The following is a 72,089-nucleotide window of genomic DNA, read 5'->3' as shown; positions in this document are numbered from 1 at the left end:
TTAAATTTCAATTTTCTCAATATGCATGCTTGTGCGAACAAGTTGGCTTTTTGCTGAGACGGTCACATATATTATTATAGTTATTTTATTATGTGGGTAATATAATATGTACCTGTAACTAAATAGTTCAGTTGCAAGTAATAATTATGTGATATGTAATCAGTTACTTTTAAAAAGTAATTGTCCCAATACTGCAAGTTTATGCATTGATTAAGTCTGGTTCCTGCATTCTTTACGTTTTAGGTATGTTTCTGACTCCCTGTATTCACAGTCAGTCTCACAGGTCCCTAGTGGGATAGCATTCACACAATAAACACAGAAAGTCAGCCACTGTCAGTGGTAGATCTACACATGGTATCAGAATCACATTTTGGGTTTATAATCCTACTATGCAGTCCTATGTACTTTATAATATATATTTGTTTCTTACATGTAGCAAAACATGAAAATTACATACTTACCTGTATCATTGGCTTGTGAAGATGGAGTGCTAATATTATATCTGAATAACCTTAAGGTGACTAAATTAGCCATGTTAATGGTTTTAGCAATTTGGTTTTTTTACTAAATTTAGTACACGCTAAACCTCCTAATTGTGTATGGTGAATTAATTACATCAATTCACTAATTCATAAAATTGCTAAATTTTGTATGCACTACTTTTGCCAATGTACATAATTGCTAAATTTTGTGTATCACTAAATTTAGTCCCTCAAGGTAACGGGTGATTGTAATTACTTCTTATAGTCATGTCACAACTAAATTGTAACCCTCAAGCTGTGTAGTAGCATCATGCTTCAGTGCCATATGTAGCACAGGGCCATCAGACTACTAAATCTCCTATCATATGGATTCTGTAATGACGATAATTTTTTACCATATACATTAACAAACCATGAAGTACCAAATTTACAAGTATGACACGTATAACAACTTAGCCTATATAACTCTAGTCAGAGCACTTATATATCCAGCCAAGTTTCTGTTATGTTAATGGAAGGAGGTATGGTAGGAACAAATCCAGTATCCTTAGACACAATGCAGTCATAGTGAAGATCCTCTGTGTGGTATAGTTCAAAATGACTGGGCACATTAAATTGTTCAGGAGAAATGTTGGAAACATTAAAACGTAAATGTTTCTTATTATTGAGAGGCTTAACACATGTCCATTTTCCTGTTCTGCTTCTAGATGAATATTCGTAAACAAAAATTGGGACTTGAAAGTAAGTTGCTGCAGCCATTAGCTCCACCTGTGTTCCCCAAGAGTTGTTATTTGACAGTAATTTTACATGGTCGTGGATAGATTGACTTTGGTTAGGTGTGAGATATACTTTAAATATGGTTGCATTTAGCATTTCAAAACCGCATATTAGCTGGCGTAAAATTAGATGTTGATCTTGGTTGTTGAAAACATGTTGTGATAAACAGCGAAACAAACAATTACCATCTCCAATAATATGCTTGATTTCCCTATTATTGAAGGTTGAATTTTTTGCGTTTTCTGTAACCTATTCAAAAGTAATAGTACTAGGTAATTTCATTTTAGTGCTACTGACCTTAATGTCATCCACGCTGTTTACATTTGTACAGCCAGTTCCATTCTTCTGCAGGAAAATATGCAGTACATTGCAGTAATACATTATCATTACAAGGATATTATTTACTAACCTTTTCTACATTCTGACAGTGTGTGGTTGGTTGTAGCTGCACACAAATCCTCTTAATACAGCATCTCTTCTTTTTCCCTGGCCCTCCAAACTTGATCATGTCCTTACAATTTAGACATTGTCCACAGTCTGCGAGACAACATCCTGAGCACAAACCACACCTTCGTTTTCTCATAGGACCTAAAGTTGCAAATGAGTGTGTATGTGTATGTATGAATAAATAGTGTGTACATGTTTGTATGTGTGCGTGTGTGTGTGTGCGTGTGTTTGTGCATGTGTGTGTGCGTGTGGTGTGTGAGGCAGCATAGACAAGTGTTGGCCTGCTAATCAGGAATAATTCCCAGTTGTGCCAATTAATTTTGGTGCTGTTGTTTCCTTGAGCAAGAAACTTTACTCACATTGCTCCAGTCTACCCAGCTGTTAATGGGGACCTGGTGGTCTGGTTACGAGACCTCCTGTGCATTCCAGGAGGATTGCCTGCACAAGAATAAAGTGCCCGAGTGGCGTACAGGCATCCTAGTGTTAGTTCGCTTGGCAGCAATAGCTGTGATTCGCACGGCTGTCAAAGGCTTTACTTTGCTTTGGATTTTTTTTGGCTACACTTGTAGTACAGTAGCCTATAACGTCAATTTAAAACAACACTGTTTAAACAAGTGAAACCTAAACACAAAGTGATACCTGCATGACCAATAATGACAACAAATATATACTGATTTAGGCCATCATGGTACTCTGTTTCCAGTTTATGTGTTGTCTATACTTAAACTAATAGTACTAACGTAAGTGTCCTATGTTTTCATACATATCAAATTTCACAAGTTGCACTATCTGTGACCATCTCAGTGAAAACCCATCTAGCATGCATAGTAAGAAAAATGAATTTTTTTTAAAAATTGTGAAATTACGTGTGTTACAAAGAAAATTTGTGCAAGTTATAGTTGAGCCATTACTCAAGAAAGGAAGTCTTAAATTGATTAAACCAATACACCATCTTATTCACCTACTCAAGGGGAGTTGGTTCAACTCTGTAGACTAATCCAAACGGAAGTTATGGCTGCAAATGTAAGCACCTGTAGTGTATTTTTAGTATAGTCACTGTACAATTTGATTTCCTTGTTCTCCCTACTTTCTAGCGCTGTAATTCCAAAACTACTCACCATAATTGACCAAAACTTTGGCGAACCATTCCTTGGACAATGCAGATATTGTTGAGAAAATAAAAAGAAATTCGAAAGTTGTGTGGGGTTTTTGCTGAGATGGTCACATATACACATTGGCTGAAAATATTATGGAGCTATATGTATGATCAAAACACATGGTAGTGTGTCGTGTGGCCCAAGAAGCCGGCGCGTAACACCCGTGAGTATATTGACAGGAAGGAAGAAAACGCAATTTTCGCACCTCCGTAGCTCTGTGCTGCCTTGATGAAACAAGACGATGTTTGCTGTGGACACTCCCTCCACCTTCAGCACTCCACATTCCAAATTTGAGCGAAATTGCTTCAAGCGTTCCCGAGATATGCGACTTCAAAAATTGGCTTAGTTTCTTCGGGGTTTTTTTTCTTCTTATTTTCTTCCTCTTTTCGCACACTTACAAAAACTGCTATAAAACGCGAACGCCATATCCAATTTCCTTGAAATTTGGCACACTGTAGCGGGGTATAAAGGCGCATCTCTGTACCAACATTGGCTAGGATACGATAAACAGGGAAAGAGTTATGATCGATTATTCACGAAAAATAACACCAATATGTTGTCACGCCTACAGGGTAAACCGCGTATGGGAAGAAGCTGAAAATCAGTGGGTGAATAGGTTAACTATTGAACCTCAAACCTTTTGTGGTTTGTAAGAAATCGAGCTAAAAACCGGGAAGATACAACGAAAAAACCAACAGTGTGTAACAATTATGCAATCGAGATTAGCTAATAAAAAACGATTACTTGCCACGCCTACCAGATAAACCGCTTGGGGTAATGCTTTGAAAATCGCTGTATAGATGGAGTAATCATCTTAGAAAAGCTCTTCAATGGTGTAGAAGAATCAGACTTAAAGCCACGGAGGTATAACACGAAATCCAACTTGGTGCAGCAAGTGCGAGATCGAGATACTCTAATAGAGCGGTCATCCTAATAGAGCAGTCATCCTAATAGAGCAGTCACCCTGAAGAGAATTCAAGAGATCAGCTAGAAACAGGTAACCTGTATAGAGATCAGCTACAAACAATTCACCCTGTAGAGTGATCAGCTACAAACAATTCACCCTGTAGAGAGATCAGCTAGAAGAAGTTACCTTGTAGGGAGTTCATGCAACTATGGAAAGAGATAGTTCAGCTAGAAGAAATCACCTTGTAGAGTTCAGCTACAAAGAAACTACCATGTAGACAGTTCAACTACAAACAAATCGTCCTGTAGAAAGATCAATAGAAGAAGTTACCTTATAGATAGTTCAGCTACAAAGAAACCATCATGTAGAGAAATTCAGCTGCAAAAAAATCACCTGTAGAGAGTTCAATTACAAACAAATCTCCCTGTAGAGAGATCACCTAGAAGAAATTATCTTGTAGAGAGTTCATCTATAAACAAATCACCCTGTAGAAAGATCAGCTAGAAGGAGTCACCTTGTAGAGAGTTCAGTTACAAAGAAACCATCATGTAGAGAGTTCAGCTGCAAACAAATCTCCCTGTAGAGAGATCAGCTAGAAGAAGTTACCTTGTAGAGAGTTCAGCTACAAAGAAACCATCATGTAGAGAGTTCAGCTGCAAACAAATCACCTGTAGAAAGATCAGCTAGAAGAAGTCACCTTGTAGAGAGTTCAGTTACAAAGAAACGTTCAGCTGCAAACAAATCACCTGTAGAGAGAGTTAAGCTACAAACAAATCATCCTGTAGAAAGATCAACTAGAAGAAGTTACCTTGTAGAGAGTTCAGCTACAAAGAAACCATCATGTAGAGAGTTCAGCTGCAAACAAATCACCTGTAGAAAGATCAGCTAGAAGAAGTCACCTTGTAGAGAGTTCAGTTACAAAGAAACATTCAGCTGCAAACAAATCACCTGTAGAGAGTTAAGCTACAAACAAATCTCCCTGTAGAGAGATCAGCTAGAAGAAGTTTCCTTGTAGAGAGTTCAGCTAAAAACAAATCACCCTCTAGAAAGATCAGCTAGAAGAAGTCACCTTGTAGAGAGTTCAGTTACAAAGAAACCACCACGTAGAGAGTTCAGCTACAAACTAGTGACCTTGTAGAGACATCAGTTACCTTGTAGAGAGTTCAGCTCCAAAGAAACCATCATGTAGAGAGTTCAGCTGCAAACAAATCACCTGTAGAGAGTTCAGCTACAAACAAATCACCCTGTAGAAAGATCAGCTAGAAGAAGTCACCTTGTAGAGAGTTCAGCTACAAAGAAACGTTCAGCTGCAAACAAATCACCTGTAGAGAGTTAAGCTACAAACAAATCTCCCTGTAGAGAGATCAGCTAGAAGAAGTTTCCTTGTAGAGAGTTCAGCTAAAAACAAATCACCCTCTAGAAAGATCAGCTAGAAGAAGTCACCTTGTAGAGAGTTCAGTTACAAAGAAACCACCACGTAGAGTGTTCAGCTACAAACTAGTGACCTTGTAGAGACATCAGTTACCTTGTAGAGAGTTAAGCTACAAAGAAACCATCATGTAGAGAGTTCAGCTGCAAACAAATCACCTGTAGAGAGTTCAGCTACAAACAAATCACCCTGTAGAAAGATCAGCTAGAAGAAGTCACCTTGTAGAGAGTTCAGCTACAAAGAACCATCATGTAGAGAGTTCAGCTGCAAAGAAATCACCTGTAGAGAGTTCAGCTACAAACAAATCTCCCTGTAGAGAGATCAGCTAGAAGAAGTTTCCTTGTATAGAGTTCAGCTACAAACAAATCACCCTGTAGATAGATCAGCTAGAAGAAGTTACCTTGTGGAGAGTTCAGCTACAAAGAAACCATCATGTAGAGAGTTCAGCTGTAAACAAATCACCTGTAGAGAGTTCAGCTACAAACAAATCACCCTGTAGAAAGATAAGCTAGAAGAAGTTACCTTGTAGAGAGTTCAGCTACAAAGAAACCATCATGTAGAGAGTTCAGCTGCAAACAAATCACCTGTAGAGAGTTCAGCTACAAACAAATCTCCCTGTAGAGAGATCAGCTAGAAGAAATTACCTTGTAGAGAGTTCAGTTACAAAGAAACCATCATGTAGAGAGTTCAGCTGCAAACAAATCACCTGTAGAGAGTTCAGCTACAAACAAATCTCCCTGTAGAGAGATCAGCTAGAATAAGTTTCCTTGTAGAGAGTTCAGCTACAAACAAATCACCCTGTAGAAAGATCAGTTAGAAGAAGTTACCTTGTAGAGAGTTCAGCTACAAAGAAAGCATCATGTAGAGAGTTCAGCTGCAAAGAAATCACCTGTAGAGAGTTCAGCTACAAACAAATCTCCCTGTAGAGAGATCAGCTAGAAGAAGTTTCCTTGTATAGAGTTCAGCTACAAACAAATCACCCTCTAGAAAGATCAGCTAGAAGAAGTCACCTTGTAGAGAGTTCAGTTACAAAGAAACCACCACGTAGAGAGTTCAGCTACAAACTAGTGATCTTGTAGAGACATCAGTTACCTTGTAGAGAGTTCAGCTACAAGGTTACATCTTTGCTGGGAGCCTGTGTGAGAAAATGCATATATTTAATGTGGATAAACAGGCAATATCAATTAATAATACCTTCATTATCGCATTATTCTGGTAGTGTTTACCAGTCTGCTTTTGTCAGTCATCATCACCACCCAGAAAAAAGTAGATATTGAAGATATACATAAGCTAGATCATGATCAGAGATGTGCATAATATAATTCTTACCGAATCATAATCTTGACCTGCAGCACCATTGCTCACAGTCTATAACATTACAAGAAATATGTGGCCAAAAACTGAACATGTATGTACGTGTTTACCTTAACTAAAACATTTTTCTGGTATTGTTTACCAGTTTCGCATCCACTGTTATAGTAGTTGTCATAATCATAATCCAGATCAGAATACTTAAGTAGAGTGAAACATATCAATTCACTGTGATAAAATTAATACAGACTTCAACACTAGACTGGAATGATGTATCGTAATAATCATCATACAAGTTATTGTCGCCACAAAATGTTCCAGTACCATGAGGTTGCTGTAAATATAATTACATTAAATACATAATTATGTATACTGTACAAAAATGCATGCATGACACTAATAGCATACCATAGAGGATCCCGCATATGGATTGCATTGGTATGTGCTACTCATCTTGAAATGCTATAATGTATAGACATCAACACACTATTTTATGCTTAATTCATGTACGTACCTCATCATTAAAGGAATAGACATGTCTTGTCTGGGAACTGGAAGGTTTGCTCCATATACATACAATGTACACTGTTATAACAAAATTGTAATATGTGCCCTTGTGTACCTCAGCTGAAGATACTCTTGAGGACTGATCTGTGGGCAATGAACAATGGCAAAAAAATGTGTGTGTACAAGCATACAAGCGTAGCTACAAGCATATAATAGTATTCCAACAAATAGTCAGAAATGCACCTTTCATTGTAGAATGCTGCTTCTTTAAGGTACGAAGTTCTTCTTCTAGAGCTGTGATAGTTGTCTTGTCTTAATAATTCAGAAAAGAAAACATGAAAGATAATACTTTTCAGAATACTATACAACAAAATCATATTATTATGGTACACGTATAATCACAAAACTAAAGATGTTGACAATCACAGAAGCATTATGGGTATGCATGAAGGCTGTACTACAGCAACTATAATCCTACAATAGTGACTTGTGGTATTATACTTTTATAGCCATAAATTTTATCTCTGTAGTTATAATAGGTACCAGACATGCATACTTGGTCAATTAAAGAGGCTATAATAATACTTTACACAACTGTACTTTATGTTGCAAGTATAACTTCTGTTCTAGACATACTGAGCACACATACACCACCGAGTGATTGATAATGTCAACAATTGCAGCACAGTTACCCTTTTGACACTGCTGAGTTAGCATTTTTAACTCATCTTGTGAAGAATCATCTATGGATAAAATTTAATAGCTAGCTTGCATAGTTGAACATAATTACAAATGCCTACACACCACTGAACATATTTATGCATGCACCAAACACACCCTGCAGCCATACATAGCTACAACTATTTAAAACATGCATGACAGCTATTATGTGTTGTGTGCAAAACACTATGTACCTTTCTTCTGTTGCTGCTTTTCTTCTAACATGAATTCAGAATCAACTACAAGAGAAACAATGGTACATAATAACTGTACAGTGATACCAACATATGCACCACTAAAATGATCACAACTCACCTAACCACTACTCATTAAGTTATTAAAGTATGACAGATGGTGTCTATGGCAAATAGAAAACACTGACCTTCCTGATGTTGACTCTGACTCGACTCATCTTGTGAAGAATCAACTAAATGAGGATAGCTATATTAACAATTACAGCATATTGTTATGTATCATTTCCCCACACATGCATGGTTCCGGTTATACAACTTGTTTGTAGCCACACATATATATAGCTTACATATTTTCTTGGCTCTCTGCTTGGCTGATTCAATTTTAGACCACACAACATTTGACTTAGGTTTCTTAGCTGGCATCTGAGTTTGCTTGGCTGACTTCAATTTTCTTTTTTTGAAACTTCTTGTTTCTCAGCACTGCAACTGGTGACTCTAGCATCATCCAATGTAAGAATGTCTTCTCTAGTGAGTGTCCCAGCCAACAACTTATCTAAGTCACGGTTAAGCTCCTGCCTGTCATCTATATGGGTCAGTCAGTATGAGGCTACTGTGAGGCGTATATCAGTACACATGCATGCATATAGCACAATATAGCTACACTGCACACTCATACACAATATCATGTACAACATCTACATAGCTATGATAACCCATAAATATCTAGCATTATCCATGCGTGGATTCCTACTTCCTATTGCACATGTATAAGTTCTCTCACCTGACATCTTCAACACCTCTGCCTCATAATACTTTCCTGCCCATTTGAAATCCCCAAACACGCCAGTATACACGTTGGTTCCCTTTCTTGCAGAGGAAATTGGCTCGATGCTGATTTTTTCATCTAAAAGCCATCGCAATAGAACAAAACTGTTAGTCTTAGACATCAGTGCCACGGTTATAGGTCAAAGGTGCTCCTGTACAAGTCTTACGTACGTAGCTATGTAGCTATAACTGTATAGGTAAGGCTGCACACCAACTCAAACAGACGAGACTACTAGAAGGTTGGACTTCCCGCCAAAACAGAGGCTGTCCTTATACTTAGTATTTCCTCGAATATGTCTATAATGACGTAATGCACGGTTACAATTTAATTTATGACGTAATATGCGGTACACCCCCCGCCGAGCAAACTGCTAGGAAGATCATAATGATCATTGTGACTGAGCCTATTCTCTTGTTCCCTAATGGCCGGCAGACGAACATACAACGAACACTTACTCTATTCAGACCCATTTTCAAAATCAGTGGCGAGTAGAACTACTAGGTATCGGAGGAAGAGAGAGCGAAATGCAATGGTGGTGAATGATATAGCTCCAGACGCGACCGAGGCCCCGATTGAACCCTGTGATTATGATGCACCTTGTTCATTTCATGCAGACTTACAGAGCCAAGAGCAAACGATTCGTACCCCTTACATGAACACTATAATGGAACAAGTAGAGTTGGCGGAACACTCGGAGTTACAATTAAGACACGGAACACGAAGAGGATCATGAGGCAGGGATCTAACTTTACTATGATAAATGGGCTACCTGAAGATAGCGATCAAGAACTCCTCACTGAAACAGCATACTTACTAGGAGATTTCTATTCAGAAGAGATATCAGATAATGCCATTTCAGAAGAAGATTTCACCATTGATGTTGGGGCTGAGGCTGTTATTCCTAGTTCAGTAGATGATGATCAGCTTTCAAGTGCTCCCACTGACTTAGATACGATAGTGTCCAATAATCCAGTATTATTTAACGATTGCCCACTTTCTCTATCAACAAGTACGATACTGATCAAAAAATTTCAATTAAGGCGGCATAAACTTTCACAAGAAGCACTGAGTGACATGTTAGAACTGATGAAATTGCATTTTCCAGTTGCAAATAATTTTCCGGGATCACTATACTTGTTCAATAAAGAATTACCTTTCGATAGCAATGGTTTAGAATTTGTTTATTTTTGCAGCCACTGTTTTAGTGAAATAACAGAGTCAGCTGAATGTTGTATCCACTGTAATAAACTTCTTTGTGATAAGGGGAGTATTTCTTCATTTATTGAAGTGCCCTTACAATCACAGCTGATTACACTCCTTCAAAGTACGTAATATATAATTAAGCTACGTATATGTATATAGTAAACAGTGTAGTTGCATATTATGCATACACATGCGTATACCATACATACTCTATAGTTTTCCAATTTTTCTGTCTGTTGCAATAATATTATAAGTGTAGCTTCGATCATTACATGCATGTACATGCATTTTGTTTCTATTGCAGCTACATACATATATTATGTAAGTTAAGTTTGTACATGCATGTGATATACTTTCTACAGGAAAAGATATATACAAAACAATTGAAAATTTTCCAAGGAAAAAGACAAAAGATGCATATTGTGACATAAAGGATGGCTTTGTGTATCAGCAACTGGTTTCCAATGGTTTTTTATCAAAGTCAAATAATATATCTTTTCAGCTGAACACTGATGGGGTTCCTGTGTTTAAATCCTCAGGATGTTCATTTTGGCCAATACATTTACTAATTAATGAATTACCGCCATCTATTAGGTAAGACACATATCTAATAGGTATACACTTATGTATATCCTTAAAATAATAATGTGTATAATTTTATATTACTATATAGGTCCCTGAAAGAGAACAGATTAATAGCCGGGATATGGTATGGTAGTAGTAAACCAGATATGTCTCTTTTCTTAAAACCACTGGCTGAGACTTTGAAGTTGCTTTACAGTGAAGGTGCTATACGTTCATGTGGTCTTAAGTGCATATACTCTGTCTTTTTCAGGAGTACACATATCTATTCCCAGCAGAGAAATGATAACATGTTGTGCTGTACTCGTATGCCTAACCTGTGATATGCCAGCAAAAGCTCAAGTTTTAAACATCACCCGATACAATGACTTTTATGGTTGCAGTCTCTGCAAGCAGAAAGGCAAGGATATACATTATTATTAGGGATGCAACAATACGGGTAAATAACATATTGCGTATTGCCTTAAAAAAATATTGCAATATATTGCTATATTGCAATATTTGGAATAGAGCCTTTGGTGATGTTGAAGTGCTATACTTGTGTAAATAACTCATGGATTTAAGTTTCATAAGATACAGCAAATAGCAATAGTGTCATGTGGTGTACACCCATCAGTCAAAAGCTGCTAATAATGGCAACAGTTATTAAATAGGTATTACAGTACAAGTAGGCAGTACTACAACTAACACTGTTTGTTTAGGATATATGGCTTCTAAAACACCAACAATTACATTCTGGCGGCTTTGATGCCCGCCCTCCAGGAGGGTGGCAGCTGAATAGGCTAATTATCTACAAGCCACAGCCCATTACAACCCTGCAATATTATGAAATATATTGTAACAGCAATATATTGCAATATATCGATATGTTTCATCACACATATTGTATTGTATTGCGATAAAAAATATTGCAATATATTGATATATTGTTGCACCCCTAATTATTATAGTATTATGCTACTTAATTTACAAGTCAACAGTGTCACGACCTAAGCTTCCGTACAGTGTGTAGCAAAAAAATAGTGATCATGAGAATGACCAAAATTAATGACACACATTAAACAAGAGATACAACATTCACATAACTCTGCTGTCATGAAGTCTATCTTGTACATTTGTTTAGTAGATAATATGCAGGTGAACCCTATATAAATGAAAAAGAAATGAGCATGTTTGCAATACTGTAATGACATATAATAACAAGGGCGTAACCAGAAATTTAAAATAGGTGAGGCAGACTCCAGGGGCAGCTCTAGGATTTTGCTAAGGGTACTAGAAGTGGTAGAAGTGACCACACAGTGTGCGAAGCACACTCTGCGAAATGTGAAGGATTTTGCCTTCTAGGGGGGTCTGGGGGCATGCCCCCCCCAGGAAATTTTTAAAAATTAGGTGTTTCAAGTTTGAATCTGGAGGCAATTTTAGTCATACTATGGTAATAATTATTGTAAAGAATGTGCACTGGAAAATTAATACAATTATTATGTACAATAGCTTATATACCTTCTGTAAGTGCATGCCCCTTCGAGTTTTGAACTGTCAAAGAAGCACTTGGTTAAAGCTCAGGTGTTGACTCAGGCTGAGAAGAATGAGCAGCAGACCCTAAGCTACAAGCATAAAGGGCATTACTTAATCTATAAGGCAAAGCTATTCCCTAGATTAGTTAGTTATTACTAGTCTATTATATGCATGCAAACTAGCATTGGTGTGGTTATAATAGAATACTTTGGAATTGATTATAATGACACTAATACCTAGAAATAACTAAACTCAACCCATAAATGTAGAATGGTCTTTTGGTGCTTCTTTTATGGTTGTTGTGACCATAGGCGTAGCAAGATATTTTTAGATAGGGGGCCAGCTCTAGTTTAGTGTTGAAGAACAAAAAAGTCAAAACCTACTAAGAATGGCTGCCCTCCACTAATAATAATTTGTATCACTGATAAAGTACATAAAAATCCTTATTCACAACTTCATAGTTTGCCACACTGCTTCTATGAATACTGCGACTGCTTTATTAGAGTAAGTGACTGCTCTATTAGAGTATATCGATCTTTTTTGAATTTACAATCATAAAATCACAAGGGGGCTCCAGCTCCTCTTGCTCCCCGGATTGCTACGCCCATGGTTGTGACTCAATGTGGTCCTCACTCTGATCATCCATTTTTAGTAACAAAAAAAGAATCGCCTAACTATTCAAAAAAAATTCTAATAAGTGCCAACTGTTGTTTGTAACGAAGCAGTACCGAGGGTAATCTGCTATAGATGGATTTGTACTAATTTCCATGGTAAGTTGCACTAAATAACATATAAATTGTTGCAACATTAAGTTTCAAGTATCAAACAGTCCACTACTAGCTTCTCACTTCAATTACTAATATTTGGTGAGGCAGCTGCCTCACCTGCCTACATGGTAGGTACGCCCCTGAATAAATGTAAGAATATGTACTTAAAGCTAATTAGCAAGGACTATGCACCTTCACTGTACTTCTTGGCACCGTGCAAGGTGTATGCTCCAGGTCCCATGGCAAGTGTGTATGTAAGCAGACTAATTATTTTTGTGATTACTTGGTAGCAGTGTAATTTGTCAGGTTTCTTCTTCAGTTTCTCTTTCAGAAAGGAAGTTGTCAAGTATAATCATATAAAATGCACTTTATCATCATGCAGGGAAAACTGTGAAGACTGGCCCTAGGGGAAGAGCTCAAGTTTTTCCCTTTGTTTTGGATGATCCAATAGGTCCAGCTAGAACCAGTGAAGAATCTAAAGCTTTTGCCAGAAAAGCTGCTGCTGAAGGAACTTCTGTTAGTGAGCATTAGTTGAGCATTAGCTATATTTTTTGTGCTGTTGATTCATGGTGTTAATACTGTAGGAATATGGAGTTAAAGGGCCATCGTGGCTTTCTGTGGTGCCCAAGTTTGACCTTGTTAAAGGAGTTACAATAGACTACATGCATTGTATACTGCTTGTAGTAACACGACTATTGTTGCGTTTGTGGTTTCAATCAAGTTATAAAGAAGTTTGGTATATTGGATCTAAAGTTAACATAGTGGATGAAAGACTAACTTCTATCCGTCCTACTAAGGAAATTCAAAGGACGCCTAGAAAGGTATCAACCACACTGAAGTAATGGAAAGGTATATAAATAGCACTTTCTTTAAACGTATAATACGTATTTATATTTCATTTAGCACATGAGTTACAAATGTGGCTACTACACTATAGCCCTGTTGTTCTTCATGGAATATTGCCAGATGCATACTATGAACATCACTTATTGCTAGTAGAAGGAACCTTTCTTTTACTTAAGGATTGTGTAAGCGATCAAGATCTTCAATACAGCTTCAGTTTGTTTAAACATTATTGTTATCTTTTCCCTTCATATTATGGTAAAAAATTGTGTAGTCACATACGTGTATGTATATTCTTGTGCTCTTCTGAAGGTGAGCGTTATTTGACAGTCTGTTTGCATTCTTTGATGCATCTACCAGACTGTGTGCGAAACCTTGGACCTTTATGGTCTCATTCCTGCTTTTTCTTTGAATCTGCAAATGGTGACTTACTCAAACTATTCAATGGCTCAACAGGAATAGAAAAGCAGGTATAAAAGATACGTAGTCTTACCAGGCCATTCAGTATATAATATGTTTCTACAGATAATAAAGCATATAAGTGAACTACAGAAGATACCAACATATGCTGAAACATTATTGGCCAATGATAGTCTGGAAATGGACTTCTATCATAAAATGTGCTCCAGTAGTAAAAGGTATATATTAAAATATCTATATGCTAAACTTAGTTTAATGTCACTTCTTAGCAACAAAAACACTGTGTCGATCACCGAATCAATCAGCATACTAGGAAAACCTCAAAGCATATGGTTGGATGATCAGGAGAAAGCTTTATTATTATCATTGAATATAAGTATAAATGCATGGACCAGTGTTGGTGTTTCCACAAATTTTGTTGCATGAAACCAACAGAGTGATCATAAAAGATTCAAGGAAAACATTAAGAAATGATTCTTGCTTTCTTTACAAAGTTGATGGCTCGGTTAATGTAGGGGTTTTACACAAGGTCATTTTAATACATAATGAAAACTGCTTTATCTTCTTCAATCGTCTTTCAACGTCACAAGAACAACTTTGCAATGAGCAGATCTCTTACTTAAATATAGATCATCATATTTATAAATGTTCTTTCAGGTACAGGATAAGTTCATAATTATTCGCAAAATAATAAACATTGTTTCTTTTAGGGGTAGCAGTCTTTGTGTAATGAAGCCACAAGATTTGATTGACAAATGTTTGATAATTAATGTCAAAGACTGTACAGACTCTGTGTATGTTAGCATATTTCCAAATTGTAAACTTCTAACATAGTAACTGTTTACATATGCCTTAAATTCATGAATATAGCTGTCGATGATCTTGAGGAAATGGATGTATATATGCCAGTGGTTGAAACAAAACTTATTGGGTTGGGTCAATGATGTCCTTTTTTATACATGCAAAGTATATAGTCACAAAATCACAAGTTGTGCCCTTTTCAAAGTTTATATATAACTCAGTGTATGTAATACTATGCTGTAGTGTAGGCACTTACTCAAGTATTTGCAGTTGGTTTCTTGTATGGCTTTTGGTGGTTATGTGAAGGAAATACTATTATCAAAATTAAATTCTCTAATAGGTTACCACAAATATGTGCTGTAATTATCTTTGCTTGTGTAAACTGAATACATCACTGAAATAGAGAAGAATTAATGCACATGACTTTGATGACAGTTCTTATGGGCAACAATGGAGATTCTGGGTAATGCAACAGAACAAATTCAGAGTTGGCTTGCTATTTTTTACATTGGGTGGGCTAAATTACTGTAACTAAATCAAAATGTGGTAAAAATCAAGAGCCGCATGGAAGTTTAGACTCTTGAGATTGTAATACTTTAAAATGTTACCCAATCATATGCTATAGTCTCACCACCAGACCACTGGTTGTGAGACTAATCCTAACTATTATTGCTAAGGTAACTACAACAACAGGGTCTGCACATGCCAGTAACAAAAGCATTCTGCATTATAGCTAGTCTTCTGTACTAGAAGATATCGGTGTCCACTACTAGCGTTTGCATGATGTTGCACGCATATATTGTATAAGCGCCAGGCTCCAATAAATTCCAAGGGCATTCTTACAAGAACTACAGCATGTGGTAACATGAGAATAAGGCTTCTCTAACAACTATATAAAACTGGCAACAAAATGATGTCAACAACAACACAATTCAACTGTTGGGAAGCTACATTCATGTCTAGATCTGGTAAACAGGTAGCTAGCTTTAATCTTCAACTAAAATAATTCGTTAGACCATGGCCGACCCACCCTGGCTTGAGAGTAATTTGAAATGCCTAGAATTAACATTAATCCTTTTGCTAGCTCATAAATGCATTTTAGCAGTTTAAAAATACAACTTTAACTCAAAATATATTGTGAACATGATCATGATGATCGCCATAATATATCTTTCATGCAAATCTGTGCTATATAGCTATAATGCATGCTAATTGCCATTATATGGCTACAAAACCAACATAGTGGTTACAGTGTCAAACAAGGTAGTTACAACCTTGAATTAGATCACCAAAAAAAATTTAAGGTGGTAATGCAGTGGTAATTTGGTTGTAACAAGGTGAACAGTTGTATAAACAATGTAGCCATTAGGTTGTTACAAGCAAATAACAACTATGTAATTTCTGTATGGGAAGTCCCATCATCGTAGCTTGTTTCAATTGTGAGTTATGATCGATTATCTAAGCACCTGTAATTTATTTCCCATATTGGTGCTGTGCAAATCAAGTTTATCACTGTCCCAACTGCCAAACGACCATTCACCACAAAAGGCCAAAACTTTGGCTGTCCACTTTTTTGTTACTATGGATTACAGAGATGCAATAAAATGGAATTTGAGGAATGTGCAAAAACGGCCGGTTTTTGCTCAGCCGGTCACATATAGTACCATCATACTGAATGATAACATTAGCAGCCACTATAAAGAAGGTACAAATTGACCACTTTGATCAGAAAATAACAGTAGTTCAACAGTGCCTTAGATTTGTACCATACATACAGGTGTATGGTATACATATTAATAGCTACTGTTGTAGTTAGAGGTATGGGTGAATATGATGCAATGTCCCACAGGTCGAGCAATTGGTGCAGAAAAACATTGACATTGATGGCATATTAAAAGTTCATCTACAATACAAAATTGACATTGATATCAGCATGTACAGTCCTATACATATCATGATGTTTAACTTATTTTCTGGTGACTTGAACATGGAGGTGATTTGCCCTACGAAAGTACCTTTAAACAAGCTGTCACTGAGTCTATAGGTATCTTTCAGGTTTCTGATAGCATAAACTGCTTGCACAGTTATAAAATTCGTCATAGTAGAAGAACAACGGATGGGGGTTCTAGTAAGTATACTTGTTTACTGGTCAAAACAAAAATAGCTTAGATGGTATTTTAAGATTCTATATCTTATAGCCTACAGTAGAACTGGGCAATAGTAAAAAAATATCAAGTAACGAGATATAAATTTTCAAATCGTATCGTGATATTTAGCCTCTACACTATCGTGATGGATGTAACACTTCTAAATGACTACTAAGTAATTCTATTTATGAACCATATTCTTGTCTTTTCACAAGAAAGGAGCAATGATTAGGTGCAAACAATGTCTAAATAGCAAGTTTGTTCACAGAATTCTCAATTGTACAAGCAACTAACTACTGATTTGTCATTTAGATACTATCGTGATACATATCGTTATCGTGACATTTTCAATACTATCAATCATCTTGTGAAAATTTTGCTATCGCCCACCTCTAGCCTACAGGTATGATCTAGTATTGATCTTTATTTATACATTCCCCATCAAAAGCCACTTGTAGAGCTACTGAGTGATAGCATATAATATTATGGTTGATTGTCAGTACCACTAGCACCTTATTTGGCAACCGAGATATTAACAAAGCCACAATAATATATATTGAGGCCCATAGCTGAAACTGTGATGCTGAAAATATTGAATATAGGTATATCCTAGAGTCATACTTGATTACACGTAATTATGATGCATATATTATGTAGAATAATAATGTTTGGTTCACTTTAAAAACAGTGTTCAAACAGAGAGAACCCTCTCTTATATACTCTGTATATAGTTTTAAAACTTTGCAAGGGGAGGGGTGTTACACATTTTGGATTAGGGAATCCTCAGTGTATCAAGTTTATTGCCATACATTATTTAATGTTGCACTTCACCTACCCCATGGTATACTTATATGATCTTTAACGAAAAGTCGTTCTCTTATGATGGGGCAAAAACAAATAACTCACAAATGTCTTGCTCACATACATACAGTACCGCTCAAATGTAATGTCGTCTTGCAAGAGTGCGAGCAATTAAAAACTTGCTAATTAAAGAGCATGGAACCTGTTTTGCTTATGAGTACTCATCCTGTTTTATTTGGGATGAACACTCGCAAGTGAAACGGATGCCATTCCATTTAATTAGCAAGTTTTTTAATCGCTCGCACTCTTCCAAGACGACGATGCGTTTGAGCAGTACTGTACACTAGTATACTTCACCCGAACCATAGCAAGGGGGTGACACTCTAATCTTCTCTGTACTCTAATCTAGTCAAAAGTCAAGCAAGAAATTCTCAGTACCATACAACAGGGAATTTTGATGAAAGAAAATTTTGACGAATTGGTTACATTCGTCAAATGTCAATAAGCACCTCAAGCACTGTTTATATTTGTGATTTCTTACTTTTTGTTTTGTCAAATTTGATTAACCGTCAAATTTTCCTTTCGTCAATATTTCCTGTTGTACGGTGGGTCAAAAGGCAAGCTTCATTTCTAAAGTGTATACCACTATTTGATGCTTTTAGAACTACGACATAACTGTAAAAATATATAAGAATTTGGTCAAGAGTCCATCATGGATTTTAGTGCATGTCAGGGATCAAGGATTATTATTCAACTTGGACCATGGACGAAGATCAGAGTACAGGATATATTGGAGTGGCCTGCAATGCTCACATGCAAATTGTCACAGCCACACAATATACTATCAAGAGTTCATAAGAGAGATAAACGTCATAATAATTGACAATTACACGAACAAATAATTACAAGAGGTCAGGAGTCCAGTCTCAGGGTTACCAAGTAATTACTAAAAAGCATGGAGCCCTGGCAAGACCAAAAAAATAAACTACATACTCTTGATACTATGTGGGAGAATGGAATACTTCAACAAAAGCCGGCATCACTGCTGGTAAGTTTATACTGAGAGATAGACTACAGACATGCCAACTCTCACGCATTAGGCGTGAGTCTCACTCTTTGGCTAGTAATCTCACGCTCTCACGCCTAACCCTCTGTTTCTCACTCTATCAGCTTAATTCTCACGCATTTGTCACGCCTTATCTGCTCCATCATTAGCTCTGTGCTTATTTTTGTACTTTGAGCATGCAGCGACCTTTTTCTTCTTTTTTTTAATCTACAGGCCCTCTTTGTATGACTCACTAACTCTTCAAGGATAGTGAAACTCCTGGAAGAATAATCACCCTCTCGAGCTCATTGTTGGAGTCTATCGATCTTTCCTAGGACCTCGCCAACCCAGAATTCGTAGGATTTACACTGGTACTATCAAATCCCCCTACACCCGTTAATTATGAAATCCTTTGTCTAACTCTTTCCAAAACCACGCCCACTTTTCGGCCGCCATTTTGAATGGGGCTACTATGCTATGCGCATGGCGTATTCTCCGGCGTATTCAGTCTTTGCAGTGAAGTTGTTTCGTGTATTTTAAAGAAAAGAAATAGGAAAAGGAAACCACAGATGCTTCTGACGAAATTTAAGACGATGGCCATGATTCTCGGATTCTAGCAAGTATAATTTCAGTCAAATTTCCACTCTCCATGGCTTTGTTGTGAGCATAAATTGTTACTCGTGACAATCATTGTGAGTAAGGACAAGGAGTGGAATGTACAGACCGTAGATACTACATTTTGTGAAGTTTCAATCTGGCAGATCAATTCAGTGCAACCCATCTGATCTTACTATTAAAGGATAGGGACGGAGACCGGGAGCTCACAAAGTCCGGAGCTCTTGATAAGACAGATGCTGAGTTGTGCTGAGACAAAGACAACATCATTTGAGGTGAAACTGCTGCCTCAGCAAACAGTATAGTGGGTACATCATTTCAGATAATATGGCTTGTTAAGTAACTAAGGCATTGTAACTAGTGTGCAGTGGTTAACTGTGCATTTGTAAGAACCATCTACCAAGAAGTGCAACACGTGTAGTCCTTTATTACCCGGGGATATGCTGCCCAAGTGTATCTAATGTTACAAGGGAGGCCAAGATTAGCTTGTTGTCATGTATCAGTGCTTCCTCAGACCCTAAGCTCCAAGAGCTAGGCGTGCATCTACATTTAGGGCAAGAATTTCTGCAATTTCAGGATTGTGATTATTCCATCCTATCTACAGCCAGGAAGCAACTCTCTTCATTACCTACTGCGAGATCATTGTATGTGACAGCTAAGACTCAGCTACTTAGCGAGGTTAAATCTACCTCTGAGGATCATCTTCAAACACTTTCGGTTCAGTGCAAGTTTGCAGACTCTGCCGAGCTTGAGACCTCTTGTCGAACTTGGAACCGATTACTATCCAGTATGCATCCTGGTCAGCTGTCATTTCTTTTGCGGGCGGCTTCGGACACTCTGCCAACTGCCATGAATTTGCGAAGGTGGAATATACAATGTCATGCAAAATGTGTACTTTGTGATTCCTCACGTCCGACTACTGCTCATGTCTTGGGGGGCTGCCCGGTTGCGTTATCTCAGGGAAGGTACACTTATCGACATGATTTAGTCATTCAGTCTTTGGTCGACAGTTTCATCAGGGTTTACATTGACTTGCCCTATATCAGGGTTTATGCTGACCTTCCTAACTTGCGAGCCAGTGAGTCACCCCCATCTACACTTCCACCTAATGTGATTGTGACCCCCTTTAGACCAGACATTGTTATCCATAATACCGTCACTTCTAGTATACTTTTATTTGAACTGACATGTCCATTGGACAGTACCCACCATCTTGAGCAGGCTAGATCTCGCAAACAAAATAAGGCTGAATACCACCAAATTCTATCAGAGCTAGATCGGTTAAATGTTACCAACTTCTATGAGACTCTTGAGATCAGCGTTTTAGGTCACTTCCAGCAATTTTCAGTCACTAACACTTACAATGTACTACATTTTATTGATAAGGACATCAATATCACAAGGTCACTGGTTCGACGGATGCTGGATGATGCCTCGAAGGTTTGTATGACTGCATCCCAGAGGATTTTTATGGCAAGGGATTGCCGAGAGTGGTTGTGATAATGTACTTGTAATTTAATATTTTTGTTTTGTTTTGTAATTGTTGTTTTTGTTTGTAATTGTAATTACTTTTCTCCCTTGCCATGCCCACGTTGGTATCACTTGATCACCAGCCTTGTGGTCGCATGTGACCGAGGGTCACTGAATTTGTAAATGTATATACATGTCTCATTTATTATGATGGTTTCAACAACATACAGAACTGGTAATCACTTTTCCATGTACGTAGCTTATATAATGTGGCATGATCACCTTATGTGACATCGTTATACATACAGTAATGTATGTTTGTGAAAGTTTCATACGTTAGTATGTATCTTCCAGTACAGTGGTGGCTGACTAACTAGACTCAGTTACTAGTGCTACAGACATAAAGTCCGATTAGACTGAACAGTTTAGATATCTTTTCTCTCTCAGAATGGATACCTGCATTGCACAAATTTTAACCATATAATTATGTTACTCAGTGTTAAGTTTAATCCAAAGAGATATCCAGTGATGTCATCCTTGATACAGTACCATATAGACCTTAAAAACATTTTGATGAGAAAACACTCCACTGGTATTATATTCTTTGATAATATGACTTGCTGTTGATAATCAGGGAGCTTGCATGAGTCAGTATGACCAGCATTATATACTTATAGCAGATTTGTAAAGTGTAGTATTTGATAGTTGTATAGCAAACAATTGTTAAAAGTACTGTATAAGAAACCAAAGTTTGTTGATTCTGAAACTGTTGTTGCACACCCCTTATAATACTTCTGAAATGAGTGTGAATTAAAATTTTGCATTTTGATTATATATTAAATAACCACATTACTATGGTAGCTACTTGTATATCAGTAACTAGCTGAAACAGTATAAGCTGAAGACCCAAGTGAATTATATTAACCATTTATACTCCTCACTGACTCTTGTACTGATAATAGTGACTGTAGTGGCAGCTGATCATGCAAACTTGATTGTATGGGCTGACAAAGCAATTACTGTTGTTGACTGCTGTCGATGTCTCATGCCTTGTTCAGCCATGATAACCAGCTGCCTTTAACCAGGAACACTAATTCTGCCACCCCAAAGGTATTGATGGGTTGTTCCTCAACAGTACGGCTCTGTTCAAACTGCTGCTAACACCAGATTTCAATGGAGCGCAATCGAGATTATTTACCGTGGCCCCATTCAAAATGGCGGAAAGGTGTTGCCATAGCAATGACGTAGTTTTGGAAAGAGTCTATTAGCGGTATATAACCCACAATCAGTATGCGAAGCGGGTGGACCTGTGGAATGACTAAATAAAATATCGAGATTTTAGATGCACATAAGGTAAAGCACAAGTCACTTGACCTCATTGGATTGAGTGAAAAGATCGCTACCCTTCCAACATGGCCACAACCTATTGCCATTCAAAATCGTGTTTATCAGGGTTAATGTTGCTCGTCGCTGTCACGGTGTGGATAGTGGTCTGTTTTGTTTTCAGAAACGGTGAGAACCCAAAGTCGATGTCATTATCACAACTCGGTTTTAAATTTAATGTTGAACCTATGACTCCGAGAAGAACTGACTGGACCAGGATGTCTGAAGATGAAGATAGTAAACGTAGTAATGTTGCGATAAATAGTAGATTTATCGGCAAGTCAAAAGAAGAGTTGTGTTCTGGTAGCACTGGTAGAGGCCTGCGTGATGGTAATCCTTTGTGTGCTAACCATAGCAGTCTCATTGTGTTTTCAAGAATGAAACCCCGTGTAGTGTGGCAGCTATATGATCACAAAGAGGAGGCAGAGAAATGTGTACTCCCAAACAATGCCATCTGTTTTCTTACTAATGACTATTCATACTACAAAATTGCTGATGTTCTGTTGGCCCGGGACTGCAGTGATTTGTGCAATCGACCTGCATATCCAAATCAGTTATTTCTCCGATACAATCGTGGACCTGGTAATGCAGGATGTAGACTGCCATCTAGAGATTACATGAGAGTCAGTTACACACTATCGAGCACTATCCCTTATCCATACATGTGTTGGCCAGACACTCAACATCCTTTACTAAATGTGCTAAAGCTTGATCCACCTTCTGGTAGACATGGTGTTGTGATGTTTATCAGTGATCCTAAACAATGGAGGGAAAAGTACTTAGAGGAATTAATGAAATATATACACATCGATTCTTATGGTGGTGTTCTTCATAACACTGATATGCATTCATCAAGGGGGAAAGGTTCAGATGACTTTATATCAGTTAAACTGAATTTGATCAAAGAAAAGGGCTACAAGTTTTTAATTGCATTTGAAAAGTCAATAATTCCTGAGTATGTTTCTGAGAAAATTTGGCATGCTTACTTGTCACAAACTATTCCTATTTATTATGGCACTTCAGATGTGTATGATCAGGTACCTGGAGCTAATACTTTTATTGATGCTACAAAGTTTGATGGACCCCGGCAGCTAGCAGAATATATTAAAAAGATAGAGCAGGATGATTCATTGTATAAATCATTCTTCAATTTTGACATTAACCAAACTTTGAGGTTTCAAAAGAACTGTCCAGAAGAATCATTGGGATGTGCCATGTGTAAACATTTATATCAAATAAAACAGGAACGTTGTAATTTTATTTGAGCCATTTGGTTTTTAGTTCCTAATGCCATTACTATTTTATGCATGAAATGGCAATTATTCACTGGTAAATATGTTCATCTGTATAATATTATAATGATGATGACTGAAGACCTCACCATGCAGTGTTACACTACCTAATAGTCAGGGAATATTAACAGAAATCTGGGAATAAATTCCTTACCAAGAATTTTTTTCACCAATGTTTTTGTAAACGTGTCTAATGACATAATATTATTTCAAAAAGTTTAAACTCAACTCCTATGGGGGAACCCGTGATAGCTGCTGGAACGTGGCTACCCAAAACTGTATAGCAAAAATTAAAACTTTGATTTTGCCTTGTGTTGAGTCAAAATAGGGATTTTTCATGATTCTGAATTGAATAAAAGCATGTGTTTTGCACCAAAACCACTCCTTGGCAGAAAAAATCATGCCCGCTTTCCGGTATTCACAGCTACTACTATAGCTACTGCTACAATACAATTTCAATTGTTGTAGAAAACGTAATTGTAAAAATCTTCTGGTCCTTAAAGGTTTGTAGCAACCTTATCAATATCAACTGGGAACACTGAGAAGCCACACCATGTAACAAAGAAGTATGAGCTCATTTACATGCACATATCAGGCCCGTACCCAGGGGGGGTTCGGTCGAACCCCCTATTTTAAACTGGAAATTTTATTTTTACTGTAAAACGATCTTTTCGACTATAATCTGTGTTCTAGCATTCATTACACGCATTCCATGGCTTCTACCAGGTAGCTTCCAGGTATTAACCATGGCGCTTATAGGTTATCTGTGTACATAGAAACCACTTTAATGATGCATGAATACAGACAGTGGGTTTTCTCTATCGCTAAGGCTTCTATTATTCTACTTACAGTATCTTAATTATTATTATTATTATTTATCTGATTTGTCAAAAAAGACAGGGTGACACCAAAGGCAGAGCCTGTACGAGGGTGTTTCCCTAGAAGATACAAAACCAAAAACGGAGGGGACAAATACAGAGAACACAGCTACAAAAAAACAAGAAAGAACACATACACATATAAATTAATTACAACAAAACAAGATTAGATAAATAATAATTAATAAGGCTATTACATTATCCATCGAGCCACCCTTGACCATACTAGTCCTAACCCTAACCCTACTTACAGTATCTTAATAAGGCTATTACATTATCCATCGAGCCACCCTTGACCATACTAGTCTCGCGTAGCCAGACCCTATTTCTCCGCACGGCGCTTATCGATTGGAAATTATAAGCGCCTGCTTCCAATCGATAAGCGCCGTGCGGAGAAATAGGGTCTGGCTACGCGAGACTATGACCACACTGCACTGAGAGCTACTATTAATATTATTTCGATTAATTCCAATCGTAATTTGTGACCGGATCTTGGAAAACCTACCTTTTTGGCACAAACTAAAAATGTGAGAAAACTCAATTGAAAGTTTCAGCAATTTTTAATTTTTTTGCATAACTGGGTAAAGCAACTATTGAACCTTCTTGCTGCAAAGTTTCACACTCAATGCTTGTTCCTACAAGGAGATATGGGTCATTTTATCAGACCATGTAGTAATTTTACATGCATGGGATAACAATTAACTTACAAATCAGGTGATTTGTTCAGATGATGAAATGTTTAAAACCAAGTCTCTAGCAATGATACATGCTATTTAATTAAAGAAAAGGACTAAGAAAACTTGATTAAATTATAAGAAATCTCTTTTTATACAATTTAGATGGTGTGAATACAATTATTTGTCAACAAAGTGATTTGTCACCATTTGTCATGCTTAATCACTCTCAGAACTGAATACATTACTCCAAAAGTTACTTTGTAATGTATAAGACAGTAAATTGGTCATATCTTTGGAATGCTTCAAGATAACAAGCTGAAATTTTAACACAAGACAGATAAGCACCTACCGGTTTATTTTAGCTGAAAAAATGAAAAATGATATTTGTGCCAAAAGGGTAGGTTTTCCAAGATCCGGTCACATTTGGTAAATATTTTTCTAATAAGATCCCGGAATAGCAATGATGAGCACCAGACTTGATAGACACTGTGACTGATAGACTGTTAACTATAACAACTATGACACAAGCATAGATAGTATACCACAGACTGTCTGTGGTATACTATCTATGACACAAGTAAGCCTGGCTTGTTACATCCAATGATATGAATTCTAAAGTGTCAAGTGTGTGAGTCTGTCAGTTGCTTTCATATTAACCTTATTGTGGTTATCATCCATGTTTGGACAATGTTGAAATGTAAGGTTTAGCTTATAGCTGAAATGAATGACCCTGAGCAGTCTTCGAAATGCTAGAGTGTACATGCGCTACAACCATATTTTAATCTCTTGTTTGTATTAGTGTGCGATGGGCCAACATTGAGTGGAATTTGTGTCAACACAATGATGTGTGAGAAGTTTATTTAATCAGTGCATGTATTTCTACATTTAAGCAATTTGAGGCTATTCTCAGGACATTGAATATTAACCCTTTCTCAGTGTCTGGGGGCGCAGCCCCCAGCATCTGGGATCGCCTACCGCTTCAATTTAGAACCCCCTTTGAAATTCCTGCATAAGGGCCTGCATATATAACTGCATTAACACTTTGTTTTGTATCATGCAATCAGCACCATCTTAAGTCATTTCTATGTGGATGCAGATTGTATGTATTCACGGTTATTTTTGTAAGTTATCTGCTGTGTATATACTCTGTACGCGCATTAGTCAGTGTGTGGTGAAAATATCTTACTGCGAAGTACTACAGGTTAACATGGAGATGAACATCCGCACTGTGGGCGCAGTACCACTACATGGTTGATGTCATCAAGATCTGGGCACATTTCCTGCATTATTACCAAGATGCTGGATGTCTTTTCAGCTGCAGGCCATCATCAGTATGCCATGGGTGCAAGACTGTATTGCCAGCTGATGAAGCAAAACGATCAAAACTTACCTGAATACAAAGAAACCTTTGAAAGTTTTACAGCCCATGGGAACCATGTTGTCCGTTACTCTTGTCATGAATAATCCGGTACCTGGTGAGACATCTGTAGAGACTGATGAAGGCGACCAATTCAGAAGGTGGGCTGAGCAGAGGGAGGATGAGGAATAGTGATTCTGACCACAAGTGTTGGATACAAACCCTCAACCACTTTTCCTATATCAATGACTGCATGGAAGAGGGTATCAAGAAACATGGTCCACTCCACAAAGACCTTGCCAAAACAGGGATGAAGCAAGACACTGGAGCAATTGGACCTGTCCTCAAATGGCTAGAGGAAACAACCCCTTTGACCTTGATCGTGACAAACAGTTGCTTGTATCCTTCACTATTAAAATTTTGGTGTTAGTATAGCACCCCTATTTCATGGCCAAAGTGAAGGAGTGTCTTGGCAGCACTCCTAAAATGTGTACGAGTGTTGCAGCTGCACCTAATGGATGTTGTCTATTTTATTACACCAATAGCAATGTGTTGGAACACCCCTCATGGTTTTTTTAACACTCTTTCATCAGGGTGTTATGAGGGTACCTCTTAATGTTGTTGCTGCACCCAATGGATCTTGCCTATACACACCCCATGCATGCATATGATATTATACTATCATAGATCTCATTGCATTAAACATAACTGCTAATAATCAACTGTAAGCAATGTCATTTGTAATCACTATTCAAAGAAAGGATCATTATATAACATGTATGTTTTGTTAGGGAAGTTTAAAGAAGTAGTGTGTTTTATTAGAGAATTTCACAGCCATGTATACATACCTCTTTAGTAGGGCTATATAAATTATAGAGGGTAAGTGAAGTATCACTTATGCAGAGGTATGCATGGGCTTAGGACTATTGCTGGATCACCACTATATATATTTGTGGTAGATATTACTCTTGTTCTGCACTATTCAACTTTGTTAAGTATACATCACACACACTGGTCACATGGGTTGTCCAAATGGTGTCATGCATGGCCCTTCAGAGCAGTGCATGGCCTAACTAGAATAATACTGATGCCAGGACCCATATAGTGAAGTTACAATCAATAGAATTTTACACACAGAGCACATGGCAATTACATGCTAAAGCTAGGGGAGTCTAGGGGCCTCTTCCCCCTCAAAACTTTAAATTTAAACACTCTGAATCACACACCTGGTGGCTTTTTGACACCCAAAGCTACTTAAGTAGCTTGCACATAGCTACAAGTGATACACAGTGATGTGCCCAGGTTTAGTGGATATGAGGATATATGTAGTGGCATTAATTTTTGTATGTCAAAGGTGAATCTGTATAGTATATGTTGAATGGCAGTGATAGCTATTTTATTTGACGGTGCTGATCTCTGCGGGTATCTCTCTGGCCGTTACATCTTAGCTGTAATACTCGGTACAAATATGGGTCAAATACTCTATTGGGAGTATTTGAATGCTCTATTAGAGTATATATCAATCTTCTTAGTCACTTCTACGTCTTATTTTTCTGTCTATATACCTGGGCCTGACCCCAGATTAAGCTATGCCACTGCTTCAAAGGTCACAAAGAAGGAGCACAGAAGGACAGCAAGAAAAGGTGTCAAGGAGCTACTTTGATTTTTATACGCATGCATGCATAAATGATGACAGATTGTTTATGTACAATATACATATGCATACGTAGCTTAAGTAACCATGTATGTAACCCTTATTTTGTACACAACATTCCTGGAGAATAGTTGGTAGTATTCCATTTTATGTTTGGTGTCAAAAGGTGCCTTTTCTGCATGACCAGTAACAGGGTACTAACAGCTGAAAAGGTGCTGGGTTGAAATAACTATGCAGTTATCAGAATCATAATGCAAATAAGTATTAGGCACACCATGCATCTTAAATTAGCAGTCGGCTATAGATGGTATCATACTATTCTTGATACATCGTTATCAAACTATGCCTTCATTATACAGCTGCCATATTATTGTCTTAGGTTCAATTCTCATGCTCAACCGTAGTAGTAGCAAGCTTGTTTGCAGTAAATTCAGTGGGTGCTGGCCTATATCATGGCTTGCCTTGTTTCCTTTGTTGTTTGGTGACATCAAAGATTGAAATTAGACTGTCAGGCATATTAGGGCTGACGGTGAACTTGCTTACAATACAACCAGAGATCTACAAAAAAGAAGCAGGTAACTTTTGCCTTTATCACTTACAACATTAACAAGCTTAACACACACTTTACATGCTACTTCTTCTAGCCACGAAATTTTATCATTATAACACATGTCCAACACATAACCATTCATTTGAGCCCATCCGGTAATGCTACATCAATACATGGGCCATTGATTTGTGCACTAACAATCCTTAAATTTTGACAGACGTCAACAGACAAACACTATTACTGGTCTGGTGCATTCAGAATTAGGCTACAAAATTGCAAACAAAATTGCAAAGCAAGGCACAAAGTCACTGCATGCCAGGACACACATGTTCTAATCTGACTGACATTATACTGAATAATATAGTCAGTCAAACAATACAGTACAAGAGAATCTGGTTATACCAAGCGTTTTAAGTACAATTGGTTTATTCACAGCTACTGGTAAATTTCCATTAGCGCGTGTGCCTTATTACCTATACTGGTTTTCAACTAAGACTCATCAACATGACTATAACCAGAGTTGGGATAAAATAAACTCATTTTCATATTACTCTTTAGGCAGTAAAAAGTTATAGCTATACAAACTCCCAGCCTACAACTGTAAGCCACACACAAATATACCTTGTTGTAGTATCTTTGCCTCAAGGGCACTCCCCATACACCATCACTATAATTATATGTTGTCTCCAGTGCTGTCAACCAAAAATGCAACCATGGATATTACGTATATAATTACATAACCTGTAAGGCCCCTATTTATTTTCTCATCCAGTTATTATAATTGTTGTGATGCAGGCAGGAGGGTATTACCATTAGACCATTATTCTATTAATCCACTGATGCACAGACCTTGTCCACTACACAAAAGTTTTACAAAGATGAGGTCAGCTGTTCGAGAGATATTCAGGTTAGACGCAAAAGCATACTCGTTTTCAATATTAAAGTATTTTTACGCAATTCCATGGTTAATCAGTATAGCTTGAATAGCGCTTCAACAACAATAATTACCGAATGAAAACAATTGTAAGAAATGTTTTAGAGGGTATAACAGCCCATTGTGGTACTGGGTAGCCTCATAGATAATATGTGTCAGTAGCTTTATTATCTATGGTAGCCTCCATATTATCTCGTAACCACTATACTTTACAAGTGCCTATAATTTATAATGGTACCTGCTAATAATTGGCAACTTACGCTATACAAATGCAATAGCACACAACTGGTCCTCTACGTCGCACATACTTTCTATGTTTGCCCTCCAGGGCCCAAGTAGCTAAATACACATTCTCAGCATGCAGCCAACTACTGGGTATCATCCGACAGATCTGAGGTATGGTATCATCCCTTAGGTTGATGATCACGTGACTACTTAGTTAGAATATTCTAGGGAATGTGGATATACCAGTTGGGCGGTGAACATAGAATAACTAATCATAGCTGGCCCACTATGAAGCATTAATGATGCAGTTAGGGTCCGCAATCTGAAAAGTCAACTTTTACAAATCAATCCCCTTACCATTGTGGGATGTGTATTGTAGTATCCCATTGCTAGATCCACCATGAAACCAGAGGCACGATTGTTGTCTTCACAGAAATATCATTTTTAGTATGTCACGAGATGCAAAATTTATTTTTTAAATTTGTGCTCCACAAAAAGGACCGGATGAAACTTGCTACTTAGCCAGATCATATATATCCAGAGTTGTTGCAGATAAAAAGTATGCCCAGTAATAAGTAAATGATTTGCTGGGTGACTGGCACAGGGTTGGTTTCTTTGAAAAAACAGACAGAAATACGAATTTTCGATTTCAAACTGCCCTACCACCCAGGGCAAGAGAAGCCAACTCTTCCTCATAGTGTTTTGATATGGTTGGGTGCATAGCTGTCTATGCTGTTAGTTTGGAAAAGATGACTCACCATGTGGGTGACGAGCGTCAAAAATTTCTGCAGCATTAAAGAATTGTATCGCACTTTCTAGCCATTTCCCTTGCCATTTCCAGTGCTTCTGCAGCCACAACAATCATTACTTATTGACTAAATCTATTGCAAAATATGTCCCTGGATGTTTGGTATTGCAGCGGTTGCCAATTATTATTTCATCCATAGCTTCCACGCCTCGCTCTAAGCAATGCACCACAGCAGGCAGCTAGATTGTCAAAATTGACTTTACCTATCATGCTCCACAGTAGCTTCAAATATTTACTAGATCACCCTACATCATCATTATAATTATTACAAAATATCCCAAAACAAACTGAAAAAAAAACACAAAATCTTTAATTTTTAATTCGAGCTGGGTGGAGCTCCTGGTGAGCTGCTGGTATACTGCATCACAGAAAAACCAACTGCTACTACTACCAAATTTTTTGACCATCGTTTATCATCATTCTAAACAAAATTAGGGTGCCCAGTGTGGCATCAGAAGTACTGGAAAGGATTGGCACCATTGAGAGAATCCCATGGAATGACGACCGAAACTTTTGACGCTCTTCACCCAGATGGTGAGAAGTCTCAGATCCTTTCCAGACTAACAGCGTAGACAGACTATACATCCAACCTTATTACATCACTATGAGGAATAGTTGTCTTGGCTGGGAAGGAGGTTTGAATTTGAAAATTCGTGTTTCATTTTCTGATTTTTGAAAGAAAGCAACCCTGTGCCGAGACCCTAGTGGATCATTTGCTTAATACTGTACATAGTTTTAACTACAATAACTCTAGATAATATCTAGCTAAGTAGCAAGTTTTATCCACTTCTTTGTGTGAAGCACATAATTTAAAATATAGATTTTGCGTCTCGCGAAATACTGAAATCGATATTTCTGTGAAGACAACAATCATGCTTCCGGTTTCATGGTGGAACTAGTAATGGGATATTACAATGAACATCCCACAATGGTAGGGAGATCGATTTGTAAAAGTTGGTTTTTCGGATTGCGGACCCTAAGAAGGAATCTCCAAACTGATTTTGGTACGCTTAACGTCATAATGATGTTAGGGGGGTCAGCCCGTGACATTACAAATTTTTATTTTTATTAAAGCAGTTATAGTGTAAACAGCTAGGAACAGAGAAAGTGACGTGAGTAACAGCAATACTGTTTGTAGACTATGTTTCAGGTAAAGAATAATTATAATGTTTTGTGCATCTATTGCCAATGCATTGTTTTCATAGTGTGACGCTAAGGGGGGGGTCTGAAGTTAGCATCACTATGACGTTAAGTGTACCAAAATCAGTTTGGAGATGCCCCCTAATGCAGTATGTTCCTGGTGAGTTAAACTACTCGCTTGTCTTTACATATGTAGGTTGTCACATATTCACACTGTGTGTTTAAAATTGTGTGTGTGTGTTGGGGGGTATGACACCTCTACAAATCAAGTACGCCCTTCAGCTACCAAATCACAAATCAAACAAATCTCGAGTGATTCGCCCACACGAGTAAATAATGCTGCTTGAAAACTAGTCTCAAAAACATATTTATAAACAATACAAGCTCACAGTGATACAATACTAGTTCTTAATCATGAACTAATGTCCTTCAGAACCCAGTAATGACCTTACAAATCACAGTATGGCAATCACGCATGATGTTTCAAATCAAGTTTCAAATCAGAAATCCAATTTCAAATAACAAATCAAGTTTCAAATCATGAAATGACTTCAAATCACGTACAGATTTGCGAAGGTGTTGCACCCCTTGGTGTGTGTAGTGTGTTGATGTGTTGTGTGTGCGTGTCTCGGTACACAATCCTTTGGCACTGACCATTGTTTATGTAGATCATGCAGACTGTTTTTTTTCTGCAGTTCACTGAAAGGGAAAGGAGCAGTACAGACTATATGCAGGCATGCGTGTGCGCCTCAGTGTGCATGGGGCAGCATAGCTAAGTGATTAGAACACCAGCCTGCTACCCGGTTGTGTTTAGTTGCTGTTGTTATTAAAGTTTACTGCTCCAATCTACCCAGCTGTTACCCGATGTTAACCGGGAAAGCGAAGGCCAAATGCTCATGTTTACACAACAGGTGGAACTTCCGGTGTCCACATTCTCACCTGTGCATGGTATAGCGTCCTGCCCCAAGAGGATTTGCCAGCACTGACTCTTAGGCACCTGAGTGGAGTGCAGGTTGTTGCCTGGTCAGTTGGATAGGCATGACTGTGTATACAACAGCCAAAGGCTTTGCTTTTGCTCTTTTATAGTTTGTGTGTGTGGTGTGCTGGTGTGCTGTGTGTTCCCTTACCAGCGGTCAACTCAAAGTGGTCTTCCAGGCTGGGTATATGTTTTCCTCTGCTGGGGATCAGCTTATTAAAGCAGTTTCCTGAGGCATGTTAAATTCATCATACAGTTTATACTTGTTTTCACAGGCTATCAGTGTGGAATTGGCACCCATGTGACTGGATTTGCAAAAGGGTACCCTTTTCACACACAAAATTTGACCCATTTTTAACATTAATTTGCTTTACAGTGTGTACAATGACTCTTGTTAAGAACAGGTTGTAGATACTTCATTCAATTTTGAGAGGCTTGCACGAAAATGAGAACTCAAGCAATTTATAAAGCACAAACTTTCAAGTAGAGCTTTGTAGCAACCCACAGTACAAAGCCTCAACGATAAAATGGGCTGGTAAAACCTTTTAATTACAAACCTTTTGTAATTGTCTGGCTCTAAGATCATTAAACAACCACAAAATTAAGGTATTAGAGATAGTGTTATGTATATATGCTTCAAATTAAAAGGGGTGTTGTCCAGTTATAATGAGTAACCTACAGGTTTTGACTGAACAGTTATTAACAAACTATAAATCACCTGTAAGTTAACATTCCCTTTTAAGGAAACTTTGTAATTAAAAAATCACTAATTAGTAATCATTGAAATATTAATTTCTAAGTTCTTTTATTGTTATGTAGTAGCTAGCTGCATGATTTAAGTGTGAGTGGATTTGTGAAAAGGGGTATCCAATTCTACAAGCTTGGAAGACCATAACTTTGTTTCAACAATCACGTGATAGAAGCCTGCATGGAAGTGTGACCAATTATTGCCCTGTGCTGTGGGCCAAATATTAATGAACAAATCCAGAGGAATGCAAATCCACTCACAAATGGCTTCTATAGCTGTGAGCCTGATGTGGGATGATGTTAACTTGTCTTCTGTGCAGGTCCTGTACTCAACTGTTGCTACTATTATGATGTGTCATTTATAACACCAAGTCTACACTTTTCACTTACTGACGACTTCCACTACCGAGAAAGCATGATGAGGATGATGATGAAGCAACAGGGATATCGTACATAACTGGCAAGGTTAAAAGTGTGCTGAGGGTCCTTCCGCTATTTTCCAGGGTGACTATAGCTATATAGCTGACAATTAGCTAGCTATATAGCCACAGTATACCCGCAATGTCTAACAATCTCAGCTAACCTGAATGGATCACCGTGTACAGAGGAAATAAAGGGGTACTCCTTTGTCCAAGCGGAACTAAAACTTGTTTTATAAAATGCTGCTCCCTGCAGTTTCTTGGCCTTCTTTGGTTTTAGAGACGATAAGCATGCACAATCAGAGTCAGAGTCACTACGTGACAAGCAATCAATATATACAAGGACGGATTTAGGGGGAGTGCTTGGGGTGCTGAAGCACCCCCCCTCCAAAATTTTACCATGTGCAAGCTAGGAAACTTCTAAAAGTTGCAGTACAGATACATTTGCATCTTATATATATGCATGGGCAATGAAAATATGGAGAAGGGAGAATGGCTAATCTTTTCTTATAATTACTAAGAGGGGTTCAAATTATACTTTTGGTGTGAGAGTTAACCTAAAAGCTGCTAAAAATCTAAACACTCTAATAGAACAGTCAACTACTCTAATAGAACATCCATCATAATATTTTTTCAAGAAGTTACCAGTGTGTTTTCTTGACCTGTGCACTGCTATCTTACCATTGCTCCAAACATCCTGCCATATACTAATCTTTCTGAGAACAACTTCTGTCAAATGGTTTAATATTATAGTGGGTATTTTCAGTTGTTGCTACAAATGTGATGCTTGGGTTAGTAAAACAGTCAATCTCTTAGCATGTATACAGTTAACAAGGCTGTAGCATCTGAGAACTGCTTGCGTTTGCTTTATCAGTACCAAAGTTCCATGCTGCATTTATCTGAATCTAGCATCAATTGAAGCTAATGTCATACAGGGTTTGCACTCCCAAACCCATTGAAGCTCAACTTTATAAGCTCATAAATTATGATACTGCAGCATCAACACTGTCACATTATAAGGGGGTTAGTTGTGGCCAAAAACTAGTTGTACATGTGACTTTGGACTTCGGTTGTAAAAAATTTATATGGTGATGGGGCCATAGTTGTAAAAAGTAAGATTTAAATAGCAACAGAACAATCTGTGACTATACTAAAAGTTGAAGTTATTTTTGTGCACATTATAAATCTCTACAATGACCTTAAGATCCAATCCTGTGTATGACAATCCACTATTATGTATTGCCTTATAATCCAATAGCATTTAAAAGTGTAGCTATATAGCTTGTTCTGTTTTTCTAAAATTGCCTACAACTGACTTATCCATCTTGTACCCACAATCTTTCAGTACATGGTTAAAAACAGCTTCCAGATTCAATCTTGTGATAACTACAGTATGTTCAAACAATTTCCAGAGGAAGCATCGCTCCAGACCCCAGCCCTCTAGCTGGAAAATTCAACGTATGTGTACACTACACACTAGCTACATGGTGTGTGTATACTTGCCTTCTCAAGCCCTAGGTCTCTTCATTGTTACTACTTGGACATTATAGTTTGAGACATGAGACCGTAAAGCACACTAGCTATACCTTAAGCCAAGCAATACACTATATTTAGCTATGTATCTTGTATATTGATGAATTTACAGTATAACTTTTATTAATTCGTGAATTGATGTAATCAATTAGCAAAAAACCAAAATGCTAAATTTAATGTACCGCTAAATTAAGGTACATTTATTTCAAACACAAAATTAATGGATCATGTATAGCTGATTTTCATATCCTTCCCCTTCCTGTTCTTTAAATTTATGTAAAGAATAGATTTTAGTTACTGGCTGTGCCCTTATATTACAGCTAGTTCTGTATCACAACTGTTCTGGAATAATGGTGTCATTTCATCATTATTACACTTAGGTGACTCACAATGCTTTACAAGCATTGTGAATAACTTAACAATATGGCATCATTTTTCAGTCAAAAATATTACCAAATTTAATACTGAATAGGCTAAATTTGCTAAATTTTTCTGTGGGGGCATACCCCCAGATCCCCCTAGATAGAGCATGTTGCACACTATAGCTAGTTGCATTAACCAGTTGTTGCTTTTCTTAGCCAACCAACCATTCATATGTAAGCACTCCCCTTCTGAAATCCTAGTAGATCCACCCCTGATATATGCAATCGTCCTCATCAGAACTAGCATCCGTGGTAACAGTTCTACTGCAGCTAGGCATGAGGCTATTATGCTCCAAAAATTGAGCATTATGCTTTTGAGCAGTGCTCAAAAAATCACCTATTATGCTTTTGAGAATTGCCCATTATTCCCAAAATTATGCCACCACAATTGGCTAATAATGCCAGTTTATTGTTGTATCAGACTATTTTCATTGATGTTTAAGCTTCAAATAGTCTTGAATTCTTTAGATGGTTGCTGAATTAGAGTATTTGACTTTAATATGACTGCTTTATTAGAGTAAATAATATTCAGTGACTGTTCTATTAGAGATTCTGACTGCTCTATTAGAGTATCTCGATCTTTTTTAACGGAATTGTGCATTCTGCAGATTTTCTTACTGTTAAAGCTTTATAATCACCTCAAAATGCTAGCATAATTCCTGATTTCCACACATACCTATTATGCCCGAAATTATGCTGGCATAACCGCCGCATCCCTAACTGCAGCTAGGTTGACAACCACTATTAGCCATACCCCCTCGAAATTGGCTAGTCGAAGCCTTCTGATAAGCGCCTAGAACATTTATAGGTGCCTAGCAATTAATCACGTGGACGCTTTAATCAAAATACAGGCACTTGACCAAAATATTGATGAAATACTTTCGATTGTGAATTTCAGTTTTGTTTTCTGATGAAAACCTTGAAAAACCGTGAGATCCAGGGCGTGATCTTGAGAAATTAGTACCTGATTGTGAGACCTTGAGAAGAAGCCAAAAAACTTGAGTCTATTGAGAGTAGTCTTGCATAGCCAGACCCTTTTCTTTCTTTTGTGTGGAGGCAGGGAAAGAAAAGGGTCTGGTGAACATAGTATAGCATCGTCGTTGGCCTATCCCGAGATTGGTGGATTCTACTGCACAGCTTCCAGATTATTTGTGGGTGCGAATGATGTGCTATGCTAACCATTGCATCATTTGTGTCCAGTTGCCATAGATATAAAATCAGTAGCTATGGTAATAGAACGCAAATGATGCAAAGATTAACAGATTACGCTTTATATCTATGGAAATAGGCAATGGTTAGCAAAAACACGTCATTCGCACCCACAAACAACCAGAAGCTGCGCAGTAGAATCCCCACGATAGGCCAACGATGATGCTATTATTATGATTAAAGTACCTGGTAAAGGCAGAGCCTGTATATCAGAACAACGTTGAAACCGGGTCACTACTGCTGACCCGGATAACCCACTGACCCGGATTTGACCCGGATGTGACCCGGATTGACCTGGATGTGACCCGGATTAATTAAAGCCGAGACGTGTTTCGGCTAGTCTCGAGCAAGCGAACAAGTCTACATTTTGAGCATTCGATTCACGTGAGTAAATATTGCAACTTCAGCCTAGCTGTAGGTTGAAGACCAAAAAAAAAAAAAGGTCCTCACCTACTGACAATAGCTACCCCTCACCATAGATACCCTCAGTTTCGTGCTACATACTGCACTTACTAACAAATGGGCGTGACTGAGTATATGTTGGTAATGCGATAAGTGGGCGTGGCTCACGAAAGAGCTACGCGATAGCGTTTATAAGTTCCACGTCGTCAAATGAACAATTTCGTTTCTCACGTGATCCAATCCGGGTCAGACCCGGATAAATTGTAAACCGGGTCAGACCCAGATAAATTGTAAACCGGGTCAAACCCAGATGACCCGGAGAAAATGTGACCCTGATGACCCGACCTGGTTTCAACGCTGTATCAGAAGGCCTTTATAAGATGTTTATACTAACTTCAATAAGTATGTTTGAAAAGTAGGAGAAAGAAGAAAAAATCCATGACTGGACCTGGGAATCCTCAAACCTGCAGCCATCCGATTAACGCTCGAACGCTTACAGGAGTCTGCCAGGCGGTCAGGATATTTTCTTCTTACTATTTTCATGTATTTATATCCATAGGAACCCTAGAGAGTGACTTATTATCTCTAAGTACCCTAAGTGGAACCAAATGGACATTGTTTTATTATGATTAAAGTACTTGGTAAAGGCAGAGCCTGTATACCAGAAGGCCTTATAAAGGTCTAAGATGTTTATACTAACTTCACGAAGTATGATTGAAAGTAGGAGAAAGAAGAAAAAATCCATGACTGGACCTGGGCAGCCTCGAACTTATACGGTTGTATACAATCACTGGACTGGACTAGTGGACTGGACTGGTGGACTCAGTTTTCTTTTCATTTCAGCACATATTTGGGTAATTGATTGTAGCTATTGCTACATTGAATGTAAAATATGCAGGTGGACCTGTCTACTTGGCACTATCTCTTATCTTAGGATCATGTGCAATTCTCTTTCTTGACATAATCTCTATTGTACGACTACCATTCGTCTTATCATGAAGTACAAACCATACAGCACATGTGTATGTAGTGTTGTAGTAACCATGTATCCTACAAGTTATAGTCATGGAGTCGGCTAAATTAAGTGGTGATAGTTAACTGTCTTGCTATTCAATAGCTGATACAAAGGTTCTATAGTTTTTGCACGACAGCAACAAGAAGTGAAATCATGTGCTCAAGATTTCAACCAATCAAGTTGATTCAATTTGAATTTTAAACTATAATTACCGCATGTGACTTCTGTTTTAGATTTGTTGACGTGCAAGAACTATTAGAACCTCTATACATAGCTGAAGTTGACAAGTCTGGCATGATCACACCTTTCTTTAGTTTGTGTGTGGGTTTCTTTAAATGTGGGGGAGTGGTCTAACTACATGAGACTAGCATACTTACAACCAGTTTCCCAAATATTTGATTTTAAAAGGGAAAATACCTAAGTCCAGTAGTCCAGTCCACCAGTCCAGTCCCCTAGTCCAGTCCAGTGATTGTATACAACCAACTTATACTATGTTCACCAGACCCCTTTCTTTCTCCGCTCCCACACAAAAGTAAGAAAAGTGTCTGCCTGGTTACGTGAAACTAGGTACCTATACATCACATTGACTTACGTACCAGTCTACTCGAGTTTATTAATAGACTCAGCTTCCTCGTCAGCAGTATTCCGTAAGGCCGCTCCAAATAAATTCTCTGTTTCCCGTCCACTGCCCACTTCTGGTTACTGCCAGCTCTAAATATTCCATTATTCCGTATTCTTTCATTATTTTCTGATTATTCTTGCATACTGATAGGCTTAGTAAAAGCTATCTTGAAACAGTGTCAGTTCACGTGTCAGCAGTGCTATCAAGTCAGCACAACCTTCATGTTTGAGTTATTTTTGCAACTTGCAAAGAAGGTACAAGCTTAAGCATGCTTTTATGCAGCCCCTTTTTGGCTGTGCCAGGCAAATAATGGCTTGAAAAGCTAGCCAATCTTATAATGAAATAATGGAAATGGACCGCCCGCCCGCATGCAAATATGCCTGAGTCCAGGACGGGAAACAGAGAATTTATTTGGAGTGGCCTAACCCAAAAAGTTGGTAGAATCAATGGTTGACGTTCCATCTCACCAAAGAAACAGCTGTCAAACTCCTTCAGTCATAATAACACTGATTCTCCAAACCACAGTAAAGTGCTTTGGTAAGATAGTTGATCTATGTGTTACGTCAAGTCATGAGTCACCCGCAAGTTACATAATACTAGTCACGTGAGTGGCATGGCCATGGGATAGGGTATCCTAACAAAATATTGTACGGGAATATCACGGAAGTTGGGTCAATCCTCATTGTGTTCGAAAATGGCCACACCGTAATATAGACTATAGTCATGATCTGTAATCCTAAATCGTGTTTATCAGGGCTTATATTGCTCGTCGCTGTCATGGTGTTGGTAGTGGTCTGTTTTGTTTTCAGACACGGTGAGAGCCCAAGGTCGATGACCGATTTTAAATGAATCTCGTTACGCGCAGAGATTCGCGCGCCCCAAATCTAATTATTCGTAATCGCGCGCCTCGATTAATAGTTGTTCTTGCACGTGACAAACTGCTGCGCCCGGCCGTGACTGAGCGCGAAAACATGAACGAGGCAGGATCATCTGATCACTCTCTCGAGGTTAATTGTATGTTGTGCTGTATCTGTAAACATTTCTGGTTTTCCTCTACATACATTTTTAGACAACTCAGTGCATGGTCATAATGATGGCATTAGTATACATTGGCGATTCTAGGTTTCTAGGCAACTTGGGGGTAGGGAGGGGGAGGGAATAGCACATCTATATACAACACAATGAGTTATGTTAATTGTAGTTCATGCTTTGTTATACTTTACCACTTGGCTAGTGCAGGTATAAAAGGCACTTAGGAGTAAAATTACAAGGTTAAATAATTAACCATAGATACTATCTAGATATATTATCTATAGTCACTTTTAAACTGATTTGAAATTGTGGATGGGATGACATCTTCAGGTAGTGCATTCCGTATCTTAATAACTGTGTAAGCAGGGATTGGCTACACTGTGCATATATATATATATATATACACTAGTACAATACATCTTCTCCAGCACTTTTATTTCAACAGACTTCCACATTAGTGGAATGCTCTTCCACTTCTGGATTTGTTGGTGTTTGAGAGCAAAACTTTTCAACATTTTTGGTCAAATTTTCTTAAACACTTTGATGAACAAAACCATTTATCATGTTGCTCTTTAACCCCACACCTCAGCTGTACCAGCATACCAGCTGCAGTACATAATCATTTTCTTTTTGTAATTGTGTATTTACGTATAATTATACTGTAACTGCAGCAAAATCTTTAATAAATAAAATACTACCAACAGCTCATGTGTTAATTCAGGTGGTGGACATTACAGCTGATGTGCTTGACCAGCAATGTATTGTTAAACAAGGGCGGTTCATTTGTGAATTCTGTGGTGCACATTTTTATCATGCCACTGCACTGGTTACACACTGTGAGAAGGAGCACGGCAAAGCTCTGCGTACGTATATACATGCATAAGTACTAACGCATGCATGTGGTAATTGTGCAGGAATTGAACAAAAATCATTTTCAAATTTGCTTTCATTTATGTCATGGAAAGAGGAAGAAGAGAAGTTGACATATGCATACTTTGTTAAACCTAATGGTGAAGTAGTCAACAACAATGGTAGGTATAGCATAAAACAAATGAAGATATTAGATTACTGCATAAATGTTCTACAGGAAGCAGTCGAACTATGATGTATACATGTTGCAGAGATGGCAACAAACGGGGACATTCAGGGCCTAACAAGACAGGCAAAACACGAAAGGCACGCCCTAGTCGTAAACTGCAAAATTGCTGCATAGCAAGAATGATAGTGACGGAATGTCTTGCTGAAGGGAAAGTGGAAGTGAAGTATATTTCTACCCACACTAACCATACTGTAGAACACAGTGAATTTAAACATTTACCAATTCCAAAATCAGTCAAGGAAGACATATGCCAACAGTTTGCTGCTGGTATATCTTTAGAAAGAATCATGGACAGTAAGTAGCCATACTATGTATAATGTGTCTTAATAAATTGTGTAGATGTGAGAGGATCTATAGGGAAGAGAGACCAACGCAGAAATTTTAAGAAAAATATGACAAGACAGCAGTTTGTCACACGACAGGATTGCAGGTTTGAAAAAGTACATTAGAGGTGTTTTACGAAATTTTCACAGGAATATATGTCGTAAACTAAATGATTTTAGTCGCCATCGTCACAATGAAGATGCCATATCTGTCCAACGGATAGTAGAAGAACTTAGGCTTGAGAATCCATCACCTGTTTTGTTCTACAAAGCACAAGGTCAAAGGGATTCAGAACATCCTAACTTAGCAGAAGACACCTTTCTACTTATCCTCATGACCAGTTTTCAAGCAGGACTGCTTGAAATGTTCAGCAGTAAGATAGTGTGTTTGGATTCTACCCACAAGACCAACCAGTATCGCTTTAAGCTGATAACTGTTGCTGTTCCTGATGAGTACCACACTGGTATGTAGCTACAGCTGTTAATGAGTGTATTCAAATGTTTTAGTAATTCAATTACTGTTATTACACTATGTAAACATAATTAACCAATTTAGGACAACCTGTAGCTTGGGCTATTGCAGATAAGGAAGATACAGACACTTTGGAAGTTTTATGGAAATCTATTAAGATTCGCTGTCCCAATGCAATTATAAACAATTTAATGACAGATGATGGTACGTATAATATGCACCTTTTATAATAATGAGGCTCACAAGGAAAATAACCATAATATTATAATTTACAAATGCAATATTTTACAGATTCAGCTGGAGCTAATGCTTGCTTACGTATTTATCCTAGTGTACGCCATCTACTTTGTCGATGGCATGTTGACAGGTAATGTGTTACACTCAACATACTCATTAGTGCTGCCACGAGATATCAATATAACAAGGTGCTGATATAGTCAATCAGTTATATCGAAGTATCATGATATAGTATAATGATGTGGGGGAGGCCAGGCATAATGGTATTTGGCATTTCATTAAGTTATGTGTTGATGGTTTAGAGGTAGATACATGCCAACCCCAAAGTAAACTGTGAGGTTATAAGGTTTGTATGAATACCAGCCACTTTTCTCAACTGTATAGCAGTAGTAAAAGTAAAATCCATTTAAAACCTGGTAAACATGAGTAACTTTACTTGTGGTATACATCCACCTTAAATATTAGCTTACAATGAGGAATATGTACATGTTTGCCTTGCAAATGTTGCAGTTAGTTCTATATCGTGATATAAACCTTGGTGATATATGATATAGAGTTTGTCTATATCTTGGCAGCACTAATACTCATATACAGTAACACTTAATATATAATAGTACAAATACTAACAATAACATGTTTCTGCTAAATCACAGGGCATGGCAAAGGAAATTATACCATCTGGTTCGGAAAGAGGAACATCGAGCTGAAATGTATGCATGTTTGTGGATGCTTATTGCAGAGCAAGACATCAACAAATTTCTTGAATTGCAAAGTCTTTTTGTATCTTATTGGGAAGAAAAAGAGCACCAGTTTTTGACATACTATCTAAAGGAGTATAGCAACAGAACAGGTATTCATATATGTATGGGTATGGAAGCAACATACATACTGCACACACATACATAATTTGTGGTAGGAATTAACATACGTACGTACATACATAACAGATATATATAGTACATTAATCCAACAACTGAATGTGTTACTGTATAATACTCTCAATAGCAGCTTGATGTATTATATTGATATACGTCAAGCGATTAGCCAATAGAATTAGTATTACACTTGTTTGTCAAGGTCCCTTGACAAAAATCTATAATACTAATTTGATTGGCTAGAATAGTGTGGTGTGTTTCTATTAGAAGTAAATGTCCGACTTGACAACTATTGTTACCATAGTGATAAATGCCCCAAGGTATAACACAATATGGTTACTTAGCAACGGTTGCTAGGTAACCGTTGCTAAGGCAAAACTCATTTTGAGACCATAGCAACGGTTGCTAAGTGTGATCGGTCTTTTGCAGTGGTTATTTTTGAATTTCTGTTGCCTAGTAACAGTTGCTATGGTTGTCGGATTAATTTGCAATAGGACAGATGGCTGTGGTATTCGGGATTAATAGTTCTCGCATTGTAAACAGGAAGGAAATAGTGCTCGGCTTCGCCTCGCACTATTTTACTCCTTCCTGTTTACAATGCTCGCACTATTAATCCCGAATACCACAGCCATCCATCCTATTACATATACATATACGGATAATGATTTATCATCCAGATAGTAATTTGATGCCATCAGAATAGTTTATAATAATCTGAAGCAATTTTATGCTAACTTTTTCTTGACACATGTAGCTTCCACAATTAAATGTTACTATAAACTTAATAAATTTTCGTTTCAGAGTTGTGTTTATTTCTATCCTATTGTATAGTACTAGTAAAACAAGCATATTCACATAATAGCAAGTAATGATATCACTATCCGTAGTATATCCACAAAAATTTTGTTCAGGATATTCAGATTGTGAAAAAACTGCTATCTATTTCAGCCCCAATACATACATACTATATCATACCTGTGTACGTACATATATACATATATACATACAATTTCTGCATCTTTCAAACATACTTAGTATAACATCTTTAAACAGGTTATAGGACCAGGTGTCCTACAGACCTTCAGCACTTGTGCTGTAAAGCCTTAATAAATAAACACAGACATACATATGTACGTACATATACACAAACAATAACATTGATGTGCATAATGTGTATACACATCTACAGAGAAGTGGGCAATGTGTCATCGAGTCTTTGACCACCAAGATGTAGACACTAACATGCTAGTTGAGAGGTACATGCAAATAGTGTGTGTGTGTGTGTGTGTGTGTGTGTGTGTGTGTGTGTGTGTGTGTGTGTGTGTGTGTGTGTGTGTGTGTGTGTGTGTGTGTGTGTGTGTGCACGTTTTATGTAGTGTGTGCGACTGGTGTGTATATGTAGTATGTGTTGATGCTTACATGCAATTGTTAACATAAGTACACTAACACATCTTCTTTACAGTTTCCACAATAAACTCAAGACTAATCCACGCTATCTTAATCACCATGTCAACAGACGGTGTGATGACCTTGTGGAAGTTCTATTAAAATTTGAAGTGGACCAGTTTTACGACAGGATGAGGAAGGAAGTTATGCTGACACCACAGCATACATCCACCAAAGTAGATGGTGAAGAGAGACACACCCGGGGAGAAGCAATACCAGATGTATCCATAAAGGTCAGTTATTGTAAAGCTAGAATTCCAAAATCTGGTGAGAAAACCCTTCAGTACTGAAAGTGTACAACCCAAGGGTCTATCTACATTACCATCAAGCACACAAGTTTTAATACTGCAAATATCATATCACTGTATGAAGAATTTAGCATGTGAATGAATTTTACAGATGATTTCTGAAGCTATGTTTCAAGTGGAATCCAGTGAAAAGGACAAAGTTTACAGCGTGCACATACTGTCAAACAGCTGTGCACAACAACCCAACTGTGTACCACACTGTCAAGATCCGACATGCTTGTATCTCTGCCGTCATATGATGAAGTGCACATGTATTGATTACACACAAGGACACTTGTGTAAACATGTTCACAAGGTACAATCTCTGTAGAAACTACATACACATGCATGTACTCCCATGCGTTTAAACATACTTTAGGTCAATACATTGTTAAAGCATTCAAGCACAGCTGTGGATGACGACATGGACTGCAATCCGTATCCAACAGATAATTCCTGTTTATCAGATCTAGATCAAGTAGATTCTACTGTAAAAGAGACCATCAATCAGCCTGTAAAGAGACCATCATCAGGTATATAGCCATACTACATACATATATGTGCTCTGTGTGCTATTGTGGGGGTGAGGGTTTAAGAGCACACTAATAATCCTCTTGACCACGAATTTGATACATGTACACATGATATTTGAATACCACTGACCATCAATAAGCAAGCGAGGTACGACACGTGTTAAGCATTATCAATAGAATGTGTTGATTTTTTACCTTTAAACTGATACTTTATGATACCTTGAATACAATTTAATGTTCTCCATTGTTGCTGTTTGCCTTTCATTTAATGCAGTAAGTTCTTCATAGGGTTCAGTGGGGGTGCTCAACACATTAAATGAAAAGCTTTCATTGAAACCCTAGCATTTTAATCGCTCTATACAAATGTGTTCACATGAGTGTCCTTTGACCTATCAAGACTCACGGTAGTGAGTCGCGCGGCCAGTAAAGCAGAAACGCGCGCCGCAGACAATAAATGACGCGACCACTACGTGAGGATTTTACAAGAACGAACGTTCTCAAATTTGGCCTTCCTGTAATCCACCCGTCACTTACGCTATCCCTCTGAAACTCTGGAGTTGAACTCATCGTGTCACTAGTAACTACCACACAAGCAGTGAAGCAAATCCATGCCGATTGTTTCGTGATCGAGATTGCCGACATGAAAGGGGACGTTTCATTTTTTTTTTTATCGCATGCGGTTAGACGCAACCGCAGGTGTATGCCTTGCGTTCCTTTGTGCATTCCGAACATTGATCGCCCTGTTATCGCTTCAGTATTCACTCAATCACCTCAAGATTCACATCATCGATTTCACCATACATGATTACCCTACAGTCGTGATTTCAGCACCAAACGAAGTTTCAGTCGTCCTCAGTCGACCTAGAGGCCAAATACAAATCCCAGATTGTTGTTTTCCGCAATACTCGCTTGGCATGTAGGGCAATGTGTCTTTAAACTGTTCTGAAAGTTTCGTTCAGATTGAAACATTTGTTTTCGAGAATGGCTAGTTTGAAATTTGAATTTAGTCGCCCCCACGTCATTTGCTCTCTAAGAATTTTACTCGGAATTTAAAGAATGACGCAGAGCACAACTGCGGTCTCTGGGTATTGATGAACTGGCGCTCTATGTAGTTAATCAGTACATATAGCCACCAAGAAGTGTGCTGCCATAGATTATAGTCCATAGATATAGCTAATCTATGGTGCTGCATACCATCCTTCGTTTTGAAATTAGTCGCCCCCACATAATTTGTCCTCTAAGGGCGCGGCTTAAAGAATGACACAAGAGTACAACTGCGGTTACCAGTTGTTGACACAAGCTGTGAGTAATTAGCACATGTAGCTAGCTTAAAAGGAAGTGTGCAAAATCGCCTAATACAATTGTCACCATGCATTATTGCATTTTATAGCACCCCCACACAAAATTACACATGTAATTACAACATACAGAGGAGACACATGAATACCAAACACTTTTCACAACAATAATGTAAGAATTGTACAATAATGACTGTAATATAACTGCTATGCAAATGTTTTCCAGTGGCCCGCCATGGTAGCAAGTCTCACATGACGGCATGTATATTCATCCAAACACAATGGGAGTAACGAGTGAGTATGATGACAACAAGTTGGTATGACTCCATTTGTAGAATCCAGATGAGTGGGTGTGGCTCCAGTATGTCTAAACGGTTAACAAACATTCCTGTTATAAATACGTGCTAGAGTTGCAATATAATAGTATAGTATTTAAATGCAATAATACATAGTCTCCATTGCATCACTATCAAACGACACTAAGTGGAGGATATTGTTGCATCTCTAGTATGTACACTCTATCAGTACAACCTATCTTAATGGCCACTAGTATAGAAAGACAACCACTCTTGAAAAGCCAATTCCAATTGAGAATTTATACACTGTTACCTGCTGAATGAGTGAAGGTGGCAATAAACAAGTTCCACCGTAATTTATACACGTGATCTGATCCTGTATATTCTGTCAGTGGATGAGATCCACTTGGCCAGGACAAAATGTGACTCAAGTGCCCTGGATGATCCATACTCAACCAACTTATGACCCAGTGGCACAATGGAACTGACTATTTATAGAGAATACAATTACATTTATTTCTAAGATGTGTGGATGTGTGGACACATTACAACACATTACATGTACATACAAGACACGCTACGTACTGTTTTAGCATTTCAAGTCACCACATTATACACGTACCAGTCAACAATGCTTCATAGTGCCCATCAGTAAACCTGAAGAAAAGTTACGAAAAATAAAAATTCACATAAGTACAATGAAACCTCATTAATATGGCAGGCTGTGGGACCAAAAAATTTGGCCTGAATAACAAGGTGGCCTTATTAATGAGGTCATAAGTAATGCTTAGCTATATTTGGGACCTACTAGAGGTGGCCAATATAATGAGGTGGTCTTATTAAAGAGGTGGCCACTAAGTGAGGTTTCACTGTACATATAGTTCACAATATTGTGAACAATATTAATGGTTAACAATATACACTGAAACCTGCAGGTCACTTCTTGTGGAAGATTGCTCTCTACACAAAATGACACATTCAGAGATTGTATTTAGATGGATGATACAGTAACGCATTGTGACTTCAATACTCGTGATGTGTCACTGCTAGGCAGCAACCATATACACGGCACTGCCACATCGCACTTGCTCGCACACACAATTTTGCTAACGATTTTACAAATTGATAATTAAGGGGTGTGGCAACTAGCTGTTTCCCTTCTGTACAAGTGGCCACCAAGACAGGTCCACTGTGGATGAAAGCCAGGCATTAGATATTTGGTATTTCATGTGTTGAAGACATTCCAGGGCTTCTGGTAGTCTCAAATCTCACCACAGTTTAACTCAGGCAGTGTTGTGGTCACCACTAAACTACTGGAATGCTGTGTTATGTTCATCTTATGCTTGGCTACTATATTGTAGAACTGAAATGGATACTCTGAAAAATATATCCTATGGATAATGACTTCATCACTTTCTTCATCAGGAGCTTATAAGGACCAACAGTGAAACTTTTTACACTTGGGGCTGACAGTCAACTGCCTATGTCTGAAGCAGTGCTTTTGGTGCTCTAACAGATTGGCTGCCCCCTTGCTGCCAGCACTCACTGTCTCATACGCTGTCATACACTAAATCCATCTCTATAGCCAGTTAGAACAGCATGCTTCTTACCTTTTTTTAAGGCCGCATAATGCAGCCACCTCTTTAAAAGGCAAGGTTAGAAAATTTTGTCCCTACGGCCTGAATAATGACCAGTTTTCACTGTACTATTAGTGATTAGTGATCATGGGGGATTATTTATTAAGATACTAAGATATACAAACGCTACAACCTCTAAATATAGCAGTAAATTTTTTACCCTGGTCCAATGTCTCATAATAATCGTGACTTCGTGAGAGACTCTACTGTGACAAATACATGTTTATCATGATATGTGCTAATCGCCTTTTTACAATTAAGTTTTACAACACAAATACATGTATAGTTAAACTCACCAATTGCGACTAAATCCCTTCAACACGAAAAGACAAATAATGAGACAACCTTGGAGACAACAGCCACACAAGCCTATTCTGGTGCGTTTATTTAGTAGTAATATAAATTTTAAAGGCGTTTATTTACAACAGGACATAATTACGCGCCCCTCTATTGTCTCTGTACATACTTGCCTTTTCTTTACTATTCTCATTTCATTTCACAAGATCTCTTGGCAGGGGCGTAGCTTCTTCACTTGAATTAGTCAATGCTTGAAGTAGATCGAGATACTCTAATAAAACAGTCACATTTCTACAAGTGCCATATTTTTATATTGTAAAGTCTGTAAGTAGCTAGTAATTTAAACTATACAATCCGATGCTAAGCAGAAGTTGTAACTATGCTAAATATTGATTGCTGTGTTCAGCGGTGGAGCAAGTAGTTGATATGAGGGGGGCTGGGCTGACCCAGACTTATTTCTATAGTTTAGTAAGGTGAGACCAAAAAAAAAAAAAAAAAAAAAAAAAAAAAGGTCGCAACCAACTGACAAGAGCTTCCACCTCACCAGCTACCATTTCTAGCTGATAAACTACATAAAAATCCTTACATAGCTCGCTACACACTGAATACTTTATTAGAGTGACTGCTCTATTAGAGTATCTCGATCTTTATCACGGTTTTCAGCCCCACTCCAAGAAAGATAATTTCGGTGTGATATCATTCTGAGGGGGGGCTAAGCCCCCCCCCCCCCCCCCCTTTCCGCCGCCTATGGCTGTGTTACAGCTGTTTTGTGACTGCTCTAATAGAGTATCTTGATCGTTTCAATGCAGTACAAGATGAAAGGCAAAGTGTTGTTAAGGGTTTACTAGTTAAAATGGGTGTTAGTTGACTGCAGTTGCATGCCACTAACAGGGCCGTCCAGAGAAATTAGAGGGCCCAGGGAAAAGAGTTAAAGAGGGGCCCAGGGGCAAGGAAGGGTCTAGATCCTGACTGCTCTATTAGAGTATATCGATCTTTCTTTAAACAGGTATTCAAGTGGCCCCTTTCAGGCTGTGGTAGGGGGAAAAATACCCCAGTTACCCCCAATGTGGGCGGCCCTGGCCACTAAAATTACAGTTATATTTTAATATTCTGTCACTGTAATCTGGGGTTTCTGTCAAAACCATGGAAACTACTGACTCACCTACTGTTATCAACAGTGCATTGCTTATTCTAACAAAAAGTATTGAAATCCCATCCAAAAACAGCTTATAGCTGTAAAAAAAGTGCGCGTCCAAGTAAAGCAGAGTTAACTGCGACAAAAAGTAATGATATCATAATGCGGCCATGTGCGAGGTGTGCAAGTTGTAATATTAGCTAATCAGATAATACAATGTTATTGTTAAAGTGTTAATGAGAACTATGTGATGCTGCTAGTTTTGAAGTGTGTGAGCATCTTCATAAATGCCACATAAATTTAATTCTCAATAAAGCAATGTGTATAGATTCTCTGATAGTAATAAATAGTTTGAGTTTGGCCGCCTTTCCTGTATACAGCAATGCTACGAACAAAGGAAAGGTGGCCAAACTCAAACTATTTATTACTATCAGAGAATCTATACACATTGCTTTATTGAGAATTAAATTTATGTGGCATTTATGAAGATGCTCACACACTTCAAAACTAGCAGCATCACATAGTTCTCATTAACACTTTAACAATAACATTGTATTATCTGATTAGCTAATATTACAACTTGCACACCTCGCACATGGCCGCATTATGATATCATTACTTTTTGTCGCAGTTAACTCTGCTTTACTTGGACGCGCACTTTTTTTACAGCTATAAGCTGTTTTTGGATGGGATACATTTTGCACAAAATGGAGATGTGCACATGTACAACAAAGGCTCTAGAGTTTTAATGATGCAATAAGTGGGTGTATCAATATTGCCTCCATATAGTATCAAACTGCATACAAGTGATTCCACTTACACGTGACTGCACCAGCTAGTTTATTAAAGTATTCAGTAACTCAAGTTGGGAGAACTGTGGTGGAAGAAAGCTGAAATAAACAGTAAAATAGGGTGCGTCAGTCTGCAGTATAGCTAGGTGTTATTGTTGCTATCAAAGCCACATTTCCAATGAAATACAGCTGGTGTACACTTCCTGGCTAAGTTTTGTGTATGCATGTAGCTTTTAGAATTGGTTGTTTATTCGGATTGGTTGTTACGAATTAGCTACTATTAAAACAAATTCAACCTCCCTGCAAAGGACACCTCCATATAAAGGATGACTCAATATAAAGGAAAAGCAAGTACTGTCCCAAGTGTCCAATATTTAAAGGTTCCAATGTATACACATTATCACTTTAGCACTGACCTATAATATACACAGTACGTATCTTCTACCATAGATACTATACTAATAACATGAAATCGGAAACTCTGTTTAGCATGCCGGCACTCCTCGTTGTTCCAGAAGCTATTAATTTGACAGTTGCATCAGGTACAATAATTACACTGCTAACTCAGTCTATCTTCACTACACAGAAACTGGCATATATTCCAGCGGCTGTACGTTTGCCCAAATAAAGTCAACTTCTACACTGAGGTCAGTGGCGATTCTAAACCTGACTTACGGGGGGGCCAAGTAGGGAACAGCATAACTACTGTAGTTTGGCTGTAGTATAAAGCAGAATTTCAAAGGGGTCTGGGGGTGCAACCCCTAGGATTACAGCCTAAAATTTATACTAATAACATGTAAAAATAACAATACCAATCTATACTGCAATTTTTCCCCAAGATTTAAAGTTATTAATTATTCACACTTGATTATCACTTATCAAGCTCTGGAGAAGGTGTTAAGCTTACCAAAGTATGGCACAAGCCTTTTGAAATTGCCTTGACTTTAAACACAATGCAACCTGCATGTCTTCAAATACTTGGCAAAACTTACACACTATGGTTTTGTTGTGTTGTCCAATTTACGAAACAATTTGGGTTAAATTGTGTAGAAACACTCACTTACCTTGGTTCTTCACAACCTTTAGCGAAGCTAGCATCTAAATTATCAGACTTATATAGTCCTTCACCAACTGAAAGAAAATACAAGGAGTGCTTATTTGGAGTACATAATACAGTTGAAACCTCCCTTAACAGTCACCTGAGTTGGGCAGTCACCTCAGCATTACAGCCATGTGACAATGGTCTCAACCGATTTCCAATCAGTTTGTACAGAATTAGTTTGACTTAAGTGGTCACTTCTGTAACATGTATAACAGCCAGCTTTAGCAGTCCCAAACAGCACTTCGCTATAGAAAAATACCTCTCACAAAATGGCCAGCTATAGCCTACAGCCATTAAGGTGGGTAAACTAGCTGCACTGCTCCATACTTCTGTATTCACTTCTGTAACACAAAGACAGGTCATATACTCACAATATAGATAAGCTCATAGCCGCTCCATTCTTAGCACAATTCTAATTAAAGCTCCTCTATTATTTTGATTCTGGATTTCTAATTGTGTAGTTATCAGTTCACCATCTTTTCTAAAAGGTTGAAGTTCTATAGTATAAACCATCTTCACCCCAAGGAAGTCTAGTCGGCTCAATCAGCTGATAGCTAGCTAACGCACTGTCTCCACCGACTGGCACTGGTTACAGTAGCTTCTGGCTCTTATCTGTTTTGTAGTCTGTCAGTTACGTAAGTGGTGTACTGAAGTGTAGCAAAATGCATGCATGTGTAACTAAACCTGACTAAATAACTGGAACCTTTGTATAAAGGCCAAACCTTGGTTGTGGCCTACAGTTGCTTTATGGAGAATGCTGAGTTAGGCAGCCACCTCTCTACAAAGGCCAAATATTTCTGGCCCGAAGGTGACCGCTTTAGACAGCTTCCACTGTATATTGAATCCAAGCATCCAATCCCATGTTATTTGTACGGTATCTATGGTTTTATGCATTCATTCATTCAAGTTGCATTGGCAATAAATTTAGATACTGCTGGGAAAAAAAGAGAAATACTACACTATGTTGATGAGATCACTTTTGCTGTAAACAACATAGAAGATGCCAACGTGTTAGATAGGATGCTCTCCCTGTTAATGCAAGCCGCGAGTAGTAGTAAGGTTTGTACAAGACAAGAGACAAGCCAGACATTCACAATAAAGGACAAATTTGCACCAGCACAGAAAAACGAAACTCAGCTGCGATTCAAAAAGACTTGTGCAGATCCTGGGAGGAAAACTAAGGCATCAACTATGAGGTACGTAGAATAACACTATTTCATGCGATTATAGATATGACAAAATTACAGTTGTCCAACTAATGAACAAAAGTCAACATTGTTAGTCAACATGAAGAAATCGCAAGATAAAGGAAGGTAATTAAATAAGATATGTAATGCTAAATGATAAAAATATGAATACTGCATGCAGTGACGCTAAGACTCCATGCAGTGACGCTAAGACTCCATGCAGTGACGCTAAGACTCCATGCAGTGACGCTAAGACTCCATGCAGTGACGCTAAGACTCCATGCAGTGATGCTAAGACTCCATGCAGTGACGCTAGGACTCCATGCAGTGACGCTAGGAAGGAAGCAACAGATAACTCAATTATTGTGGAAAGCTACCATAATAAGCCAAAGATAGCCATGCAGTGTAAGTATATCCAAGCATGCGCATAATAGCATTATTATAATACTAAGCATCTTACAGGTGAAAAGAAACGGAAACGCTGTGGTAGTTGTGAAGCATGCAAAAGAAATGATTGTGGAAAATGTCGAAACTGTGAAGACATGGTGAAATTTGGAGGATCAGGCAAAAAAAAGCAAGCTTGTATACTCCGAAAATGCAGTGAATTGTGTCAATTACCACCACAACCACAGGTGACAATAACCAACCATAACTATGCACTATGTACAATATGTGACCACATTACTAATTCCTCTCAAAATAATTCAGACCCCAGGCATCACTATGTGGCTAACAATTTTTTTGCAAATAATTATACTTTAAACTGATCGTGTCTGCATTGTGGAACCTCACTCACATATACTAAAATTTGTAATAGCCACCACTGCATGCCCATGGAACAAATTTGTTACTAATAGTTGTTTCAAAATATGGTAATGCTATGGGGCTACAATTGAATATGCTGGTTAACTCTGCAAGGATGTCTGGCTGGTCCCTAAACATCCCTTAGCATGTAAATGATGTAAACTTGTGACACTTATAACACTTATGTATACAAAACATACAACACTTGGCAAGGACAATACAGCACTCTGCTTCATCTCATACTGCATTTTTCCATACACACATGTGGCAGTGCTTTAACTGTACTTTAACATTATTTAAGTGTCCGTGATATGTACATAAAAGTATCGCAACACATTTTTAAATAGGCCAGTACACAATGGAGCCACCTTCATCTGCCCTCTGTCACCAGTGACAAACCTACAACCAATGACTTGACTTCATCAACAGGTAAGATATACGAGGTAATTTGAATACTACTTGTTATGTATTTCTACAGAAGGTGTATGTACTTCGGATACAACATTCATGAAAGGTAACCATGCATGGCGTATTTCATGTAAGGACAAGTCCAAACATGCAGCTATAATCCCATGCTATATACGTACATATATAGTATGACTTATTCAGAATAGCATTATGACTTTAAAACTAGTTCCTTCAAGCAAAAGGCCTTAAAACTGTAAGCATTACAATTCACCATCAGACACAGTAGAGGACAAATATTAAGTCTATTGTGTGCATGTGTTGTATATATGCTAAAGCACTTGTGGGCCTGAAGTGCTTGTCTACATGCCAGGGGAAACTCAAGCCCTGTTGCCTTAGCTATTATCAATAGTTATGATAGTGTGTAAAGGAAAGTAGTAAGAAAGTCAGTCAGTCAGTAGAAATTACACTAAAACAGTTTGTAGCAAGAAAGCACCGAAGGCTAGTTTGATTATACATAACCATTACTGCCATGGCACCATGAAGTCATTAGCATGTAAAGTCACTACTACACGCGAGAATAGTTTCTAGTCAACATTTTACTCATAGGACAAAGTGTACCCTGTCTAGTACCTCTTAGATTTCAGTGCATGTTTGGACCCACAGTGCTCATGTAAATAAACTGCCCATAATTTTACAAACTATGTATTTCCATTTATTATAGTCATAACAGTTTTATGTAAATGCTGTTGATAACTCTCTAATAGAAATCAAAACTGAATACCAATTAAAACTGTCACTGTCTTAAACTTAGGTGAACAACACTACAATGAGCCACCCATAGTCAAGTTATGTGACGGGCTTTTATCAGGACAAAAGCGGAGAGTAGTTAAAATGAAACAAGATGGAAACTGTTTTTACTCTGCATTGTCATTTCAATTATTTGGTACACAAAATGAACATGGCTCTGTTAGACACGTGATAAACAGAATAGTATCCCGAAACAAAACCATCTTCAGGCCATTCTTTATATCAACATCTAACATCAGAACAGTTGAGGAGTTATGTGAGCAGAATTGGAAGTCAGGTGTATGGACTACTCAAGTTGAGGTTATAGCTGCAGCCACAATATTTCGTGTCCCGATATACTTTATATCTCCATCCACTGAAGAGATGAAGTGGAACGTCATTCATCCACTGAACAATACATCAATTCGCTACCCAGATTTTCCTGATGTGGACGTTGATGAGGGCAGCTTTCTACGACCATCACACTTTGAATTGTTGTACCACCAGAATTACCATTATGACGCAGTGGTAGCAGTGGATACTGGGATGGTGAACACTGATGTTCCCATTTTAACTGGTGCAACAAGCACTGAACCAGTTTGCATAAGTGATTAACTTTTCTTGATATAAGCACACACACGCACACGCTGTGTCTGTATTAAAGATGGATTTTTTAATGTGTTAGTTGTCTGTATTAAAGATGGATTTTTTAATGTGTTAGTCTGGCATAGGTTTTGTAGCGAGTTTATTCTTTTAATGAACTAACAAATATCAGTTTATACTCAAGTAAAATACACCCATAGATAATGACCATACTTACCAGTCTACCTTGGACTCTGGAGGATTCATAAAACTGGAGTACTGTCTGGTGACCTCTGCTTGTACGCAACGTGCCATGAACGAATCGTGATACGGAAGAGATGCATTTAAAAAAATACGGAATTATACTAATTAGTTTTGGGGCGCGCGAATCTCTGCGCTTAACGAGATCGATTTGAATTTACCTATGATGAACTTACGGTGACCTCGAGAAGAATTGATTTGACCAAGATGTCTGAAGATGGAGATAGTACACGTAGTAATATTGGAATAAGTAGTAGTATTATTGGCGAGTCAAAAGAAGATTTGTGTTCTGGTAGCATTGGTGGCCTGCATGATGGTAATCCTTTGTGCGCAAACCATAGTAGAGTCTCATTGTGTTTTCAAGAATGAGGCAGACTGTAGTGTGGCAGCTATATCTTCACAAAGAAGAGGCAGAGAAATGTGTACTCCCAAATAATGCCCTCTGTTTTCTTACTGATGACTATTCATACTACAAAACTGCTGATGTTCTGTTGGTCCTCGACTGCAGTAGTTTGTGCAATCGACCTGCATATCCAAATCAGTTAATTCTCCGATACAATCGTGAGCCTCCCCGATTTGAAGGTCAGACATGTCAACAGTTATCGCCAGATTACATGAGAGTCAGTTACACACTATCTAGTACTATCCCTTATCCATACATGTGTTGGCCAGACACTCAACATCCTTTACTAAGTGTGCTAAAGCTTGATCCACCTTCTGGAAGGCGTGGGGTTGTGATGTTTATCACTAATCCTGAACATTGGAGGAGAAAGTACATGAAGGAATTAATGAAATATATACACATTGATTCATACGGAAAAACTTTTCATAACACTGATATGCATTCATCAAGGGGGCGTGGCTCTAGTGATTTCCTGTCTGTTAAACTACATTTGATCAAAGAAAAGGGCTATAAGTTTTTAATTGCATTTGAAAATGCAATATTCCCTGAGTATGTTACTGAGAAAATCTGGCATGCTTACTTGTCACAAACTATTCCTATTTATTATGGCACTTCAGATGTGTATGATCAGGTACCTGGTGCTAATACTTTTATCGATGCTACAAAGTTTGATGGACCCCGGCAGCTAGCTGAATATATTAAAAAGATAGAGCAGGATGATTCATTGTATAAATCATTTTTCAATTTTGACATTAACCAAACTTTGAGGTTTCAAAAAAACTGTCCACAAGAATCATTGGGATGTGCCATGTGTAAACATTTGTATCAAATTAAACAGGAACAATGTAATTTTATTTGAATTTTTTAGTTTTTAATCCCATAACTAATTTTATATACAAAATGACATTATTCACCGATAAATGTGACCGGATCTGCAAAAAGGGGTCTTATAGCCTTTCCAATTGCATGCACTTGGCAATCCATAACCTGACTTGTGAGTATGGTACCAGCCTGAAATTTGGTTGCTTTACACTCTTGATGAGTTATGACTTGTCAAACTTGGAAATTTGGAAAGGCCTTTTTACAGATCTGGTCACAAATGTGTTTATCTGGATTTATCTTCAGTTTTCAATTAAATTGGAGGATGTATACATTTGGTTCATCTCCACTAACATCATTCCATATGTTTAAGTTTTATTTCTGCATCAAGTAAAGTTTTGCAAACATGGATTTAAAGTATTGTCCAATTATGACCTAAGATGATGCTTGCAAGAATCATGTTTTTGCTCACCTATAGCTTCCCTTATAATAGTAAGCTTTTCTCTGGTGAATACTTATTTCTGTGTCAATTCTAATTTGTAATTGCAAGTGAAGAAGACATTATGCAGAGGGGAGGGGAGAGAATCAATCCTATTATATACAAATTCATTATAATGTTGATTTTGTTGAATTAGTAAGTAGAGGTAATTTCTTCGATATGTATGTAGTCTGGTAGCTAGGTTGTTTCAGATGCTTACAGGTGTGTGGTCCAAAAGAGCACTCAGTTCTTGCAAATGGAACTGGTACATTGTTCACATGAGATCGGGTTGTGATGATGGATTGCTGTGGTGTTGGATGAAGCTATCTATATCACTAAGTAGGACATATGCATAGGCATGGATAGCAATAGAAGGAGGGGGGATAGACCCCTCCACTCTTATATATTTTAGAGGGCCCTTCTGTAGCCTCTCCAATTTTTAAGACTGAGGTACTCTAATAAAGCAGCCACATATACCTCAGGAGGGACACATGTAAAGTAAGTTGTGAATAATCTTATATCAATGGCCAGGTTTCTAGCTTTCCAAGTTGATGGATCATTATATAAGTTATATAATATATTATAGGTTTGTACAATTTGGTCGCCACGGCAAAGAAGAGATAGAAAAGCTAGTGAACATCAATCGAGGAGCTGCAGGATTAAACAATATTTGCAGTTTGATACACTGCAAATATTGTTTAATCCTGCAGCTCCTCGATTGATGTTCACTAGCTTTTCTATCTCTTCTTTGCCATGGCGACCAAATTGTACAAACATATAATATATTATATAACTTATATAATAAAATATATTCATTCTTTGAGCATGGTTATTCATGCAATTTAAGATAACAGTGTACAGCTAACTTTATCTGTGATGTCGTCATTGCCATGGATGTGTTTGGATCATACTATGATTATCTACACACAGACTCTAGTGTATATATAGTTATACTTCAGAGGGCTCAGTCTCACATATCAATGGTGTATGGCCAGTTTTCATTCTCAAACAGAATGAAAACTGGCCATACACCATTGATATGCTCGACCTCACCCTCTTCATACAATTCTAAATAGCTTGCGACCACTTTGTGGTCTGAGCCATTTATGAATTCTCTATTATTTCTAATGAGATGTCATGCAAGTACTCATAGTCAAAATGTGATAATTATTATATTTGTAACGTACAGTACCTTCAAGACAAACCAAGTACCTTCCCATAATTGCAGAGATTGTAAGTCTTTGGAGTAGGACTACTTTGGAGCTGTTGACCATCACTCACTGACAGGCCAAAAAGTGAGAGAGCCAACTTTGAAAAATTTACACAGTGGAATTTGCAGCATACAACAGACAAAGTTTGGAGACTAAGGGCTTGCTCCCAGGAAAAGATTCGTATTTTAGAAGCCCTAAGAGCTTATTGTAGACTATTTTTCTATGTTTTTGCAAACAAATTAAGTAGCTGCTTATAGCTTTTTAAGGAATTATAAAGGTGACTGTTCTATTAGTAGGCTTGAGTTAAATGTGCTTAAATTTTTTCTCGAAATGCTTTCAAGAAAAAATTTTCACCTAATATGCTGATCAGTGTTCCCATTATACTTGCTCCTAGTTTAGCAACAATTGTTACAATTATATCTTAATCAGTAAAATTTAATGCTGTATTACAGTATTTCATTGCAAAGTGACTAGTGATCTAAGGAGCTACGTATGTAAAATCTATTAGGGATTATTGATCTACTTTCATGGAATTAAGCTCCATAGTTTGAAATATCCACCTAATATGCTAGCATTATGTTGGCATAGCACTCCAGCCTATTGTGCTTTTAATTATTATATGATGCAGGCCTACCCATTAGAGCAACTGACTGCTCTATTAGAGTATCTTGATCTTTTCTTGCAAGCATTGTCTAACAAAAAGTCAGGAGGGGGTGTTTCCATCACTTTTATGCCCACTGATGTAATCATGATTTCTAATAGTATGTCATCCACAAACAAGCCGGTGCATTCATGTGCATTTAATATCACTGAGCAACTTTACATATTATGATATATAGACAAAAAAATGTAGTGCTTATTATGCATGCATCTTTGTGTGTGTACAAAATACATACCACATCTTTAACTGACAAGATGAAGTAAGAGTCTCTGACATATAGGGAAAAGGGTTTCATGATCATATCCAGGGTTTGACAAGAGTGGGTATGCCATATAATCAGGGTAGTAATATTATAAAGCAACTCCCCCAGAAGGTTATAGGTACAGTATTTTACATGCAACCAGGACTGAATTTTGTGATGCAGAGTAGTTTTATGCACAAATATCTAAATCATAGTAGTAAGTCAAACTTTTTAAGTGGTCTACATTGATCAAAAGCTGCATGTTGGGATCAGTGACAGTCATGACTTCAGCAATAAGCCTTAAGTAAATATATAAGAATGACATACAAACAATGCAATTTGAAAGCCAGAAAAAATCCTAGCAGGCTACATAGCTATATAAGTGTGCCCATGCATGGGTTGGTGCTGCAGATGCAAGTATTCATAGTCAGTGCAGATTTTCTTAATAGTTTTACACATGGTGACTGTTCTATTATACAATAATTATTTGACTGACTATGTTAAAGTACGGTATCTCGATCTTGTGTATAGATTTTTAATTATTTGGGTAGATTCACCACTGATCTGCCTATGTACCATCAATTAAATGGTACACACAACATTAACTTTATAATATGGATTGCATATATTATAATGTCAAAATAGGAGTATACGCAAGCTTAAGTGACATTGTATCACAGTGTGATTATCAATAAAAGTGAGGAGTTAATTACAGTACAAACAGGTAAGACCATGACTATGACCAGCACTGAAATGACCTTGCATGAGTAAAGCAGCTAGCTATAGTCTTTTCTATACATAGTTTAAATGTTGGAAACCAGTCAGCTAATTTCAAGGGTATAGCAACAATATTTAAAGTGAGAGGGCTAAAATCATGACTGGTTGATATAATTCATACAGTGTGTAAAGTTGGTGTTGTTCAGCATGCAGAACATGTACTTTCTATAAGGGTCTGGAGGCAGGCCCCAACAAGAATTTGTTAGCCTTCTGAGATTCATTTTGTACTATGATGTATTGATCTTTAAAGTGGAGGGGCTGAACCCCCTCTAACATGAAAGTGGGGTGACTCTGGCCCCCATACCATATATATACACTTATGACAAATTTTCTACAGCTACCCCTGAGCATACTAACCATCGGAAGGAAGTTAATTTACCTATACATTTGATATAGTTGATAAGTAAGTAGTTATAACAATCCTCATTTGCCCCTGCTTCTATCTGTAAATTAGTTATAATGCTTTCCAGCAGATATAATCAACAGTCACTCATAAATACCATACATCTCACAGACATCTGGTCCAATGCCATCATTAACCAGAAGCTGAATGTGTTAGAATACCACAAGCCATGAATTAAATTCCAACTATTATATTAATGATAGTACACCATAAAAATACTATTTATATACCTTAACCATAATGATTGAAAATTGACATTTTTACCAAAGTTATTATCGGTAGTGATACAGTAGCAGAATATCTACATACTGTGATAGTACTTGCCAAATATTCTACAATACAAAAATGTATACACCCCTTTTGTGATGGGAATAGTTTACACAGTGCAAGATATGTTTCCATGGTGTAATGAAACTTAAATGAAATTTTCAATATGAGTCTAATTTATCACAAAAATTGTCATAATTTACTGTTGCACATTCCTTTATGTATACCGAAAAGTAACGACAATTCCTTACATAATTCTATTTACATTTCCTTTACTCCTGGAATTTTGCAGATTCAGACATTTCTGTCTCAAGGAAATGTCACAATTCATTATGCACTAAATGTCGGGAAACACAGCAGTGTTATGTGCAGTTACTGTTAGTATGCACACAGCAGCTACATGCACTATTACAGCAAAACCAATAATTTATTTAATTTTGGTAGGGTATAATCAATCCCTGTGATCCCAAAACCCTATTAAATGTCTATGGAATTTAGAAAAAAATGTTTTATTTAACTACTAACTTGTGGACTGGCTAACTGATGCCTCCAGCCAAGCATAACTTAACCATGAGTAATGCTACAGGATTGTTTTCTTCACTGTTCAACATTTCTGCTGTCCAAGATGTGCCTTTTTGCCAACTGCAGCAGCTACAATGCATGCATCATGGACTCACCTTTGTACCCCATTTCTTCCTACCACAGCATAGGTGTTGATTCACAGTTTAAATGTATGGTAGCTTCAGTACTTAATGTGACTGGATTCATTGCAAAGGCACTACTCATCCTCAATAGTATAATGCATGTATAACAAACAGTGAAGAAATCAAACGTGTAGCCTTAACCATAGTCAAATTACGCTTGGTTGAAGACATCAATTAGTTAGTCAGCAGTCATATCAATCAGTTTGTAGAAAATGCAGTTATATAATTTTTTAATATCTGTGATAGTGGCATGATCATCATGAGACTTATGTGTTAAATAATAAACAATTAGTGTATTAGGTCACATGACAATTAGACTATAAAAGGCATGAATTGTAATTTATTGTGAGTCTCAATTTGCCAATGAAAGTGGTAGCTGATGTTACTTGTTCCTGCTAAAGGGGGTTAGCTAGGTTAGAACTGCTTTCTGGTGCACCTGGATTGGTACATATCACAGAAATATGTTGGAAGGGATTGGAGATATTCAGAGGTATAGCTAGCATTGAAGCAACCGAGGCAGTTTCCTCAGTAAAATTTAGGAAACTGAGTTTGAATGAAGAGAATTCATCACTACAAAGATTATGTCTAATAGAGCAGTCACCTATGTTCAACTCTACATAGAGTAGCCTTGTCTTCTAAAACTTTCTGGCTATGCTCTTGACATTTATGGGTTTAGTTATGCCTAACCAATACTGCCAAACTATTATGAAAGAAATGTACCAAGAAAGCCCAAACTTCCACGGTCCCGACTATAAAGTATTACTGTACTAAATGATGATCCTTACTCAAATGCAATAATTCTATTTTTTTTCTTATACTTGCATCTAGCACAGCCTGTTCACTCTCACTGTGGCAGGTTCACTTTAAATCGTTTACATCTCTATTGGTGACAAAAAATTGTTTGTATGTGTTAATAAAGTCTTTGTTCTTACAGAAGGCTTGAGGTGTTATTTGTAGCAGTGTTTTTAGCTAATCTATATGTACTATACTGTTAGTCTCTATGTACTGTAGTCTTGTCCTAGGTCACATGAAGGTTGAACGTGTAAGCAGCTGGGGACGTTTGGCATCGCCTTTAAGGTCTATGCCCATGGTTGAAGTGGTACGTGATTTCAACATATCTATTAACAGTTAATGCAATAAAATTGTCATTTCCTACACAAGTTAGACTAGAATTAACCATCAATATCAAGACACACGATAGTGTGTCGTGCGGCCCAAGAAACAGGCGCGCCACACCGTGAGTATATTGACAGGAAGAAAGAAAACTTCATTTTCACACCTTTGTATCTCGGTATCCCTTATCCGATTGGAACCAAATTTGCTACAGAGTTGCCGGCCAGCCAGGGGAGTCTACATTCCAAATTTGAAGGAAATCGCTCCAGCCATTTCTGAGATACGAGCTGCCAAAGTTTCGATTTTTTTTCTTCGTTTTATTTATTTTTTCTTCGTCTTTTCGCACACTTGCAAAAATTGCTATAAAACACAAACGCGTACTCTGATCGCCTTGAACTTTGGTACACAGAAAGGGAGTCCAAAGGTGAATCCTAGTATCAAATGTGGTGCAAATCCGATGAATGATTCAGGAGTTATGACCGATTATTTGCATAAAACAAGATCGATTTGTTGTCACGCCTACAGGTTAAACCGCTACATGGAATGAGTTGAAAATTGCTATGTAGATGGAGTAAACATCGTAGGAGTGCCTTTTGGTGGTTTGAAAGGAATCGAGATAAAGACCATGGAGATATGACACAAAACCCAACCTGTGTCACAATTACGCGATCGATTTTTATGAATAAAACTTTTTTTTTAGAGTATTAGTTTTTACGCCTACTAGCTATATAGGCAAACCGCTTAGAGCAATGAGCTGAAAATCGGCGTATAGCTGGAATAATCCTCATAGAAAGTCCTTGCAGTAGTACAGAAGAATTGGATTACAAACCACTGAGTTATGATTCGAAAGCCAACTCCGTGTAAAAATGCGAGATCGAGATACTCTAATAGAACAGTCACCCTTATAGAGCATTGAGCTTACTCCATTATAGTGTTCTATTACATTGCAAGTTATTCTGTAGGGAGTTCAGCCGCAAACAGTTACTCTTACAGACAGTTCAACTGGAAGCAAGTCACCCTGTGGAGAGTTAAACTACAAATATATCACCGTAGAGATTCAGAACATTACAAGTCACACTGAAGAGAGTTCAACTATAAACAAGTCATGCACCCTGTAGAGAGTTCACCTACAATTAAGTCACTCTCTAGCGAATTAAGCTACACACAAGTCACTGTGGAGAGAGTTCAGCTACAAACAAATTACCCTGTAGAGAGATCAGCTACAAACAGAACACTTTGTAGAGAGTTCAGCTACAAACAAATCAACCTTTAGAGCGATCAGCAACAAACAAATCAACTTGTAGAGAGATTAGCTAGAAATAAATCACCCTGTAGAAAGTTCAGCTACACAAAATCACCCTGTAGAGACATCAGCTAGAAACTAGACACAATGTAAGGAATTCAGCTACAAGCAAATCACCCTGTAGAGAGTTCAGCTAAAACAAATCAACCTGCAAAGAGATCAGCTACAAACAAATCACCTTATAGAGAGTTCAGCTACAAACAAATCAACCTGCAGAGAGATCAGCTACACACAAATCAACTTGTAGAGAGATCAGCTAAAAACAAATCACCCTGTAGAGAGATCAGCTAGAAACTAGACACAATGTAAGGAGTTCACTGAGCTACAAGCAAATCACCCTTTAAAGAGTTCAGCTAAAATAAATCAATCTGCAGAGAGATCAGCTACAAACAAATCACCTTATAGATAGTTCAGCTACAAACAAATTACCCTGTAGAGAGATCGGCTACAAACAAATCAACCTGCAGAGAGATCAGCTACACACAAATCAACTTGTAGAGAGATCAGCTACAAACAACACCTTGTAGAGACTTCAGCTACAAACAAATCAACCTGTAGAGGTTTCAGTTACAAACAAATCACCCACTGTAGAGAGAGCTACAATCAAATCACCCTGTAGAGAGATCAGCTAGAAACAAATCACATTGTAGAGAGTTAAGCTACAAACAAATTACCCTGTAGAGAAATCAGCTACAAACAAATCACCTTGTAGTGACCTTAGCTACAAACAAATTATCTTATAGAGAGATCAGCTACAAACAAAACACCTTGTAGAGACTTCAGTTACAAACAAATCAACCTGTCGAGGTTTCAGTTACAAACAAATCACCTACTGTAGAGAGATCAGCTACAACCAGCTACAAACAAATCACCCTGTAGAGAGTCCAGCTACAAAAAAAATCACCCTGTAGAGAGATCAGCTAGAAATAAATCACTGTGTAGAGAATTCAGCTACAAAAAAAAATCACCCTGTAGAGAGATCAGCTAGAAACAAATCACCTTGTAGAGAGTTCACTTACAAACAAACCTACCTGTAGAGATATCAGTTACAAACAAATCACCCCCCTGTAGAGAGATCAGATCACCCTGTAGAGAGTTCAGCTACAAACAAATCAATCTGTATAAAGTTCAGATATAAAATAATAATCCTGTAGATAGTTTTGATACAGTACAAGCAAATCACCCTGTAAAGAATTCAGCAAGATAAAAGTCACCCTGCAGAGAGATCAGGTCACCCTATAGAGAGATCAGCTAGAAGAAGTCACCTTGTAGAGAGTTCAGCTACAAAGAACCTACTCTGTAGAGAGTTCAGCTAGAAACAAGTTACCCTATAGAGAGATCAGGTCATCCTGTAGAGAATCAACTACAAACAGATCACCCTGTAAGTACAGTACCGCTCAGCTACAACTTGACAAACGCGTGCTACCGAAACGCAGCAACTGTTGCGTGTCTACCATAGGTTTGGCGTGTAATAAGCGTTGTCAACTACAGAAGCACGGGTTCAGCACGCGTTACAACGACGTGAATATCATGGCGAAGTGCACACGCATTGATAACTTTGCAGTTTACACGCTCCGGTAGGTGCAACGCGTTTGTCCGTCGTGCCATATTATGCTGCCAGTCAACGCGTTGAACCAGACTTACAACGCGTTGAACCGTTCACATCAAGACTCATTCAGTATAAAAATTACTACAATAACGTACCTTTGTGTAAATTCTTGTTACTTCCGGCGAGCTTTCTTTACCTCCATCATTACCCTGAGCTGCACAGTGCAGCAGAGCCACCCGATTCTCGTACTATATTCAGGTAGTTATCTGAGGAAAAGTCACGTGTTATATCAGGTAATACCTGAATAGTATCACCGTGTATAGTCGCACGTTTGGGTAGCGCTGCTATTATTACCATATTGAAGGATGCGGGTGTCAGGAGTAGCGCCTTGACTGTCTCTCCGGGTGTATTGGAGTTTAGTGAGATTGGAAGTTTATTGTGAGTTTAGTGTGAATTCAAAGTGCTTGTGTGTTGTAAATGGCCTAAGGCAGTGTGTCATCTTACTCTACGCATAGATACTATCTATGCTCTACGCTGTATCCTCGACTGTATCCATACCCTGCAATATGCTTGATCATAGATAGGTGTCACACGCACGAGACTAGGTCTCATGATGTTCCCTTGGATTTTCCTGTCCCACCGTACTTGCATGAACTAGCAAACATGTTGTGATACCACAGATGCAAGGAGTGACTTGTACAGTCACCACTTAAACTCTGACCATGGGAAAGGCACTAGACGTTAACTACAGTCGCAGCTCCGCCTGCAGTCCATGCCTGTGCAACACCATGCAATGCAGCAGTCATGATTTCATTAAAACATTATGGAAACACCACGTTATTATTGATGTAAATGTTCAGGCCTGTAGAAAATGTTGTGGTTGTGTCCCATCGTGATACTGTAGTAAACTATTGACTCTTGAATTGTTACTCATTTTTATTTCAACTACTGAGTTGGGTTCGCTAGCATCTGAAGGCTGCTTGTCATTAATAATGTTTAAATCACCTTGATCGTTCAATGTTAAATCACAAGCCACATTTCCAGAACTATTTTAGTGCTTCCTCTATTGCTGTATATCATGACGTAGGCAAGAAATTCATGCATATTAATTTATCCTTTTAGCAGAGCAATTTCATGGTACTACAGGTACAATAGGCAATAGAGTGTATAGCAGATACTTTTTGATCACAAAAAAGAGATATTGTACGTGTTAGACAAAACTGACTCAACCCAATGACCACCTTTCACACTGCATGCGCCAACCACACACACACATGCACACACAAACTCAATATGCAAAGTGTTAGCCACTAGAGTTCACTTTTACAAGGACTACACCATGCATACGGTTTTGAAATATATATTCGTAGCTGTGTAATGCAGCTATGTAACTTTCTGCTTGGTATACCACTATTTTAGGCAGAGCATCATTTATTGTCATGTGTCTGGCACACATCAAGAAAAAATGTAGCCTCTCAGTTTGCCTTGTATTGGAGAGTAACAGTAGACCCTGGCATTACCTCAATTCATTAAAATTCATTTCAGAAATTTTAAACTTTAATATGGTACTTACAGAGTGCACAACTGCGTCCATGCTTACATGAATAATATATAATTTCAAGTGAGATTATAATGTGTTATTCATTGTATTTGCTACTATTGGCACAGGTTAGCCTTTGAACCCAACCTTATCTACTGACAAAGCAGATAGTACAGGTGTGTAGTGTGTCTGTGTGTCTAGTGTCCACCCAGCTGTTACATCAATGGCCACCTGGTATAAACCAGGGAGGTATACGTAAATGCCAGCTGTAAATGCCAGCTGTCCATGTATCGCAGAGTGAGTGAATGGGACTTTGGGTGTCCATACCTTCACCTGTGAGACATGATACAGTCTCCTGTGAGTAACTGGTCCTGTCTCAGGATATTTGCTGGTGTTGACTCATATCACCTGGGTAATGTACAGGTGTTCCAGTGCTGGTTCACTGCGTGCATGTGTGTGTATGTGTGTGCATTAGAGAGAGAGAGAGAGGCAGAACAGCCAAGTGGCTAGAACATCATCCTGTTAATCAAAAGGGTCATGCCCGGTTATGCTAAGTTGTTGTTGTTGTTGTTGTTGTTGTTGTTGTTGTTGCTTTCTTAAACAAAAATCTTTACCCATATTGCTCCTGAATACTCGGCTGTAAAATGAAGACCTGGTGACCTTGTGTCAACTGGGGAAGCAGCTCTAACATTAATGGGTACCTGGTGTTTTCTGGGGAAGCTAATACCCAACTGTCGTTGTCTCTCTTAGGGGTGTAGGGGTCATTGTGGAACTTCAGGTTCTGTGACTTCTCTCTGTGAGACTTGGGCAATCCTTGTGTGGCTTACGAGTACTGCACCAAGAGGATTTTCCTGCACCAAACTCAAGTAACTGAGGCTTCCCAGTGCTAATTCGCTGGGGAGCAACAGCTGTGTTTCACTTGGCTGCTGTGTTTTGCTTAGCTGCTGGTGACCTTCTTTTTTTTTCTGTAGTGTGTGTGTGTGTGTGTGTGTATTTGAAGTAAGTAATTAGAATAATCAAAACAATTTGTGCATTGTATATACTCACCTAGGGATGGGAGGTATTGCATTTTTGAAGAACGGTACGGTATTAGGAGAAATACTTCGGTATCACTAAATACCTTTAAACTTGGGTAAGCTATGATTTGCACTTATACCCACATTTTTTTAAAAGAAACAAATGAAACAACAATAATATTGTGCCGCAAAGTAAGTTTTGAAGTATCCCAAAAAGTAAAAACCATTGTGAATACTTCAACATGCACTCACAGCTCTGTGCTTGTCCACAGCGTAATTATGGTTGTATGAGGCTTGACTTCATGTACGTATGGTCATCACTAAACCGCCAAAAATTAATTACTACATCAAATTCGGTATTCGGTATTTTTAGAAAATCACTTTGGTATCTGAAAAATACCTTTTTAACTACTAATACCTAAAAACCTCCCAACCCTATACTCACTATCCACAAAGTACACATTATCCCCATTAGGTCCAGTCCATTGCTTGTCTGATATGCATAACAATAGTTCTGCCATAGAATAATTATTCGTTACATTTTGAGATTTTTCTGCTATGGGTTGTTTATGTATGTAGTGGCTATATTTTTCTTTTGTGTTTGGGTAGGATTCCTAGCAATGGAGTAAGCCCAATATAATTTTCAAATCAAACCACGATAAGGTGCTCAGCTGAGGGGTACACTGGTGACCCCAATCCTCATGCATCAGCTGTTGTCACCCTACTCACTCATTCACTTGGTGTGGTGTATTTTGCTTACAAACTGGATGACAGGACACATAGACTGAGCTTTACACATAATCCATACGGTATCTACATAGTTCTTGCAATGCATATTATTGTTTCACAATTTTTGCTATTTAGTCTTCAATAAGTCATGCATGGAGTATTTGATTAGACAATACAGTAATGCTGTAGTATTCATAAATTTGTATATCTGGTTTCTTCATTACTACAGCACTTGGTATAATAGTAGATTTTTAGCTTTGGTGATGGAGCAATTAGGGGCGTAGCCAGGATATTTTTGAAGGGGTTTGGAGTTAAAGTGGAATGCCTTAAGGAGAAGGCCTGGGTGTTTCCCCTAGACCATGTTTGAACGAAAATGAAGTATACATAAAATGTGCCCTTAAGCAGTAACATCGAAAGGTGTGGTTTGTGCATCTAACTAACTAAAAGCTACACACTGCTGTTTATGCAGCTTATGAAACTATAAACCAACTGTAAAACTAACTAATCTTCACTTCCAGACAGCATACTGACAGCCAACTTCAATTTCATAGCACATGGAAGCCCTCCACACTCAAGTCCCTTAGCAGTTGGCAATATTTCTTTCCAGGCATACATTATTCTCTGCCAGTCCTCCTGTTGATGGTCTTGGCTTGTACTCCTATATGTTCGAGACATCACGTGCCCACAACAAGTAACAAAATAAACAAACCATTCTTCAGTTAAATATGCATCAACAATTCACAGTTTGTTCTAACCTGACACATGTATAACACGACCACTCAAGTTTAGCAGCAGCTGCCTTGTAATATGTCTCAACACAGTCCTTCACTATTTCACTCACACCATTTCAACCATGCATCACGTGCGCAATTGATCACGTGATGTAATAGATAAAATTTGCAATGGTTCAGCATTAATGTGATGTGACCCTCAAGAGTAGTACAGAGGAGCCGGTGGGGTAAGTAGCTACCAGAGAGCTCCAGGGCTGTAAGACTTGGTATGATTTTTAAAAATTCTGCCTCTGAAAGGGGGGTTCGTCTGAACTCCCCTGCCTACGCCCGTGGCAGTAGGTACTTTTAGCTACAAGTGCATTTGTTATGGTTGTAGTTTAAATCGATGGCAACTGTGTACCCTAACTAAGATTTCTAGCATCATCTTTTGAAAATATTGGTGCGTATATAGTATTCATGAAAACAGTCTCCAACATTTCCTGTTTCAAGCCCTGTCCGTCAGTGAGTCCATGGGTCTAGTCCATGAGATGCATTATGCTCATTCACTTATAAGTTAATGGTCAGCCGGTTCATTCGTTGTCATTCTCATGAGTGACCGTAGCTTTCCTCTGGCCTTTATTTAAGGCCAGGTATTACCATATGTATGTATGGTGATGATAGTTTCAATCGGATGAAGATTGGGACAGCTGTGTGATTTGTGTTAGCACAAGCACAGCTAAGAACAAACTACTTTTGCAGGCATATATATATATAATAATAGTTCTATAGCCTTTATTTTGTTGAGTACATTACAATAACTGTTTTTTTTTGGTTGCCAGCAAATAAATTGTTGCTGACATGAATGCATGTAGGATATGAGTATCAATGCATAAAATTACCATAAAATATTTCCCTGTGAATGTGTGAGTGTAGTTTTTACTTTTTGTCAAAGCTGGGTCTATTGGAAGCTTTGTCATGTGATAAATAATTTCAAGTATGAAATGGAGGATAAGCAGCCACCAGAGAAGACAGCACTGCTAATAACAAAGTGAGGACTGCCAAGGGAGTCTTAATTATAATCCTTCATACTCCATTAAAACATTCTTTCCATAATTTAAAAATTCAAGAATGCAATTAGCATTAATTCTTTATGATGGTGCTGATTTCACGGGCAATTACCCTATAATCCATACTGAACTGTAATCACTTGCAAGTCCTTGTAGGTGTTTTGTCATACTTGTTTAAGTTGGGCCCTAAATAATAGTTATACGGGCACAATGTGGATTCTATGAAATTTATAAACCCGAAGTCCCGGGTTGTAGTGCACGAGCGAAGCGAGGGTGCTACTATGGGCCTGAGGGTTTATAAATTTCATAGACTCCATATTGTGCCCGTATAACTGCTTTAGGCTCTATTTCACGTTACACTCTAAATAGATTATTTTGTCACATGAGGACGCATAGTTGCCATGGTGCTAGTATTATCTCAATAAAACCAGCCACTTTTGCCAAGCCTACAGCAGAAACAGCTGTGGATGAGGTAAGTAATCTGAGTAATGTTAAATGGAGTCTAAAGCAGTTACACGGGCACAATGCGGAGTCAATGAAATTTATAAACCTGAATGCCCGGGGTGTAGCGCACGAGTGAAGCAAGGGCGCTACTGAGGGCCTTTTCTAACTCTATTTAGACTATTATTCATTTCACGGCTGTTTCTGTTGTAGGTTCGGCAAAAGCGTCTGGTTTTCTTGCGATAACACTGGCGCCATGGCAACTATGCGTCCTCATGTGACAAAATAATCGTGCTCGTTAAATCACTGCACGTGAACAATGCATAGCGATTGGATAAACCTAGATTTTGAGCATGTTATATTGTGCCTGAAGGCGTGGTAAGCTGTTTGACATGCAGTAATCTATTTAATGGCAGTGTAGCCAGATATATATATATACACTAGTCAGTGTGTTACAGCTCATAACATGCTGTGGTTTATGTAGGTGGATTGTGGTACTTCAGTGAGTGTGAGTAAGGAAAATGAATGAAGGTATCATTCATCAGGTATGACATATATAA

General features: G+C 38.0%; 4 protein-coding genes, 2 long non-coding RNA genes and 1 pseudogene across 14 annotated transcripts in view; 5 read left to right on the top strand and 2 right to left on the bottom strand.

Annotated features, from left to right (window-relative positions):
• Positions 1-387: 387 nt before the first annotated feature.
• Positions 388-8,448, bottom strand: LOC136256879 (uncharacterized). The gene is made up of 15 exons (XM_066049938.1): positions 8,279-8,448; positions 8,120-8,164; positions 7,932-7,976; positions 7,710-7,760; positions 7,261-7,329; positions 7,025-7,161; positions 6,919-6,972; positions 6,761-6,844; positions 6,624-6,710; positions 6,529-6,567; positions 6,394-6,432; positions 6,292-6,334; positions 1,669-1,847; positions 1,557-1,604; positions 388-1,508 (listed from the first exon to the last, which is right to left on the bottom strand). Exons 1-12 carry the CDS (start codon positions 8,352-8,354, stop codon positions 6,308-6,310), a joined length of 753 nt encoding a protein of 250 aa, XP_065906010.1. The 5' UTR covers positions 8,355-8,448; the 3' UTR covers positions 388-1,508; positions 1,557-1,604; positions 1,669-1,847; positions 6,292-6,307.
• Positions 8,449-8,973: 525 nt separating this feature from the next.
• LOC136256878 (uncharacterized) lies at positions 8,974-10,999 on the top strand. Its single transcript, XM_066049937.1, has 3 exons — positions 8,974-10,081; positions 10,323-10,554; positions 10,634-10,999. The coding sequence occupies exons 1-3, from the start codon at positions 9,487-9,489 to the stop codon at positions 10,863-10,865; spliced, it is 1,059 nt and encodes a 352-aa protein (XP_065906009.1). The 5' UTR covers positions 8,974-9,486; the 3' UTR covers positions 10,866-10,999.
• A 1,664-nt stretch (positions 11,000-12,663) lies between these two features.
• On the top strand, positions 12,664-14,948 carry LOC136256427 (uncharacterized; annotated as a pseudogene).
• Positions 14,949-40,180: 25,232 nt separating this feature from the next.
• Positions 40,181-56,023, top strand: LOC136255040 (uncharacterized). Its single transcript, XM_066047759.1, has 20 exons — positions 40,181-40,223; positions 40,913-41,104; positions 41,156-41,272; positions 41,329-41,634; positions 41,680-41,770; positions 41,814-42,127; positions 42,220-42,339; positions 42,427-42,502; positions 43,026-43,222; positions 44,437-44,503; positions 44,710-44,926; positions 45,093-45,296; positions 45,360-45,513; positions 52,998-53,265; positions 53,317-53,382; positions 53,438-53,661; positions 53,719-53,888; positions 54,408-54,489; positions 54,539-54,574; positions 55,280-56,023. Exons 1-20 carry the CDS (start codon positions 40,181-40,183, stop codon positions 55,867-55,869), a joined length of 3,534 nt encoding a protein of 1,177 aa, XP_065903831.1. The 3' UTR covers positions 55,870-56,023.
• LOC136256881 (uncharacterized) lies at positions 46,875-50,356 on the bottom strand. Its single transcript, XR_010701705.1, has 3 exons — positions 49,041-50,356; positions 47,693-47,764; positions 46,875-47,178 (listed from the first exon to the last, which is right to left on the bottom strand). It is a non-coding gene; the product is annotated as an uncharacterized lncRNA (long non-coding RNA).
• Positions 56,024-56,462: 439 nt separating the features above from the next.
• Positions 56,463-57,359, top strand: LOC136255039 (4-galactosyl-N-acetylglucosaminide 3-alpha-L-fucosyltransferase 9-like). Its single transcript, XM_066047758.1, has one exon. It carries the CDS (start codon positions 56,463-56,465, stop codon positions 57,357-57,359), a length of 897 nt encoding a protein of 298 aa, XP_065903830.1.
• Positions 57,360-66,257: 8,898 nt separating this feature from the next.
• LOC136256880 (uncharacterized) overlaps positions 66,258-72,089 on the top strand; it is a 6,998-nt gene continuing 1,166 nt past the window's right edge. The window contains exons 1-5 of one of the 9 annotated variants that reach the window (XR_010701699.1): positions 66,258-66,319; positions 66,391-66,464; positions 67,695-67,742; positions 70,974-71,069; positions 72,014-72,074. This is a non-coding gene — a long non-coding RNA (uncharacterized lncRNA). Of the gene's footprint in view, positions 66,465-67,694; positions 67,743-70,973; positions 71,070-72,013; positions 72,075-72,089 lie in introns of all 9 variants that reach the window. The other 8 variants (XR_010701698.1, XR_010701700.1, XR_010701697.1 and 5 more) reach the window with 8 other exon arrangements.

The sequence above is a fragment of the Dysidea avara genome, chromosome 5 (genome assembly GCF_963678975.1).
Source record: "Dysidea avara chromosome 5, odDysAvar1.4, whole genome shotgun sequence".
NCBI classification, from domain to species: Eukaryota; Metazoa; Porifera; class Demospongiae; order Dictyoceratida; family Dysideidae; genus Dysidea; species Dysidea avara.
The sequence above is the reverse complement of the archived record's forward strand: the minus strand, read 5'-3'. Positions and strand labels throughout refer to the sequence as shown.

What these genes read in the sequence shown, in the direction of transcription:
- LOC136255040 (XM_066047759.1), top strand. Translation starts at nt 40,181, where the DNA reads ATGAACGAGGCAGGATCATCTGATCACTCTCTCGAGGTTAATT. An exon ending in CAATTTAATGACAGATGATG is followed by an intron (nt 42,340 to 42,426) that starts GTACGTATAATA and finishes AATATTTTACAG; the next exon opens with ATTCAGCTGGAGCTAATGCT. An exon ending in TGTAAAGAGACCATCATCAG is followed by an intron (nt 45,514 to 52,997) that starts GTATATAGCCAT and finishes CAATAAATTTAG; the next exon opens with ATACTGCTGGGAAAAAAAGA.
- LOC136255039 (XM_066047758.1), top strand. Translation starts at nt 56,463, where the DNA reads ATGAGGCAGACTGTAGTGTGGCAGCTATATCTTCACAAAGAAGAGGCA.
- LOC136256878 (XM_066049937.1), top strand. Translation starts at nt 9,487, where the DNA reads ATGAGGCAGGGATCTAACTTTACTATGATAAATGGGCTACCTGAAGAT. An exon ending in GCTGATTACACTCCTTCAAA is followed by an intron (nt 10,082 to 10,322) that starts GTACGTAATATA and finishes TACTTTCTACAG; the next exon opens with GAAAAGATATATACAAAACA. An exon ending in GAATTACCGCCATCTATTAG is followed by an intron (nt 10,555 to 10,633) that starts GTAAGACACATA and finishes ATTACTATATAG; the next exon opens with GTCCCTGAAAGAGAACAGAT.
- LOC136256879 (XM_066049938.1), bottom strand. Translation starts at nt 8,354, where the DNA reads ATGCCAGCTAAGAAACCTAAGTCAAATGTTGTGTGGTCTAAAATTGAA. An exon ending in AGAAAAATGTTTTAGTTAAG is followed by an intron (nt 6,568 to 6,623) that starts GTAAACACGTAC and finishes GTAATGTTATAG; the next exon opens with ACTGTGAGCAATGGTGCTGC. An exon ending in CAGGTCAAGATTATGATTCG is followed by an intron (nt 6,433 to 6,528) that starts GTAAGAATTATA and finishes GACTGACAAAAG; the next exon opens with CAGACTGGTAAACACTACCA.